Genomic DNA, 67,861 nt, shown 5'->3' with positions numbered 1-67,861 from the left:
TTAGTACAAATTGTAATTGGTCCCACACCCCTGCTGTGCTTCCTCAGAGAGTGGATGCCTGAAAAAAAAAGAGAAATGTTTTAGGACTTGCTCCAAATTTTAGTCGCCATGGAGATGACTCAATTATTCCATCGATATTCAGTAATTTTGTTAACACTTAAAACCAGAAAGCAGCTTTTTTCCCCCTTTAAAAACCACTCACAAATACCAGACAAAAGAAAAGAATAAATATTCATTAACATAAATTCATGTAGAGGAGGATGCAGAACAAAGCCTGCCAGCTGATGTGATTTTAGAGTGCTTTCAGATAGTTAATTACAGCTCCAGACAAAAGAAACAAAAGATCCATTAAGTCCAACTGCAGCAGAGTAGAGCCAAAATGGCTGAATGGAGAACTTAGCCTACACCAAGGTCAGTCTAAAGGACAAATATGCAAAGAAAGACCACAGGGCTGTGTGGGCCTTCTGGCCTTCAAGTCCTGGGGAGGTTTCTGACCACTGTAGTCTCAGAGGAGATGAACCATATGTGGGCTGAGACAAAGGAGGTCTTCTGAAATCAGTAATCTGAACAATGTTTTTCAGAACAGAAGGATTTTACCTAGTTGCTCCCACAAAGTAGACTGTTTGTATTTGAGCTTGGGGAACACACACAGTGTTCACAGCTGGACATGAGAGGTGTAATGTGGCCAAGTACTTCTGTGAAAAGGCATCCAGACGAGCTCTAACAGACACACACTGCTGTGTGTGAGAGAGAGAGGCGGCATGCTACGTAATAGTCCCGGAATTAACATGTAAAACAAACATTTTGAGGAAAAGTGTCCCTGCTGAAAATTAGTCAGCCTCTCTGTGTGTAATTTCCTGCACTGTTTGTTCTGCTGCTGCCTTGAAGATTTGATATCTTGTTTCTGCCATGCAAGTGCATAATTGTAGACTCCCCTTCTCTCTCTCTCACTCTCGTTTTTCAGTTAGTCTCGCTCCCACTGTACGGCGTGAGAGCCTGTCACCTTAGTGTGAAAATAAAGCAAGATGACAGTTGAGCAGCAGCGGATCAACTTGTTATTGTTCCTCACGTCACTCAGGGAAGCGTTGACATGTACAGACACATTCGTGCATTTTCTGTCTTTCAGTGACAGTTGTTAAAACTATCACTTGACCATTAATGTGTCTGCTATTATTGCTCATGCGCATATGTTCGCATGCATGGTCAGAGAATGTGATCACAAGAAAGCAAAATAGCATATGGGACTAATTATTTTATTGTCAAAAATCTCAAAACATGTACTTTACACTCACACTGAACTGATGTCTATGTAACTGACAAACCCCATCACTTCTACATGGCTACACACTCAGCTTGGTTTTCTTAGTATTTAAGAAAGCACACAGATTCACCAGACAAAGATTCCTGGGGTAAGGGGAACAAAAACATAAATTTTTAGGGTAGTACAGTGATTAATAAGTGCTTAATTCATTTATTGTAGCTAGAGATGTTACATTTAAATTAGCTATGTTTGCAAAAATTTCATAAAAATGACACAAATTGTAAAAACAAAATTATCATTCAAATCTGTGAGGGGAATAGGATCTGCCAGAGGTGAGGTGTGTTAATATTAATTGATGTGAAATATTTTTTAAATCCCTTATGAGATGCTGGTTCTCAGTTTGACTTCAGGCGGCATTGACGCTGGTTCACTTCTTCTTGTTCACAATGTTGTTGCAAATCCAGTTCATGCCATCCTGTTGGAGGAATGAAAATAACACTGTCTAGATAAGATGCATAATCAAGTTCAAACTGTTTCAAAGATAGAAAATAATCAAAAGTCAAAGAGGTTGTTCAGACAGTTGATTTTCAGCACAGCAGGGAGGCAGGGAGCACTATTATTTGGTTAATGAGGTTCCATCAGAAGGAGAAATCAATAAATCAAAGTTGGGGTCTGACCTGAACTCCCTCCCCAGACACAGCTGAGCAGGCCTGAATCTGCCACTCACGGTCCCGGTATGTATGCAGGTTGAGTCCCTCGGCGATCTCGCTGGCTGGTGACGCTGTGGCCAGATCCTGCTTGTTGGCAAAGATGAGCACTGGAACGCCCTTTAGATTCTCCTCGTCTATCAGCTCAGACAGCTCCTGCACATAGACCATTTTTATTAAGTTATCGTCTCAGAACAATTACTTTCATTTTAATTAACTCCAGGTAGTTTTTCTATGGAATGCAGTTGTATGCATAAATGAGAACTATATCAAGCTCACCAGTCCCGTCTCTTCAAACCGCTTCTTGTCTGCACTGTCGATAACATAAATCTGAAAGAGCAAATACATAACAGTGAAGTCATACTCATATTTTATTTTTTTTACAGGTAAACAACAACGACAACAAAAGTCATGGCTGAGGTTTTCCCTTTTTGGCCTCAGCATTGTACTGTCTGCACATCTCTCTTTTAGTATAAAACTGTCCTGCACAAAAGCAAATCAGTTTTACTGAAGAATAAAATGTCCTTTCAAAAAGGTCCCATAAAACTATAGTTTTAATCTGAAATCCCTTAATCAGGATACATTTACAGTGTTTAACTTGTGTATATATGTGGTTTCCTCATCTGAATAATTAAACATTATGTATCAGCTCTTATTCTATAAATACTGTAACAGTGTGTGTTTTATTATTCCTCAGTGACATGCCCTTTTATTGCTTCCTACATGTTCTTTTTGTTGTGTATTTTCCGTGACTAGCAACAACTTTGAAGAAGCTAACGGCGACCCAAATAAAGGCTAAACCAGTCTCTCATGGGGACAGTTAAGTTTGAATTGACTTTGAATGAAGTTTACAGCGGTCACTCACCAAGAGGTCTGTGTTTTCCAGGTACTTTTTCCAGAAAGGCCTGATTTTCCTCTGTCCTCCAATGTCCCAGACATTGAGTTTCATGCCATGAGAAGCAACACTCTTTATGTTGAAGCCCTGAAGTGAGAAACACAAAGAGGGAGTCACTGCACTGCACATCACACCGCCCTCATAAAAAACTGAGGGCGGTGTGAATGGTTATGGAGGAATTCATTAAGCAGCAATGGAGCAGGACACAGGTGTGTGTATATTAAGTTAAACACTGGTTAATCTGTGTTGCACTCTCATTATGTATCAGCAGGAGTGCAACACATGCTCTAGGTGTTGACGAGGAAGTGGTCACTGTGTTAATCCGCAGTTGTTTTTCATAACGCAGCTCCTTTCTGTCTCAGACGGCGAGGTTGTATAACAACTTTATCCCGAGGGCCAGCTGAGGAGCAAATCTGAAGATAAGACTGGAAGGATCAAGTGCAGTCTATGTGTTTATGTGTCAAGTCTGATTTAGCTTTGTGGTGACTATTGCCATGTCACAGTGAAGTGCACTGTTCCCTGTCTGATGTCTGAGGAGTTGTCACACTGTCCACGACCCAGCAGTGCATCTGCTCCATGTCTTGTGAGAATAATGCAAGGGTGTTAGATAATCATATTAGAGGTTAGATAATCACATCTGAAGAGGGTGACAAAAAAAGGGACGTTGCTCAGGATCTTCTCCGAGAATGTGTCCGGAAAATGCAGATCAGGAAGGTCACGTCAGGCCACGGTTTATCCCCGATAAAAGGTTATTTAACATATGATATAACAGGATGACCTGACATCCTCACTTTGTTATTTTACTCATTAGTGGTTAAAGCATGTGTACTGTAGGACAAATCGATTCATTTCACAGAGAGTTAGAAAAGCAAAGGTCATCTGAAGCTCATTACGGTGAGCAAGAGCGTGCACTGGTCTAACTGGTCTCACAAGATTAGATACAATCCCCCCCTCTGCCTTTTCTAATGCTGGTTTACAGTACCATGAAAATGCAAAATATCTTTTGAAAGATATTACTGAGGAATATTGAGGGAATATCCAGCAGATATGCCAAATTTATCTAAAACACACTGATGTTATAAAGTGGCTTGGCTGTTCGTGATGAAATGAAAGACACAAAACCATAATTCACAATTGTGTCAGTCAGTTTTGTGGCATTTCTTGCTTGACTTTCCTTAAGGTCACGATGTGTGGGTGTGATTAGGTGAGTTTCATCATATACAGCAGTTTCACTTTCACCTGTGTTGGCGTGATGGTGTTCACATCCTCAGAGGCGAGGCTCTTCAGCAGGGTAGTCTTGCCGGCGTTGTCCAGCCCCAGAAGCACTATCCTGACCTCCTGTTCTGTGGATCCCTTCAGTTTCTCAATGACAGAGAGTAAGCCCTGCACAGAGGTAGAGGAATAGTGCCATACAAATCATAAACTGACTGCAGCACTCACAGCATCTGCCACTACTTGTAGAATATACTTATCTTGTGTGGAAATCAGACTATCATGACAGGTCATTTGTCATCTGATATTCCAGTTTTGTAATGTTATGTCATTATTGCATGGTAAATAAAAAGACACAGTTTTAAGACATACTGAAAATCCCACTGACCTCTTTCTTATTTGAGGTCAAAGCTACCCTTACACACAGCACTGCTGCACACACATATGCGTGTCCATCTTGCTCCGCCCATCCACCAACCAATCTCCAGCCTTAATTTCTGCAGCTACTGTATAGCTGTATAGCTCCCACCCCCATTCTCTAAGAATTAATCTGTTACTTCATTTAGAAAAGTACGGGTATTGATTATAGCTCTGTTCATATAATGGTGCACCGTTTACTGTGATTAGTCTGAAGCAAGACTGCACAACTGCAAACTACTGACAAAAGGCGCACTGTAGCTTTAAATATTTGATTCAAGCTGACAGATACCACAATGTATATGTGATTAACTATACATCAAAGTCATGATTAGTGGTTTCACTTAGATTTATAATCATAGTTTTTTTTATTGTATCAATACAATTTGACAAGGCCAAATATATTCCAACCATCATGCCTGAGAGCTGCATCTACATATAGAAATTCTGTAAAACACTTGATGATTCATCTTTGATGGTTCATATCATCAAAGCAATAGCAACCTAAGAGGAAATCTTTTGTATCACACAAATACCAAAGGTTCACATTTGGTTTTATAAGTCCTGTTGCTCCAGATCAGGTCACTTACCTTTTGAGCTTCTCCCATGGTGGCGTGTTTCCTGTGGCTTGGCTGGAGGGCTGCAGCTACATTCTCCAGTGAGGCTCACACAGGTGTGTTAGCTATCCAGGTCACCCAGGTTAGCTATCCAGAAAAAAGGTACCAGCAGTGTCTTTTTTTTCCCCCTTTTCCCTCTTCCTCCTCTGTAAACTCAGGTGGATTAAATGCTATGTGTGTACGTGATAGTAATGTCTACCTGGGCGTCAATTGCTCCTCACTGCCGCCGTGGAGTTAGCAAGCAGGAAGAGGGGGAGGGTAGATGGGACTGGGATTAGGAGGCCAGAATTAGCCCTAGTCATCCATGCAAAGGCCACCCCATCCACCCTTCCCCCCCTTCCTCTGTCCATCCCTCCATCTCCACTTTGCACTGGCTTTACCTGGATTATCCCTTAGCCACCTGCTATAGGAGGAAACTGAATAAACAGTCCTTCCTTGCACACACTCACACACACAGATATTATGGGGAGGGAAAAAAGTTCAGACATGTTACCATATGGCTGAGGGGGAAAAGTGCTGTTAATGCAGAAAAACAAAGACACTTAGGGCAGCATGATGACTGACAGTGTGCATAGAGCTCATCACATAAAGTTTAAAGGATTATATCGTGTTGCTGAAGCAGGGAACTTAGTATTTCTGTGTTCATAAGTCAAATCTCAAATCCCACATCCTATCCCTCTCTTGGAGAGGAGTGCAAAGCATTATCATCCCATATATCCATTACATGCCAGCCGCCATAAAGCTGCTCTGTGTGGTGTGCGTTCCTGTGAGTAGAGCATTCAGCAGGATTAGTTGGAGCATGCCTGCGTCTGGATTAAAAACATTTCTAGGCTCTTTTCCTCAACTGAACAGGCTTTCTGGTCAGTGGGTGTGGTTAACATGAATGCTGTGTTACACAATGGATCCACCCTGGTCTGGAAATGGCCCCTACATAAGCTTGTAACCGCACCTGATCACACACACTTAGCCTCAAAGACAGGAATTAAAGACTTTATTTATTTCTATATCAAATACTACAACAGCAGATTATGAAACAATATCAGTAGGCTACTTCATTTTTGAATGTGATAGTTTCTTATTTAGGACTCCCTTGGTGTGATTGGAGCTGGACCATCATTCCTCCCATTCTGTGCCCTCTGCGCCATTCTCTGTCTGTGTTTAGCTGTAGAAACACAGGGGGTGGGGGTGTGGTAGTGTCACACTTGATAATGTACATGAAGAGAATTCATATCTGTATGTCTAGGATTAGCAGTGTGCAAAAATGAACTGGATAGTTCAACAATTTGTCTGTATGCAAAATATGTAGCTGGGGTCAGCAGCTGAATAGTTTAGCTTAGCACAGATACTAGTAGCAAGGGAAAACAGCTAGCCTGGCTCTATCCAAATGTGACAAAGTCCATATACCAGCACCTCTAAAGCTCAGCAATAATCACATTTTACAAGGGTTATATGCTGAATTATTTCCTGAATGAGTGGCAGCTAAGCTAACTGGCCTCTGGCTCCAGCTTCATTTAAAATGTCTAGACTTGAGCGTGGTATTGAAATTCTTATCTAGCTCAGCTTTCATCAAGAAAGACGAAATGTGTGTTTTCCAAAATAAATCCAAAATACTCCTTTTTTGCTCTAAATAGTTTTCACTCTCTGTTCCATTAGGCCCCTACACAGACAGCCTGAGCTGAGCTCTTACCGTTGTCTCTTTTCAGCTTGAACTTCATTATTAAACCCATAATCACGACCAAGGCCAAAGCTGAGACACCACAGATCACCAGGAGGATCTCACTGTTGCCTGGATGAGGACACCCAATCAGTTACAGAGGCAGAGGCACAGACAGACAGATGCTATCATAGGTCAGTGAGTCATTTAAGCATTTCAATTCAATTCTTTTCAATTTAGAACTTGTAAAATGCACTATATTCAGGCTTCTGGTTAATGAGTTAAAATGTACAACCATAATGTAGAGGCAGGGAGATGTCTACTTACTTTTTACAGTGACTTTGTGTGGCGGAGACTTGTAACAGCCATATGTGCTATTCACATAGCAGATGTACTGGCCTGCATTGGGCAACAGCACGTTTTTGAGAAACAGCTCACTTTTGTTGTTGTGTTCCTGCAGTTCCTTCCCATCCTTCCTCCACCCAAATGTCAGCGTCACATTGCCAAGGTTATGCTTACATGTCAGAGTGATATCATCACCCTCCACTGCATCTGATTTGGAGGCGGTGATAGTAACCTCAAATTCTCCCACTATCATATCTGCACATGTAGAGACAACAGAAAACATGACGGGAAATGAATACAATCACAGTCAGCATTTAATTTATAAAACAGCTTTCATGACACATCCCACGTTTTCATAAAGTTCATTTTAAGATAAAATGTAGTGATATCAGTGTATTTTTCGAGTCCCCCCTGCTTGCCATGTTTGAGTCAACCTCATTACTGCATCTATGGTATGGTATGTGAAATTAACTGGATTTATCTTTAAGTAAACAAATGAGAAGGAAAATGACACCAACCATTAGTGCACATAGTGGTCGGGTTGAGCTGACTGCAAAAAGCTATGGGATAAACAGAAATGGAAGGAATAGCATGAAGAACTTATTTCCAAAGCAGAATTATTTAATGGCAGGCTATCTTCAGGTACGTTAGCTGCTACATAACATTTCCAGTATATTATACAGTGTATATACATCTCAGACACACACAGGCAGAGCCATCGCCAGCTATGATAACAGAATAAATGTGTAGAGCTAAACAGATATATATATATTCATAGAAAAGAAAAAGACACACACATACACTCTGCATACACACATCATAGGCTCCTTACCTATGAAGAGATGACCAAACAAAAGATGTAAGAATATCTCTCTTGTAACCATTCTCTGTTGGAAAAAGATTGATTTGGGTTTAGAGTAGGATTAAGAATAGAATTAAGAATAGAATACTTTTTACATGAGGTATTATATATCACTATCAAGCAAGGAAATATATATATATATATATATATATATATATATTTAACTGTACCTGTGGTGGTGTTGTCTCCTCACACAGAGTTGAATGATGCCCTGCTCTGCTTTGCCTAACCTAATGGTTTTTGCATCGAGAAAAGGCACAGCAGAACTGATCGTAAACACTGATATTGATGCAAATAAAGCCGTTCCTGGAAGTTCATACAGCAAACAATACTGATGTTTGTGTGTTTGTTTGATGAGAGGGTTGGCAACGATGACAGTCAGGCTGCTGGTGCTGTTTGTTGCACTTTGCTAAGTAACACTAAGGTCAAAATGATGGAATTTTTTTTTTACACTTGTTATAGATAAAAACATAAATAGACAGAAGTGAGGCAGACAGAAGCAGAAAGAGAGAGTGTTGCGAAGTATAGTCTGCTATCTGCAAAACTGTGGTTTACTTATGCAAACTATCCACTACCTTTGCTCTCATCATATAATGTGAGAGATACTAGGGGTAACTTTTGCTAAGAATCTTTTGTATCACAGCCAAACTGACTGAATTTGAAGAATTGAAACTAGGAAATACATTATTATGTCTCACTGATGTCATGCATGGCCTTCATACAAAGTATTTTTTCACATAGTGGCCAGTAGAGAGTGCTGCTGATCAGCCATCTTTTCATCCTTTTTCTGAATCTTTATCAGGTCAGAGCTTTACTGAACCAAACCTTTGTGTGTTTAGACTCTGGGAGGAAAACACCCACACAGACACAAGGCGAACATGCAAAGTCCACACAGAAATAACCTGGATTCAAATTACCACTCTCTCATCAAACAGGTGGTAGGTACTTGTGATAAAAATCAGGCAGGTGTTGTCACCTCATTGATCGGTGTTTCCTGTTATCTTAATTTCAACCAAACCTCACCCTTCGCTCCGACCAGTTATCCCAGCGGTGCTCAACCATAACCTGGGCCTAAACCCTCACCCCCAGCAACAGAGACCAGTGGTACAAGAGATGAAGTCTGAGCAGGCTGTCTGCCTGTAAGCACTTTGTTGTTGTTGACAGGGAAATAATGCATAAGATTATGTCAGCCTCCATCTGATTTCTTGCTTTCAATTAAAGAGAATGAGGCGAGTGTGAACCACTGAGGAAACTGATGTTACTGTCAGTATGGTATTGAAGAACCTTAGTTTTCAGCAACCTTTGACACTGAATAACATGATGATGGGTTAATATTTATTGAACCTAATGATTCATATTGTAGGAACCACCCCTTCACATATTTTACAATGTTGTTTTGTGTGCAGTTCTGTCTGTGCATACAGCCCTAAAGACTGTTAGTCAGGTTGATTTCTTTGCACTGGACACTTTGTCTTGAGATTTTGCATGTTATTTAAATACTGAATTGCGAGGAACAGGAATCTCGAATCATCATGGTCTCAATAAATGAAATAAGTCCACAAGTATTTGTTTGCAGATTAAGCTACTTTGCAAGTCAAGAATGTTTTGTACCTGACCTCTCTTACGTACAACTAGCCTATGCTGAATATGCCCTTTTCTGTTATCAAGAACCACACTCAGCCTCTTTGCATAATAGCTTCAATATCAGGCAAAAGTAGACAGAGAAGCTGTTGACACTTGACGGCTAACTGACAACATTTTAGCTGTGAAACCAGCCATTTCTCCAGGGGAGGAAAAAAAAAAGTCCACCTTTAATTAAAATGTCCTGCTACACCTGGGTCGTTAGCTGGTGCGCATGTCAGGCCTCGCTGAAAGCAGTCAGGTAAGACACAAGCTGTTAATTAACTCTGACCTGAAGGCTTTCAGCTCTCTGCCGGAGTTTTTCAGCTCTCTCGTCTTGACTCGCAGTGCGTTTTGGGGTTTTTGTTTTTTCCTGAGGATGGTCACTTTCAGAAGACTTTATCACAGGTTCTACCGCCTGGCAAAAGTTGCAGCACTAAAGCAAAACAGGAAATATGACAAATGGTGCACTATGGCCAGTGGCATCGTGGTGCACAATAAGGTATGACGATGATTTCACACAAGCTAATGAAGAGTGCATTCCAACTTAACAGTGTTTGGTAATTTGGTAATATATTAGTTTAGTGGAAGGGCTACTTAAAGTTGTGTTGACCCTAATTTTGGAAACATATATTTTAATTTTGAATTTATCTACAGTCATTTAATTGCTATAGCTACAGAATACATGCTCCTCTAATGATGAACTCCCTGTCTCTGCTCACCAGTTGTTTAGTTTTTAAATGATACTGTATGATGTCAAAAGGAGATATTGAATTTCTGTTTTATAAAGGAAAGAAAATAACAGAGTTTGAAAAAAGTTGAAGTTAGTTTAACATCTTGCAGTCCAGTGATGAACACCATGATTTCATTCTATGTGTCAGGACTATAATGTTGAACTACATCAGGAGGAAGCATTGTGTTTTCTACTCTCCTGCCCAAAACTCTATGACTTCTAAGTTAAAGGGAACTTGGTCGTGCCTAAAAAAAGAGAATAAAACTGTGACACGTGCTAAAAACTTCAATGTAGCTGCACATTTGCTGCCGACATTGTACAACGGTTTAAAGCTGTGTCAAGTAACTCTCACAGTGACTATACATCAAAAGCAGAATGAATACATCTGTCTCACTGTGTTCCCACATCACAGTATTTCTCAAGACGTAGGTTGAGAACAGTTTGATCATAGTAACCATACTTCCTCTTTTGTGGCTTGTTGCTATGGCAAGACTTCCCTTCCAGGCAGGAAGTGACAGGAAGACCCAAGTGATGAGTTTTAGAGTGTGTGTGTGTGTGTGTGTGTGTGTATGTATGAAGAGTATGCATCATGTTTGGGTGGAGCACTTTACTGTGTCCCCTGACAGTGTGCACATCGCATAAGACTTCAGCTTGTAGTCTGGTGTCTGGGCCACCATGGCAAACAACTGCAACTCTCTAGGGATTCCTGTCAGCCACATGGTGAGTTGGCAACAGTTTTGTTAGGTTTGGTTTGTTTTTTCGGCTGTCCGTTGGGTCCAATGGTTTGTTTATCTGTGTGTGATGTGTAAAACGGTTTATCAGCCCTCACAAAGAACAATTTCAAGACTGTGAGTGTACTCGTTTAAGAGGATTTGAAGAGTTGAGTGTGCTGAATACTTGTAGCCTTGCAATGAAGAGGATATCTTTTAATGTTCTGAATTTCTTTCTCAGTCTGCTTTTTTTTTTTTTTTAAACTGTGCTGATACTATCAAGCTCATATCCAGGTCAAAGTACCAAGAGCGCGGTGGTGCAGTTTTCTTGTGGTGGCTTGTATTATCTGTCTGCTCTCCCCGTCTCTGCCAGAACCAATCAGTCTTCTGTGGCTGCAGTTGGTTGCTACTGAAAACAGACCGGGCCTGCCTGAGTCAGAAGCGGAAACCAAGCCATGCCTGTTTGCCAATCTGTCATGTGTAGGCTGAGTTGGCTCCGGTCTACCCTGTGCGAGACCATTAGGTTTCCTGAATTGGTTTAACTCTCCTAAAGGTGTAAAAGTGTGTATGTAAAGATGTATTTAGCAGAGGAGAGAGGAGTTGCTATGGTTTTAAAAAGGCTCTCCATGCTTTGCATTTTGTGTGACTGGAAATGTTCCCATAATTGGTGGTGCATCAAACTCTTCCCCTCACATATTGAGCGTGTTTGCATATCTTGTCTATCTTGTCTTGCAGAGAATCCTAATCCTTAGATAGTATTCTCTCTGCTGAGAATGAAAGGTGCACAAGTAAGGCAGCGATGAAGCGCTGGTTTTCATTACACTTTACAGAAAAACTGTGTATGAAATGTGTGTTGGCTTCTCATGAGAGGTGCATTTGGTAGGTTGTGTTTACTGGGCCAGAGTTTGAACAGTAGAGCAAAAAAAAAAAAAAGTGAAGAGGTGGAGTCACAGTGAGGTGAACACCTGCAGAAACACCCAGCCCATATCAACCTTATATGGTCAGAGTTTACAACGAGCAGTTGTCTTTGAGCTGTTGTCAAGGACCCTTTTTTTTTTTTGTGTGTGTGCATGCACTCAAGTCCAATTTTAGAAATTTGTTCTGCATAGAAGTTGGGCCTTGGTTGCAGTCACTGTGTCACTTTAAAAACAAACAAACAAACAAAACAAACAAACAAAAAAAAACAGAGCTAGTTTTAACCCCTTGGGTTTTGCTTGGATTTTTGGGTCACATGAGTAGAAGCTGACCTAAACTTTTTCTCACTCACAATACGCCACATACCTTTCTGTATGACTCAGCGCTCGATGCTTCGGATGTGGGTTATTCCAGAAATAAGTTGGAGTTTCTGAGAAAACCTTGACTTCCGTTAATCTAAAGATTTGACTTGTATTTAAGACACAACTGACACAAAGCAAAAATTCAAACCTGGGACACCATATGTGCATGAATGACAGAGCTGCACGTTTATTCACAGATATTTATTCAATGATAACGAGAGATTTTCTTTTTAGCAAGACAACAACAAATGCAACCAACACAAGTGATTAGAGTGAGCAGTATATATTCAAATAGTAAAACAACTTGTGATATTTTCCATAAAACATTTTCGTTTATAAGCACTCAGATTGTGCCACTTGATAGACCAAATGGCATTAAGAGTGTGAATGACTGTTGCAACAATGTTACTTTCAAGTCTATTTTTACAAACTAGCACCCAGTGTATGGGAAGGTCAAACCTACACAGACACGCACACTAACACTGAAACCTCAGGGCAATTTTAAAGTTGGAACCTACATGCCTGTGCACTGTGGGAAGAAACCAGAGCAGCCAGAAGAAACTTAGACAGGCAAAATAAACATGTAAACTCCACACAGAAAGGCCTCTGGATTAAAACCCAGCAGTCAATATCTAGGTACCGCAATTCGTAAACACGCTGCTTGTGTGTGCAAAGAGTTTGCAGAGTTCAGTGGTTTTCAGAATTCAGTTTATAACGGTTGAGGTGCTTAGATTGAAACAGAGGGAAGTTTTACAAGATATGAATTTTGTGTGCTCTGAAAGCTGAATGAGAGCTATTGTCATCAGTGTCACAACCACTTCCTGTGAAAACAGGCCCCGGCTGATTGCACTACACTGTTACACAGAAAGGAAAAACAGAAAGTAAAAAAAAAAAAAAAAAAAACACAAAAAACATGCAGCTGGTGTTCACATTTCACTTCCTAAATGTATGCCTGTGTGCTCTGAATACATGTATGTATCTTTATCAGTCCAGTACATTGTAAAGCTATTTTTGGAATATCTGATTATGCAAACATGTTCAAGTCTGTGGTTTACATCTGTAGTTTACTGGTTGATTATATCACCTTAGATATTAAGTATGAATTTACATGTACAGTTACTTTGACTCTCAGTCAAGTGACTGATCTGAGAAGTGAATCTCTCTAGTACTAGCTTATAGGAATTTATCCAGTACCACCACAGACAATTCATTCATGACAACCTCAGTGAAGTGTATTGTTTTATTGCTTTTGTAAAGTTCTCTGCTTTATTTCTCTCTCTCACTCTCTCTCTCTCTCTCTTCACAGAGCCAGGCAGTGTCAGATGGAGGTAAGCGAGAACAGTCAACGTGCACCCTGACAGTCCTGTACATGTTACGTTTCTACAAGCTGAACATGTCTGTGCACGACACAAGAAACTCTCTGATTAAGTCTCATTCTTGGTCGTGCTTCCCTGTGCTGATAAATGGGTGTGTTTGTAACTGGATGTGTTGTAGAGTTGAACATGTCTGCGCGTGGCTGTGGAGGCAGCAGCTCCAGCCTTCCAGGGACCCCAGGTGGAGAGACAGGCCCCGCCAACAGCGTGCTGAGCTGGGCTGTTTCGTTTGAGAAGCTGTTGGAGGATCCCTCAGGGGTCCGTTATTTTACGGTGGGTCATGCTCTCAACGCACATACTAGTGTTATGTTGTAATTTTCAACAAGTTCAAGAGTGTTGATGTTTTTTTTTTAACGGCACCTCACTAGGTGTGCCGCATGTGTTTATACAGTGTGTACGTGTGTTTCACCACAGGCTTTCTTAAGGTCTGAGGTGAGTGCGGAGAACATTTTATTCTGGCAGGCTTGCGAAAGGTACAGGAAGATTCCAGCCACCTCTTTGGACAAGGTATGATGGAACTTTCTTACCTCTTTATGTATGAATTAGCTGACCAGTCATTTATGATGGTGTAAGCTCCCTTTATTATTTTTTAAATAAATACTCTTCCCCTGAAATGTGTTTTTTCCATTGTAGAGGAGACATTGGTTGCTATGTTGCTATAATTGTATACGTGTAGTGATCTGCAGTTACGGTGTGTTGATTGTAAGTCAGATATGTGGTATTAATCAACAACTGGTACATTTCCTGTTGACTTCAGTGATGTATGAAGCTGTTTCTGATTCACGCTCCTCTACACTGCTCTGTCATAAGTGGCCTGCTGGGAAGCTTCAAAAGCTAACATCAACTTTTGCTCTGTGGTTTCTCAGCTCTCTTGGAAATGAAATGACTTTTAATGACTTATTGATTGTATGACTTGCAGCATGGATGCTTGAGAAGGGTTGATTTGATTCTTGGCACAGAAAGTGCCTGACACTTAAGGAAAAAAGACACCAAGCCAGTGAAAAGATAAACACACTGAATGGCTTTTTATGGCTGTTGAAAACTAACACACTCAAGATGAACTCCAAAAGGGAATGGGTTCAGTGTGTCATTGGGGTTTGTTTGTCCTGATGTCTCACTGGTTCAGAAACAATGATTAGGAAACAAAGCTTAGGTAATAAGTAATCATCAGGATGATTCAGTCTGAGGAAGCTGTTGCTTTTCCAGCTAAAAGCGGAGGCTCGCACCATCTACAAAACCTACCTGTCTGACAGCGCACCCGAATCAGTTAACATAGATGACACTGCAAAGACAGAGGAGAAGGACCTGGAGCAGCCCACACCTGACATGTTTAACAAGGCTCAAGCACAGGTCTTTTTAGAGTCCATACTCTCATATTAGCTCAATATTACAATGTTGATGCCTTGGCTGATCATGCATGTCACTTTCCCTGCTTTGCACCAGATATTTAAGCTGATGAAGATGGACAGCTACAGGCGCTTCGTGCGCTCTCCTCTTTACCAGAACTGCACGTTGGCAAGCGTAGAAGGAAAACTTCTACCTCAGCTCTCTAATGAGCCGGTCTTCGTGGGATCTTGGGAGGACGTGTCCACCAGAAGCCCCTCACTCAGTGACAAGAAGGTAGATGGATGACAAGAAGTGGACTGAGGTGCAGGAAGGGGACAAACACGTAAATGATTCTTGTTTTAATTTAAGGGACTTATTCCACCACTATCTCCAACAGAACAAGAAGTCAGACTCTAACAGCTTTCCAGGTGGCAAGAGTGCCTCAGAGAAACTGCGGCAGAAAAGAGGATCCTGGGGAGGTAGCTCCTGTCAAATGGCAGAGCTTGTGCTTCTGAGTTATACCTTCACATACATCCTGTGAGTTTATTTCATACTTTCTCCCTGAATCTCTTCTTGTTCTTTTTTTCCCATCTATAACAATAGATGCATCCAACGTCCAAGGTGCAGGCGCGAAGAAAGAGTCCCACATGAGTGTCAAGTCAACCAGCAGTGTGGAGCTCGGCTCCCTCTACAGGCAGATGGAGGTCAGTGCATTTGTGACAAATGCTGAAGCTGGCTTATAAGAAATCAATGAGTTTTATGACAACAAGGCACACACAAATGAATAAATGTCTACAAGGTTATAAATCTCACAGTGTAGATATAAGGATATAATATATAAAAATCCTCTCCATCTGATGTAGAATGGCAAATCGAGTCCACGGTCTCCAGATCAGGGTGGAGGAGGTGGGAGTCGGATAGGGGTGGAGGGGGGCTACTGCTGTGTCTACCTACCCGATGGCAGCGCCTCCCTGGCCCCCACACGCAATGGCCAACCCATCAAAGACATGCTGGCCAGCCTGTGTGAAAAGAGAGGCTTCCCGTTGAAAGATGTCATCATCTACCTTCACGGGAAGGACAAGGTGAACACTTAGCTAAAACCGGCGGCAACTTTAAATCAAGAGGCTGTTGAAAAACCTCTACTGTCCAACGCTGCACAGTTGTTTTGCAACAGGCGGTATGAGAAAGATGACTACCCTCTTCCTGTTCCAACATCCTCTCAGCCTCTCACTCCCTCGTTTTATTCGTGAAACTTTGCGAAACGTATTATAAAGTTGAAGCTGACATCTCCGAAAGTCACTTTAATTTCTCTCCGTCTGATGCACTGTCTCTCCTTCCACAGCAGCCCTTATCGCTGGACCAGGACTGCTCCGTACTGAGAGATCAGCAGGTCTCTCTAGAGCTCAGGGTGAAGTTTGTGTGAGTCAACTGTGTCACTTCCTTTGCTTCCTTTTTTTTCTGTCTCTGACACCCTAGCAGGCTTTCACACCCCACACATCCCCACTACAGCATGTCACTTCTCACCATATTAGAGGGAAGTCCTTGTGTTAACACAAGACGTAGACACTGGCTCTCTGGGCAGAAGTCATTTTATTCATCATTTGCACTGAATATGTTAAATCATTTGGATTTCCTGCTAAGATATCATTGGGAGGGAGATTCCTCTGTGACTACAGGCTGTGCATGACTAGATTTTAATGATGCTACACTGCTGTTCCGCTTGATTCAGCTCCCAGTTACAGTGTGAGGGAGGTTATTGAAATTCATGTGTGTGTCAGGCTGGAGATTGCCTTCACTGGTAGGTCAATGGGGATCGTGGTGAAGTCCAGTAAGACACTGCAGGATGCCCTCTCTACTGTGATGCAAAAGCACCAGCTCAAGCCACAAGAGACCGTGGTCACCGTGGTGAGTGTGTGAATGAGATCCTAATATGTAGCCTGTGCATGAGTAGTTATTGGTTTATTTACTCTACCAACTGATTGTGAGTTAATTTCTGAAAGTTGTGTGTGCCTGAAAGTATTGGTGAAGTTAGTGAAGACATAACCAACACCTCACTGCAATATTCTCATGAGTCTGTGAAGTAAATTCACATTAACGATTCGCTGTCCTCGCCTGACATTTACAAATGTATCACTTTTTAAAAATTCTGTCCATCTGTCCCGTCAGCTCTCATCTGCCTCTCCTGCCCACAGCAGCCGTTGCTCGGCAACGGTTGATGCGTCAGTGTATCGAATCTGTAATTTTAATGTGATTACTGGAAACTGAATGTGTTACACTATTTTGTTAGTGGAATAAGTAATGACATTACATCATTTTAGTAATGCATGTGTTTGTGGGGGTCTTGATTCTTCATGCCCTCAAAACTGTGCAACTCTGCACAACCGGAATCCCTCATGTTTTATTTTCTTTTTCGTTTAAGGTTGAAAGCGACGAAGTTGTGAACATGAGCAGCACAGTGTTCAGACTGGCCAATAAGACGCTGCGACTTGACAAAGCCAAAGGTTAATATACTTGATCTTTTAAAACCCAAGTGTTTTACTTGTGTTTATATCACATTTACATTTAATCATAACTGCACTGCTCTCCCCAAGCAGCCACAAGATAAAAAAAAGAAACACATTTAGTCGAATGAGTAAATGAAATGAATTTATTAAATCCCATGAAGGCACATACAACTTTTCCCTCCACTGTTAGTTGTCAATGATGTGGGGGTGACATGTCAGTAATGCTTTGTGTGATCTCCTCTGAATGCTGCCTGTGCCTCCCTTTTCATTTAATTGATTCTTTAATGGGTTTTACAAAGTGTTTCTGCATTTCTTGGCTCTCGCTCACTCTTAGCTGGCAGGGAAGACAGAGTCCTTTCACCGTCCACTTTACTGCCCCGGTTTTTCTGCATCACTGTCTGCATGTTCCTCTTTTTTTTTTCCTACTGTAATTTCTTTGTGTCTCTCTTGGTCTATTCATTCTTTTCTGTTGGTTGAAATGTCTGACTCCATTTGGTTTGTTGAGTGCTGTGTCACTCCGAGTTCGCTCACCTCGTTGCCTAACTGCTGAGAGACCAGAACCAACTTCGCTTTGGATCAGCGCTCCCCACCTCAGCTCCACTCACTGCATTTACGAGAAGGGAAATTGATTCGATTAGAGTGGCTGTATCCCAGGAGGACCAGTTTAATTCTTGTCAAGAATATTTTACATGGCTGATGCCAGTGTTTAACACAATGGGGAAGTTAATTTCTGAAGCATCATCAGCAGACCACTGACTACTTCTTTTGTGCTGGAAGTGGAGGCACTGTTAAACTATTAAACTAATTTGCTGCTTTGTGTGGTTTGAACAGGAAAAGACCAGACTGTTTTTTCAAGAGGCAGTGGTTCTTCTGCAGCCACACAGGTGAGGCCATGCTTATAGACTGACTTGAGATAAAAGGCAAGCTGCTCAGATGCTCTTTTACTCTCTTTATTATAATCACATAAGAACATAGTGGTTATTATTTGAAGGTCAATGCTACGCGTGAGGAAGGAATGATAACCTTCATTATATTATTATTTCGATAATTACAAAGAGGAGGTTTTTTGTTTCATCTGTATGTATTACAGCTTTTTTGGGGCTATTGTGTTGGATTTGGTAAAGATAATATAGATATCTATGGAACACAGCACATTGCATTGTGGGAGTGCTAGAAATAAAGTGACGTATATACTATGGATGTTCATTTTTTGTTCCATTGTGAGAATTTTTTAGTGCACTCACAAAATTCACACTTAGCAATTTTATTTAAGTCTTTGAATTCTAATAGCAACATTTTTCTGGTGAAAGTTTCAGGCCCATATACCTCCACATGTGGCTGACAGCCACAAAGATTTTCTGTATACGCACCAGAATTGGTACAGATGTAGCAGTCATGACGTGGTCCGTACTTGGGCTGAGATACTGGGCATTTATCGAGCTGGCAGAAGCACAAATTTGATGCCTAGAATAATTTTGCTATATGAGAGTAAATATAGCGCACTGTAGGGTAAAATGGGAGAAAAGCATCAACACTATTTCTCAGAAGTTTAATCCTTGTGCGATTTGTAAAGTTTTTAGTTTATAATGTTACTAGGATTTAAACCTTGTGATACTGATAATGTTTGAATCTGTTTTTGTCCCAGGGAGGAGCAGCGAGTGGAGGTGGCGTGGATGGTCGATCGTCACTGCAGGCAGACAGAATTAAGACTCAGCCCAAGCCGAGTAAGAACCGCGACATGGATGGTAGGACACCTCAGCAGTATCTAGGAGGGTTGGGCAATATGGCAATATATACTACAAGATGATAAAAATCTGACAACCATCAGCAAGGAATCCATGACAATACTGAATTTACAGAACCTTTTAATCATTGTGGTGAAATGTCTTGATTTTTATCTATAAACAGTTTCTCAGTTTGAACTCAGAGGTTTGTTTTGGACCCTGTAGTAATTTTCAAGACAAGGTGCAACACAAAGGAAGTGGATGTTGTGTTGAAATCTTTTGTCACGTTTCTCAATACTTCACAAAGCAATCTCACCACTAAGTACATTAAGAAGCTGCCCTGGAGGTTACAATCATACCATACAATCTTTCTCAGCAGATGGAATTACAAAAAACTTAAAACCGCAATAACATGATGAAGCTCGAAAACTCCAGAGGAGCTACTAAATGGACCAAGTGGTGAAACTGTTCTAGCTTTTATCAGCTTTTTAAATATTGCAATGTAAATTTGCATGATAAAATATTTTACCCATATCACCCAACCCTAGCATTTAGCCAGGACAGTGACTCAATGAGGACTAAAGTTTTTAGTTTTTATTTTTTTTTATGGCATATTTTATCTCTCATTCTGTATTTTTAAAGCTTTATTCCTCTAGAATAAGTTGAGAATGTGTAAATGTTGCCTACATACTCTCAACTACAAAATGTGAATACCTTAGACAGATTAAAATAGCACAGTATTATTTATTTATTTTAGTTGGGATATAAATGCCAGAATTAACATGATATTTTGTCCACCTCAGGGCTTCTGGACATGCTGACGAGAGCTCAGTGCTGCAGGGTTGATGACCAGCGAGGCCTTCTGACCAAAGAGCAGCTGGAGGTCCCTCTGTTCCTGCAGCTGCCCTCAGACCAGGGGCAGGACACGGAGGAAGAAGAGTCTAATACAACCAGCTCTGCCACTGCGGAGTCCAAAGAGGAATCGAAGGACAAGACGTCACAGACTTCAAGTCCGGCTGGGTCGACAGAGGCAACCCCTGACTCTGCTAAATCAGAATCCAAAGACTTGAGGGAAACAACGGTTTGAGAAGACTTTCACGTGCGGGATTGGACAAAGACATCGAAAACCATAACGACCGTCTCGCCAACACGATGTTGCCAATCATGTCAAAAGACAAAAACTCATTTTAGTCCAAAAATGGTTAAGCACTTTTTATTACTGTTTACAAATAAGCTCTGAGACAGCAGTGTGCTACCATCTCTGCTACTAAGAATTAGCCTTTTGAGGCAATATGGGAAGGAGAAGAGAGACCATAGCAAGCATTTATAGTGTCATTTCAAAACACTACACCTCCTTGTGGGAAAAATGTTTGCTATGAAATATGAAAAGAAGTTCTAGCTTCATTTCACCCTGAAAACAATGTGTTTAAACAGCTTCTCCCTGATGTTTAATGCTGTACAGCTTTTGAGTTGCAGTTCACATTGCTTCTGTTTCTCTCAGTCTAACATTGCTTTTCTTTAAACTCTAAACCAAAACATGTTTCTGCACAGGAACCGGTGACTGTCCAGAAGGGGTTTTTGAAGTGTATTGCACGATTTGTGTTTTCTTTAAGATTATTGAATGTTTTTACACAGATTAGTTTTTAATATTTTAAATGAATATTTTCATTCTGTGTGCTTACTTGCTATTTTGAAATGTGTGTTTGCGGTACTTAAAATGCATTTGGTTTGCTGTGATGGCACTTTGTGAAGCCCTGGTCATGTCATGTTTTCCTGACTTCACATCAGGGTCCAGGTCATTTATTAGTAATGTGGTGTTACAGGGAGTGAATCAGATGCTGTGATCATCAAAAAAATATCCCACAGGGTGTATCCAAAGAATTAAAGTGTTTTATGATGAAATGTGATCCTCTCTGTCTGCATGTTGTTGCTGAGGGGTTTCAGCCTTCAGCTGCAAGAGAGGAAATTTTTTGGATGAATCACTGAGGTCAGTTTCTGGGCTTGACAAATGCTACGTGATTTGGTTTTATATGTGGTTCAGCCAGACCCCACTGCCCCAGTGGACTGGGTGTATGAGTCATGCAGTGTAAAACAAGTCTGATCTGTATCTGTCTGTGTAGGTGTCAATTGGAACTAGCTTTGATTACATTATGCATTCATTTGTCTGGTGGAGAAACCTCCTTCCTAAAATACCGTCATGCAGTGATGTCATTTTTGCACAGTGACGGGGATCACTGCAGCGCTGCCATTGGCTCTTTGTGATGAGTTTGTAGCCAATGCCCGGCTTCATCTGTCTACAGACTTGTTGCTGGAATGTGTTTTCCACTTGAGGAGCCTGGGAGGACTATTATGGGGTGTATCTGGCTATTGTATGGGTTACAAAACAAATTAGATGAGTCATAGACGGATTCATCCACATGGATGATGTCAGCAGCATGCATATTTCAGATTACGTGACAGCATGAGGCTTGGGAAGCGTCTCTTTCTCCCACCTTTCCTATGTCATCACCTTGTAGATGTAATTGCCACTGAAGTAATGAACCTGAGACAGTGAGCAGAGCTGTATGTGCAAGCATTAATGTGCAGTACACAATACCTGTTTATCACACCCACAGCTTCCGACTGCCAGGCTGGAGACATTAGCATACAGAGCTATGATTGGCACACCTGGTGCTATGTGTGTGTGTGTGTGTGTGTGTATGTCCATCCGTGTATGAGTGGTGCGTCGGTGGCGCTATGAATGGGCAGAGAGGGGTGTGCTCTCACAGACACCATAGCAGCAGTGAGATGAGGAGTGCCATCTACTCCACTGCACGTCTGCTGAACTGAGAGAAGAAAGAGGTGAGAAAAAGGAGGTGAGTGTCTGAATTTCCCCCCAGGCATTTCTTTAATCTCATTTTTTTTTTTTAGAGGGGTTGGGGGGTGATCGCTTCTTCTGCTTGTAGATGTCTCTGCTTGCCCTTTCTCCCTCTGTCACTCCCATCATTCACCCTCTCCTCCTGTCTGTCACTCACTGCGTTTCTGTGCTTGATTAAATGTCTTATGCTTCCCTGAGATAAACCTCTTCATCTCACTCACAGAAAAGCTCACATTTTCATTCAGATTGAGTACTAGTTCTTTCCCCTATCTCTGTTTTGTTATTTACCACTCTCAGTTTGAGCTTAGCTTCACGATTTAGTCTATTCTACACTGTGGAAGATAATAAACAGGTTTAGAATATCTTGGAAGTGTTTATTTTCTGAATTCAATCCTCTGCTAATGGGATCTCTGAATGGGTACTCACTGTGCCTTTTGAGAGTCCTGCAGAGGAATACATAAGTGGTGTAAAACAAAACCTATCCATCAGATCAATGCTTGCACATTACTGTGCATTGGGAGATTCTGCTCAGCCGGTGAAGGGCAGAGTCTGTGCTCAGTGTGCTGAAAGTGGAAAATGATAGTGGATTCATTAGCATTGACTCAGTTACCAGGTGAGATACATATGGCTGAGCTGTGAATCAGGCAGGGAGCAGCTGCGTCTGACGACTCCTGACTAAATTCATCCAGCTGGGGGGAGTTAGGGTGCAAGTGTCTGTCTGTGTGTGTGTGTGTGTGTGTGTGTGTGTGTGTGTGTGTCACACCTGAATGTGGCAGAACAGACAGTCCATCATCATCATCAATTACAGGACATTATGTCCTTGCCACTTCAAGCTATCTCAGTGTGCTCTCTAACCGGCTGCCGGTGCAGTCACTGCCCACATGCTCACCTTGGTTCTCTGACCACCTCTGTGTGCATGTGTGGGCTATAACAGGCTCTGTAATTACACATATCCTGACAATGTGAGCTCCTATGATTAGCATGTTCACTGGCACAGATGTGGTATGGTGACAATGTCATATCAAGAGTTCAGTTTCACCTTTTGGATAGTATAGTGATTAGTTGACGGGAAGACCATTCAAGATGACGTGCGAGAGGACAGCAGGAGCGATGATGTACGTGTAACTTGACTCTTTGATATCTTTCCTGCTCTTGTGAAACTCTTTCACAAGCACTAAAATCATGCTTAAGAAATTCCTGTCGTGTTCTGCTCCTCACTGGGGGAGTTAATTAGTACTGACCCAACACACAAACCGAAGCCAATCTTGGTCTCTGCCGGTGGATTCAAATCACAAGAGCAGATTTTCTGCTTATGTAATGCAGATGTTCACATCAGCATTTTATTCAGGATTGTAAAGGTGAAATACTCTGTTTAATGATTAAACTTTTTTTGCCTCAGATTTAGCATCTTCCTCTTGCAGTGTCTCAGTCTGAGCGATGATGGGAGGAAGAAAAGGGTTGAAAAGACTGGGAGGCAAAATTTTCAATTTGACCATCCTTGCAGAAAGAGTTCTTGAGTGGCTTTTAAGGCGGAAGTTGTTTTTGTGTGGTGTGCTCACGTAATAATGTATGAGCATTTTGTGCATTTGTGCGTGCAGGCGTTTTTGTATGCTCACCACAAAGAGGTGTAGTGTTGTTGGACGTGTCACTTTGGCTGCTGTTGGCTTGCTCATGTGGATTAATCGATGGAGAAGTGTTTCTCAAAGCAGGTACTACCCGGCCTATACGGTCCTCCCTAGTCCCTTTGCCTTGCCTGTAAAAGAAGGGATTCCTCATCCACCCAAAGACAGGCAGACAGTGACAGAAAAGAAAAGCAGGAGGGGAGACAGGTTGAAGCAAGCAGGCAAATCATTCTCATTTAGGTCATTTCCCTTAGCGAGCTGGTCAGAGAGAGCACTCAGGACTCGCTGAATGCCTGTCCTGCCATCAAGGCTGAGATTATTCTCCACTGTCCCTCAAAGGGCTGTAAAGCACATTTTAAAGTAAGTGCAGGGAACACAACAGCCTTGCATACCCCTGGGTGTGCCAACTGAACCATCACGTATGTGGTAATAGGCCTTGTATGAAAGAAGCAAAGAACACTTTGCCGGGTTAGTCCCTCTGGTGCAGATCATTCAGTTGTGCTAGCGAATGCTGGCTAGCAGGTATAGAGCCTTGTTGAATATCACACACACTCCAGCCCAACTGGGACTTTCTAATGGAGCTCCCTGCAGCACCAAATGTGGCGCTACCATGACTGCTGACGCCAGCTGTCACAGTAGGTGAGTGAGTTCCTGTCGATCAGCTCCCATTTATTCTTCATGAGCCTTAGGCTGAATGCTTCCTGCAGAGCACCAGGCTAAACTGGAGATCAGAGTGGTGGATGATTCACTGTCATTTCTGTCAGATCTGCAAGTGACTTTCTGCCTTTTATTTTATCTTTGCTCTGTGTTTGCTCTTTTCTAACTAGGCCAGATGAGTGTGTGCAAACACATCATTTTATCATCAACAATTTAATGCACAGAACTGCTAAATCATAACCTGCTTTAAAAATACATTTTCTCAGTGGGCTTCTTATTGCACAAATACACACATTTCCGTTCAAGTCAGAACAGTTCTGGTTATTTCAACTGAGAGATTTCTACATTTCTGTTTTTCCCTCTGCTCCTCTCACTGATCTGAAGTGGGTGGGGCTCAGTAAGACAAAGGTTGTGGCACAAATCTCTGCGCACCCGTCAGGATTTAATTATAATTTAATCAGAATCCGATGACTGGGTTGTTTGGTTAATGTGAATTAAAGGACCCCTAGGTACACTGCTTACTAATTGCTCTGTATAACTTTTACATACAATATTATTTGAATCTTTTTAAATATGTGTGTTCAGTGTCCTATTTTTTTTCATGAATATAAACACATTAAGTCGTTTTCATTTACACCTTTAACGACAAAAGTATCTTCTTCTATATAATCCATTATTCATAGTTATTTAGCATCAAAATGTAAAATTGAAAAATTGGAAAATCTGACCACACCCACACAGTCCTCATGATGCAAATTAGGTGAGGTACACTTACAGTACCTGGTGTTTCTGAAGCTTTCAACTACATTCTGTGGCCTCCTTCAGCAGATGGATGGAGCTCTGAGCAACTAGAGCTCAGTCATCATGCAGCTCAAGAAGGCCATGAGATGTAGCTGAAAGCTTCAGAAACATCAAATAACTGCACGTTATGTTGCCAACATTTCTGCTACAGCCCAACATTTCTTTTGTTTAGAGTACCTAACAGATATTATTGCTTTATGATGAGCAACATGTCTGAACCACATCTTCCAAATTCCCTGATGTCTTTCAGCTATTAGAATCCCATCTGTGTTTCCTCCATTTAAAAGCCTTTCAGAATAGGAAATCAGTAAAGCAACTATTCACACTGAGATGTTGGTGGTGGTCAGACATCAGACAATGACAGACATCGACAGGCAGTGCTGAGATTGTTGAACTATAAAAATCAGTCTTCTGCAAACTGACCCAGACCCAGAGGTGTTTTGTCCCTGGCCGCTGGGGCTCCAGACACCAGCTGTGGATGTGACTGTGACTGCTGGCTGATGTTCATTGTGGCCTTTCAGTTCTGCAGGAAGTGTTTTTGTTTTGTGAGCGTGTGTGAGGGCTGATATCTTTCCAGCTCTATCCCATTTTGTCTCCTTTTGAGAGAATCTTGTTTTCCATTCTCTCCTCTTTTTTTAAAATTTTCTTACAAGCATTGGGAATTTTCATTTCTGCTTGATGGTGTTTATTTTGTCAATCTTGACTGACAGTCTTTACTGTTAAATGATGTCAGTACAGTCTGAATATTTATCCTGTTTTTGGTGCAGCTAAAATCTAATGGCTGGCAGACTGTGGAGATTCTCTACTATTACTGCTCACTTGTCCTTTATTTTATAACAGTCAGCTGAACACTGACTCACACTGACTGATTGATGTTTAGGGATATAAACCATCATCTTCAAGCAAAGCCATTCTACTAGTAGTGCCTTTTTCCATGATAATTACATAAAACTTTGCCGCAAGTCAAGTTAATTAGCAGTCAGGTGAATCAGATATGTTTTTCTCTCTGTATTTTCAAATCTAAATGAGAAACAATGATGGGCGCAGCAGTGTGTGTGTCCTAGTGAGGCAATTAGAACTAAATTCCAGAGTAAATCACACAACAAAACATTCAGGAGTGTAATCCTGGGTCACAGTCGCCATCTAGTGAAAAGAGACCAGAACTGCAGATTTCTCAGCTTGCCTCTGATGCAGGCACTAACCAGTGCTTATCAGGCCTCTCAGGATAGCAAGATTAATCAGGGATCAGTTAAGCAGTGGTTAAATACAAAGTGAACCTGGTCAGTGTCTTTATACCTGTAATACCAGCTACAGACTTACTGTACAATGTGTGGCATTCAAGCATTTTTGTTGCATGAAAACCAAAATGGCTGAAAAGTTCTTAATTTTTCTCTCCCCTGTCTTTACAGTTATATAGTCACAGTTTTCCAAAGGACATCATCCATCTTAAACCTCCATCAGTGCTGAACTTTGGAAAAAAAAAAGTCAGCCATGGAGCAGAAGACAAATGAGGTGTGTAAAAGCCTGATATGCAAAACATCTGAGTCACTCTGGCTGTGTCTAATGCGAGCCTCCTTCTCTCTCTAGAGCCCCACCACCACCTCTCCTCAGAAGCACATGAAGAACAGGTCCAAATCCACAGAGGAGATGCAACAGTCAAAGAAGGTAAGCAGTGGCCTGACACTCATACCTCCTGATATTTCCTCTCTTGCTGTCACTAATCAGATCTGTTCTGGGCTGCTCTGTGTTATCTCACAGGCCTTTTCCTCACAAAAGTCACTCCCAGGCAGACCAGAGCTGGACAGAGTGAAGGTGAACTGTGCATGTGTGCTTGTATTTCAGTACTGTGGAGATGCTGTAATGTATATTGTGGAGATCATTTTTTATTAAATACTATTGTATTGGAGTTAATACATTAAAATAGAGAAAATGGAGGCTGAGTCAGAACTTTATTTTTTGTCTCTCTGTGTTGCAGGAGTGTCCCGATGGCTCTGACGTGCCCTCATCCTCCACTGAAGAACTAAATAAATAGGATAATAAATCTGTCATCAAGCTACAAGATCATCATAAACACAACCTAATACATTAATAAAAATGTACATATGTACACAGGGAAACATACAAGATATTGAGGATAATAGTGAACTAGATTAGGAAATATGCAAGCAGTGAAGTGATGATTGGTTGAAGGAAACCGTATTTAACAAATGGTAAATTTACATACACACACAAACTCACATACACTGAGAGAATAAACAAAATGACACCCATAATGATGCTGTTTCATTGTACTGTGAGTGTCATATACATACCAAACTGAATGTGTATTGACAATAAAGTGATGCTGTTGAGTGAATCTGTCTTTCATCTTTTCTCACACACACCAGAGCTGAAATATCTGCAAAAATCATCTGTGACGAACTCACATACTGATAACTCACGTCCTCCATGGTGTTTGTGGGCGTGGGCGTGCACTTTGATCAGAAAAGACACCATATGAGGAGAGGAGCAGATTCTTTAGTTAATAGAGACTCTGGCTATAACCAAAAATCACTATTAGATCACTTTATGCTGTAGGGGTACAAGTTAATAATAGCTGCCATCTGGGAGGCTCATCTGAGTAGCCATACACTGGGGCTTGTGGTGGTAGGGTGGTGGAGAGTGGGAGGGCAATGACAGCAGAGGAACGAGTCAGATGAAATAGCTTAAATGCCCTTAAACTGAAATGCTCATTGGTTGACAGCAAAGTTCACAAATAATTGCCAGTGAAATCATTAGACAATACATACTGTGGAACAAAATGTGAGACTCTACTCTGTAGCACCTCCCAGGCGTCACAGTCTCAAACTGAGGAAATACAGGATAAGTAATGTCTGTCCGGATTCTCCAGGATTATCTCTTGTCCTGACAGTTTACAACTCACTGAGCTTTATCTGCTTTATCTACTTGTTCTGTCAACCATGGAAACTACTGTATACTGGCTTACTCCTAGCTGCAGTTCAGGAGACACAACCATGGTGCTGAGTGGACTGTGAAAACATTCAATCAATGGCAGACTCAGTTGAAAGTTGTTGAGTCTCCTAGAGGATGAAGCGGTTGTTTTCATTTCTCATACTGTTAATATTATCAGAGACGCTCAACTGGTGGTCCGGAATGATAGCAAATATTTAGAACTTTCATAAATACAGTACTTGGCCCTTTTAGTGAAAATCTACTTAGCACAAATTATAATTTTACATTTTGCACTGAGTCCAAAGAGCTTGAGTTGAGGGGGAAAATGGAAGCATCTTATAATGATGACAATGATGAAAACACAAAATGCAAAAGGTATCTTCAAAATCAGGCACCTACAGCACATGGATATACATGAATCACTAACCATATGTCCAGATTTAATTGACTGACATGTTTCTGTGATCCCCTTCACGTAAATAACAGACTGGGAGCTTAATGAAAGCATCATCTGGCATTCCTCAGTGTAAGATTAACACAGGATAACACAGCCTACCAAGTGGGCAGAACAGGACTAACGCTGTGCACCTACAGCACATTGACTGGCAGGTGTTTTCAGCAGCAGGACGGTGTAGCCTAAGTTGCCCTGTGGCTTCTGTTTGGTTTATCCCCAGGCTGCAGGGTGGCAAAAACCTCCCTATGACTTACACATCTGGAGAGGGGATTAACAGCAGCATGGAGGGGTTTTTAACCAAAGAGCTCTGGAAGCACGCCAGAGATTTTTAGGCACTCCCATGTGTGTGTATAAGTGATTACATGTGTGCGTCCATATGTGCGTGTACATGTCTGTTTCTCTTTTCGACTGCTTAATGCCACCCCAAATCTCAAGGATTTCTCCCTACGCCACCACTGACGGCAGCAGCAGCCTCGGCTCAGGTCCAGCTGCCTGCACAACAACAGAGCTGTTATCTCTCTCCTCTCTGGCTCCCAGCTCTCATAACAGTTTGGAAAGTAACAACTCAGTCTAGGGGGTTATTAAGTTCTGCTCCTCTGAGTTCATGGATGCAAGTCTGAGGTCAGCAGGTTTGGCAGATTTGGTTGAGAGCACTGCTGATATGACAGAACTGTAGCTAGTCTAATTATTAACAATTGCCCTGTTACTCAGGCCATCACGGCATTCTCCCATGGCGAGGAGGACATTGCCTGTGGGTAGTGGGGTGTGCAAGTAAAATGTGTGTACGTGTGTGTTAAGAGGATCTCAGAAAATCTCCCTTTCCAATCACAACATGCTTGATCTCGAGTCCTGGCAAAGCACCTAAGTACCTGAACATCCTGCACAAGTCAAGCAGATTACACTGTACGTGTTTGAAATGCTTCCATTGACTTATCTCATGGAAGAAACGATCATTTAATACCTTGGCTTTAATCTTTGCCAGGCAACAGTAGGGTACGTGATGAGAGCATTTTGCTTGAGAATATGAGCGGACTGGGGAAGCGGTGCAGAAATCACATGCATCCTTCCTACATTCGCCACTAGATGTCAGATTTCTCCTGCTCTCAACAGGTGAAACCGTGAGCGCCAAACAACAAGGGTCATTAATCACATCCAACAGTCCTCTTCATCTTGGAATCTTTATCTGGCCCCCAAAATCAGGTGAAAAATAGCAGGTTGAATAAACATCATTCATCACCTAATACACAACATGCTCTCCCAATATATGCACCATGAAGTTAAGACTTTGTGTTATTGATTAACAATGAGGTCACTGATGATGGAACAAGTTAATCAACAAGGGATGAGGTGTTCCTCCTGACACCTCCAGACCTGGAAGCTTATTTATAGATGATTTACACCTGAGTTTGATGCTTTCCTTTGAGGGGGTCACACACAACACACACCAGAACTGTTTCAGACAAGGTAAGATAAAAACACTTCATATGTCAATCAAATATTCATGATAAATAACATCTGTGTGCGATTATCATATATTGAAAGCTGCTATCATTAGTACTGAAGCTGTCTGTCATTATTTATGAATGAATAACTTAAAGCTGGCCTTTAATCTAATGCAGTGGGACCCACAGCTCATACATCCTTAAGAAAATCAGCTGCCACTCACTGTCAACAGATTCTAAATGTTTTATTTAATCCTTTTATTTCACCACTTCAAGTAAAACTCAATTATCAACTATTTGGTGAAGCGTTAACACAGCAGGATTGAAATATACATGTGAGTCAGACATAAAGGCAAACTTACAGAAACAGAGACAGAAACAGATCGAGTGGCAGACGGCAAACAGATGAGTGTGGGGCAGGTGGATTAGAAGATAACACTCACACGCACACACACAAATATGCCCAAGTACATTCAGAGTTTATTCAGCTGCAGTCTATGGAGATTGTCTCACATCCTCCCACATACAGATAGATGTACATATGCTATCGGGGCCACCGTGCACATCAGAACCTGCAGGGAGGATGCCACACAGAATGAGAGCGATGCAGCGACTGTAATTACTGTAATTTCGCCCGTCGTAATTACTGAACTCACTTCCACCCTCTTTGCTTTTTAAGAGACACATTAGTACTCCCTCTTCCACTGGAGTCCCCAAAATATGGCAAAGTGGCTGACATGAAAAGAAGGGGAAAAACGGTCTCTTTAAAGCAAGAGCGTGAAAACCTTTGAAGGGAGTTGCTGCTCTATAGAGAGAGTGGAGAGTCCCTTTAAGAGCTGACTTGCAGCTGCAGGAAACGGCAGAACAAGACAAGTTACATGGATACTGATGTTCCCTTATTGATTCTGACAAGGCATTCATTTGTTGAGAGGCGAGATGATGCCTCGCGGTGTACGTGGCTTAAGTGTGCGATTTGACCTCAAATCAAGGACAGCTGCCAATTACAAACAGTGTGGGCCGCCTTTGTTCTTTTCTAATTGCTTGTCTGTTGATCTCATAGCGTGGAGAGAGATGGGCTCATATACAGACATGCCGGTCTCATTTGGTTTCTTTATGCTGCTGCAGGTGGCTGATAAACACATCTCACTTTAACATTTGCTCCCTCTACAATGGTGTCATCCTGTGATTTTAATTACTTCCATGTCTCCACATAGCATTCAAAGCACCATGTCCTCACGACCTATAACTATAGTGTCCTCTGGGAGGAGCACGAAGCTCGACTACAATGGTAACTTATTAGTTTAAATTCCCATCCCACTGTTTTTATGTCTTTGAAATGCCTACCAAGTTGATCTTCCACACCTGAGTGCATGCTCTTCCTATTTGTTTGGCAGGGATGAGAATGTACAGCACTCAGCTCTCCTCGCAGCCCAAACTCGCGCTGGAGGAGGACAGCGAGTCCGGCATCGGCTCCACCCTTGACCTCAGTGGCAGCTTTGACGGCTACAGCCAACATACCAATCACCACTTTAACACACCTTCACTCAGGGAGGCAGACAGACTCCCCATAGAGAAAGGTACAAGAGTGGCATAAAGAGGAGAATCAAACCCTCATATCCTGGGATGGAAAGTGGTCTGATCCCTTTTAAAAGGCAAATACCAAGAGCAGAAGCTGAAACCACATGCTCATTAGATAAGGGCATGCTCAAAAGACACACAGAGCCAGTGGGATCATGCAGTCTGGGCAATAAAGGCTAAGTCCTGCTGTCACTCAGCAGCATTTGGCCGCATATGGGTAATGTATTATGTCAGATGGCTTTGCTCTCTACATGTGAGATTCCTTACTGAGGCTATCTCTCTCACCAAGAAAACAAAAACTATAAGAATGAGAAAAAAAGAATGTGATATTGTGCCCAGAGACAAACCACATTTTTGTGTAACTTTGATGCATTTGTTGAAAATAGGTCAGCTTTGCTCTCCAGCTTTAGGGCTCATTGTGAGGCTAACCATCTCCCCGCTTGTTGTTGTTGTTCTGAACAGGTAGCTCTCCTCAGACCACAGCAGTGACTCTGAACAAGATCAGACAGCTCCTGATCAGTCTGTCCAAGATCCCTCTCCTCTTCATCCTCCTCTTTCTCTTTGTTTGCTCCTTGGACACTCTGAGCTCAGCCTTCCAGTTAGCAGGGGGTAAGTACTCTAACCCTCAGCAACTCTGCCCCCGTCAGCAGGGTAATAGTGACTCAGCCGGTTGATGTTTGATAAATAAGTGAGTCACTACAGAATGGTTCACACTGTCCCACTGGGGCCCTGCTGTATAATTTACTGCAAAGCTTCATCTGGTGACCTTTTTGGATTTGGGGAAACAAGCAGTTTGAATCTTGTTTAACATTGCTCCTGGCATCCCTGTCAAGTCTGAGACCAACCTACTTTTTTTTTTTTTTTTTTTTGTGTGTGTGTGTGTGTGTGTGTGTGTGTGTGTGTGTGTTTGTGTGTGTGTGTTTCTGTATGTGGGTGGCATATTTAACCAGGTAAAGTGGCAGGGGACATTTTCCAGGACAATGCGGTGCTGTCTAACCCTGTGGCGGGGCTGGTGGTGGGGATCTTGGTTACTGTGCTGGTCCAGAGCTCATCAACCTCCACCTCTATTGTTGTCAGTCTGGTGGCCTCTGGACGTGAGTAGGCGCATAAGCGTGTTTTAAACAAGACTCTGAAAGGGAAAGGCCTCATTTAGTCTGAGTTATATGTGTTATATAGCATCTGCAGGCTATTATTTTGCATGCAAAGATATTTCAGTAAACAATAACATAGCCATAAAAACAGAAAAGACAGAAAACCCCTCGGTGCATCTGTGGTATTAATAAATAGATTTAATTAATTTGTGGTTTATGGTTATAATCTCAGTTTTCTGGCTCCCAGCACAATCACATGTTCTGTTCCTATGGAGGATGCAGTCAATTATCCTACTTGATTTGCTGCTTAGCATTAAGGAAAAAATGAGTGAATATTGCTTATATTAAATATATAAATGTAAGTAAATAAATATGTATCAGAACTGTTGAAAATTTAGCTCTGTATACTTAACACATACTCGGTGTACTCCAGCAGTCAAGTGTAAACTGGCGGATTAAGAGCCAAGAACGGCATTCTTATATCTTGTAACATAAATTCTCACAGTACTCTGACTTCCCAGCCCTATCTGTGGCTCTCACCCCACAAGCTGCTCATCCTTACTAAAGACAAAATCAAGTACATATTTTAATTTTTTTTTTAAAAGCTACATAATTTCCTGAAACAGATGTGCTGTAGTTTTTAGCAAACATTACTCAGACAGGAGCAAATAGTACATTTGCCTGGGACTATTTTTGGCTGCGGATTGATACACTTTGGGTGCTCTTGTGAGCAGGACAGTGTAAGTGGGATTGACTCATAGTAAACTACAGCTATTTGTGGTTCAGTGATGTGTTTTGGATGACAATGGGGGTCTATGGCTTTGGCTACACAAAATACTAATTAATGCATCATTGGTTTTTGTCTTTCTCTGATTTTTTTTTGACAATAAGAAAATCACATAATTAGCATTATCCATTAAATTTAATTAAATGATTAAACCTTTAATCTTGCTTTTCTGTGATCATGACCACACACTGACTCAATTGTGAAATTACAGACTGTAGTGCTGTGGTGGCCATTTATAAAAAAATCAAAAACAAAAAACCCCACCTGAGAACTATTGTTATCTAGCAGGCTAGACTGGGTGCAGAGGGATAATCAAATAAAATCATTTCATACTTTGTAATCTCCCACCATCTCAGTCAGTCTACAATTTATCATGCCTCATAAGACCAATACATAGTAAGGTTACGGCCTGTCTGTGCAGGTTCTGAGGTCTCCCCGCTTTTTTCTATGTGGTTAAAATGAATTAGTATGCTGGAGCTGCCTCTCTGCTTCCAAAGCATTTCTGTATGAGAGCTAGGGAAAAGGAAAATTATAGATAATTATCAAAGAGAGAAAGAGATGCAGAGTCATGAATGTGTGTCTTTATAAGTGTGTGCAGCATATCTTTATGTGTCCTCTAGGTCACCATCATTAAAGACATCCTCAACAATAACCCCCCTACAGAGTGTGATGGCTAAGCTGCCTCCACTCACCTGCAAATTACAATCACCTTTAACTCCAGTAAAACTAATTTGCCTTGTGAAATGTGGGAGGTCATGTGCTGCAATTATCTCCATGATGTATCACTCTTTACAATGAAGACATTCATTTATGCATTTACAATGTTTTTTTCTTTAACTCTATTTGCATATAGTTATAGGAACTGACTTTGACTTTCAAGTAAAACATCTCTGCGTGTGGTCTCATCCCACAGTGTTAGAAGTGAGGTTGGCTGTTCCAATCATTATGGGCTCCAATATTGGGACTTCAGTCACGAACACCATAGTGGCCATGATGCAAGCAGCAGAGAGGACCGAGTTTCAACGGTGAGTGAAGAAAGGTGGCGAGGCAGAGGATAAGTGGAGGGGAGGCAGAATAGCAGGTATGAAGAAATTGAAAGGAAAAGTGAGGAAGATAAGTGGGGAGATGGAGGAAAGAAGGATGAGAGTGTTCAAAGTGGGGGAGAAAGCAGAGGAGGGTGAAGAGAGAGCATTAACAGCTGTTCGCTGCCTCTGCTTCAGCCTCCATTTGAGTGTAATTTCTATAACAGTGACAATAATGGCACCAATCCACAGTTATCCCACACCAGTCACCCTTTGGCTTGAAAAGATACGGCACTGAACAGATGGTATGTTACTTAATCTGCGTCTGGTAAAATAAACATTATTTATTAATTTTTCATAATAGTCTCACACAGATCGAGTCAAGGACCATTACATCACACACATCCCAAAAAGTTGAGCCGTGAAAAGCTGATTAACAAGCAGTGATTCAGAGAAGTTAATCATGCTGATGGCTGACCTTATCACAGAAAATTATTGTGACCTGCTGCAGTGCCTTCGCTGGGGCAACAATCCACGACTGCTTCAACTGGCTGTCGGTGTTGGTCCTGCTGCCACTGGAGGTGGTGAGCGGCCTCATGACCCACCTGTCCCACCTGCTGGTCACCAGCTTCAGGCTCCAACCTGGGGAGGATGCACCTGAGCTGCTCAAGGTCATCACTGAGCCAGTCACCAAGCTTATCATACAGGTAAAACTACCAGTCAATCACCATGTCCGATGGTTTAAATGCTGCATCTGCTCTAACACGAGGCCCAACTGTTAGCATGTCCAACTAACTAGCTAGTGTTACTTCATAGGCCAGTAAGTGTATCATTAAGATTACACCGGTTTGTGGGGTTACAGATTATGTAGAAAATGACATCCTCCTCACATCCTCCTGAACTGACACTGGATGGTAAAGACTTGGCTAGCATTAGCAGCTTTGTCCCCCTTTTTATTGAATTCCCAACTACCAGAGATAATGGTGCAATTTGTCACCCTTTTTAGTCCTCTTCCTAAAGCCTCTTGTTGTGTTAATTCTATAAGTTAATAATACATGTAAGCGGCCAATCAGGTTTCTTTATGTTAAAGAAAACAGTCAAATCTTATATTTTCCCCTACTGTATAATACCAGGACCAACTATCTCCTCACTGAAAGACAAGAACAATACTGTGTCTTTACTTCAACATGAATACTTCTACACGAATCACTAACTGGGACTCTTACCTGGGACATGCAGTTTCATCCTCTGTGTCAGTCTGTCATAGTAAAACATAAGCCAGAGGCTAATTCAACAATAGCTAAAGCAATGTTAGCTACAACATTAGCTACAGCTGGTAAAGTCTCCCAGCGACAGTTGTCATTTCAGTTGTAAAATGTGAAGGTTACCTCTGTCTCAATCAAGGGCCCATTGTTTCCACAAATGATAAGAATTTCAAGTGTCCAATCTATGAGAACAGAAACCTTGACAGATACAGTAGCCAGAAATGTGTAGTGGAGCTTAGCGAACAGTCAGTTAGCTTCCCTGAGCGTCTTGCACAGAGACACTTCAAGGTCATTTTTAACCTTTAACCTTGCTCTCCTGTAACTTGAAAGCTGAAAAATATTTTTCCTTTCACCCTCAGCTAGACAAGTGTGTGATCACAGGGATCGCCATGGGAAATGAGGACATGAGGAACAGGAGCCTGGTGAAAGAATGGTGCCAGACTGACCTTGTTATGGTAATGGCTCGTCTCCACCGCTGTCTCCTGCACATGCAGACACATTGTGTCACACACTGGCGCCAAATAGAGCCTGTCACTGCTGCCAGTGAAAGCTGTGTTTCTGTTTTTTGTTTTCATTGCAGCTGCTTCTTTCTTTCTTTCTTTCTTTCTTTCTTTCTTTCCTCTTTTCTTCCTTCTCTTTACAGTCCACAGACAATGTGAGCACTGAAAACTGTGGCCCCAGTCATAACTTGTCCCAGCCATCAGTGAAGTGTGAGCTCAAACTCCATTATAATTATGTATTTCTAGTATGCATTTTCTTTTCAGCATTGTTCCTGTTAAAAATGTGATGTGGGGTAATATCCTGATGATTGTTGGTCCTGTCACTCTGCAGGTAGGCATTTATTTGTTTCTGCCCCGCTGTCAGACCTCACCGTGGGGCTGATTCTCCTGGCAGCCTCCCTGGCTGTCCTCTGCACCTGTCTGCTGCTTCTGGTCAAGCTGCTCAACTCTCTTCTTAAAGGCCAAGTAGCAAAGGTCATCCATAAAGTCATCAACACAGGTGGGCATGCCTTGAGCTGCTGCAGCTTTTACTCAGTGTATCTGCATGTAGCAAATGAACCTACAGAATACAGTCTGTGAGCGAGAAAACAAACCAAGAAAACCTTTAAAAGCTGCTTTGGATGCAGATTGTGTGTAGAAGAGAGATGCATTGCTGTGTCTATTGTATATAACTGTGGGAAATTTCCATCTCTCCTCTCTTTATCTCAACAGACCTGCCATATCCGTTTGCGTGGCTGGCAGGATACATGGCCATGTTTGTGGGTGCAGGCGTGACATTTGTGGTCCAGAGTAGCTCTGTCTTTACTTCAGCCATGACTCCCCTAGTGGGTGAGTGATATATGATTTTGCATCTGAAAAACTACAAGTACCTCACAACACTAGAAATTGTCAAAATGAACATTCTGTAAAAGTTAAATTTAAAAAATGTACATGATAAAAAAAGTTCAATTAATAAATGAGAATGACCAAAGTAGGACAGAGAAAAGACAATAGATTGTAAGTAAAAGGGAAAACCTTTAGTACACACAACACATTGCTGTATAGTATAAAATGTAAGTACTATGTGACCTCAGGGAGTCTGAGGAAAAGCAGTAAAATGACTGAATATACCAAAGTATGCTAATAATCCCACTAAGAGGTCCAGATAGAGCATTACATGTACAGAAATTTTCTCTTTCATATTAGATTTTTTAAAACTTTATTTCATTAAGACCTCATGCATTTGTAATTTCCCTGTATTAGACTTATATAAAATATGACGTCCAAAGACACAATACTCTTTCACTAAAATGTTACATAATACCAACATCTGTTGCAAGTAAAATGACAGATGTTGCTTTGAAGGCAAATAAATAAATAGATATGTTCAGCATTATGAATCCTAATCCATTTAAGTTGGCTTAAGTACATTATCAACACTTCCTATACTTTTATCTCTACATAGAAAACCATGTTGTTGTATTATTCTGAGCACTACAACTGAGAACAACAACAACATACTTTAAGATTAAATGGAAACATGCAAAAATGACTTATGAAAAGTTGACTTGTGGTTGACAATGGTTTGTTTCTTGCAGCCTTTTTGACATGACATATAGAGCAAAGTCACATGTGAAGCCACAGTAAGACATGGGGAAGCACTTAACTAATATACAACTGAGTGGCAAATTTCAAAATAGCTGCTGGAAAGATACAAAATAAATGTTCTCTGTTCTTAGTTTGTTAGACTTCCATCACTACCAGTGAGACAAGTAATCATCAGTGACTTCTCTGACACAGTGGACTGCTGTTGCTGCAGATTCGTACTGAGTTAGGGTTGGACTCAAAATTGCATCATTTCATGGTGACATAAGTAACAAAGTTTGTGACCCTCTTCTTTTAATAGCAGACAGTGTGAACAAAATAAGCAGAGACCTTGCTACTTTGCTTTGTTTTCTCATTGCTACATACTGTCCACCACCTGCCTCAGTGACCTCAGGAGGCTGAACCACACAGCAGTTTGAAACATTCGTAGCCATTAAAATAAGGAATATGCTCAGTTTAATCTCTGTGTGAGTGTCTTAAACATTTATTTGTTTGTCTGGTGGTCTACTATTTTGATGCAAGCATCAACTGTATGTCAGATTCCTCTATTCATCATACATTATAATCTTTCATTGTAATTTTTCTTTGTGATTCAGAAGTACAGTGAAATAATACCATGTAGGACAAATGGCAGCATGACTCATTATACATATCTGTTTTTTTTTTTGTGTGTGTGGGATAAAATGACATATTACTGCAGATGATTGGATCACACAACACATCAACTAAGTAAAAAAGCAAATTCTGATATTATTTTCAGTATGACAAAGTAGAGATGTTAGATTTTGTGCTCACCGCCCACCCTGAGGCAACCACTTGTTTTAGCAACTTGTCTTTAGATTCGCAGTGATAATGGTTCCTCTTTTTTTCCAGGAACAATGTGACTTTTCCTTGTTTATTACTTGTGGTTAGCGGGATGGCTCTAGGGATGGCGATGTCTTTCAGTTTTTCTGCTGGTTGTTCAGTCCACCACGTCCAGACTGAGATATCTCAACAATTGCTGGATGGCTTCAGCCAAAATTTTGTCATTCATGGTCCCAAGAGTATGTATCCTGATGACTTTGGTGATCCTCTGACTTTTCCTGTAGCACCAAAGAATAAAGCCAATTAATTTGGAAAATAGAAGAGAATATTCGGCTAATAAAACTATATGAACTTTATGAACTAGATGCAACAGAAGTCAGTTCACTTTTCATTAGTGAGAGTACTTTGATTTTTGATGACAGATTCAATCCTTTAGATACCAGTCTTGCACAAATCTCTGGTGAGATGTTTTGCCATTCTTCACAGATGATTATTATTTTTTTTCTTATTCCTTTTTTGTTTTGGCTCTTCTGGCTGCTTTAAAATACTCTAAAGGTGCCCTATTTGATTCAAGTCAGGGGCCAGGTTACAGTTTTTTCCTTGTTAAAAACTCTTGTGTGATGTTTACAGTGTGTTTGGGATCTTTGTTGTGTTGGAAAATTTCTCTCCTGCTAAACTTCTTTAGATAGGGAGTCATCATTTTTTAGTATGCAAACTTGCATTCATAGTTCCATCTATAAATGTCATCACCCCTACACCTTTTGCACTAACGCAGCCCCATATCAACACACTCCCACCACCATGTGTTATAGTCATCACTGTACAGTCACTGTGGTAGTCTTGGCCAGGTCCACGTCGAACATGCTGGACCCCATCTGATCCACACAAATTTATTTTGGTTTCATCTGACCAAGGAATGTGCTGAATGACTCGTAATGTACTTCGCACTGATCAGTCAGTGGAACACCAGTGTCCACAGATAATCCTTGTGCAAAGTCAGACGCACTGTGGCTTCTGTTGTTGTTAATATGGCTCTTTCTATACCTCCTGACTACTGCTACAACTGTGTTTCAGGTTATGTTCAGCAGCAGTCAATCTAGTTTCTCACTTGTTTGGGCAGTTCCTGATCATCTTAGTTTAGACACAACCCAGGCCAAATTGAGGAAGCTGTGGTGTTCACAGGTTATTTTATAACCTTGTTCATGCACATATTCTTAACTGGAAATCACGGATGTAGACTTTACTTTGGGGCCCATACTGTCCATGTTGTCTGCCTGTTGGTTTTTAATTATGCATAATCCCTGAAACACTGAATCTCTTCTTCACTTTTGCAAACACCACTCCCACTGTCTCTCACTGTCCAACTTGACTTTGCTGCACAGTTTGGTCATTTTTCTCCAGTCTGTGTCAGGTTATCTCAGAAAAAGTGTTGTTCATAGTCTGGAGGCTGATCCCAGCATCTGTCCAGTTTGAAGGTTGGACTGATGTGAAGTCTCTTCTCATCTTGACCCTGTGGTTATGACTATGTTTCATTTGGTGCAGCCCTTCAGGGAGATTGTCTCCTGTAATGTCTTATTAAACCAGACCCTAACTGTGCTCAGTATCAGATCTTATTCTTGAGTGGACCAGCACCATAGCAGGGGAGGCCAGTCAGTCATGTTACTTTGGACTCTGCTTCTTTGAAGATTGGAATCACAGCCACTACTCATACTGCATACTTAGATTGTCTCATCCCATGTTTTTTAGTCCATGTGATTACTCTGTTTTTACATTGTTAAAATGTGGCAAAGATAGAGTGGCTGGAAACGACAGCACAGCTTTTTCCTGTCAATCAAACCTTGAATTACAGCTGTAATCTAGCAGCTCGAACGCTGGGCTGTTTCCAAGGCCACTGGTTATAAATTCTAACACCACAAGCTCTTAACAGACATTTACTGCTACTGTAATAAATTAACAGTACACCGACCAAAGGTTTACTCCACTGCTAGTCTAGTCTTGTATTTAACGACTATTTAATACCCCTGTGTTCTGGAGAAAATTCCTCAAATTTCCTTGTTGACTGTTCATTTGCCAGCTGGATGAGGCCAAATAAGGACATATGCCTGCTTATTTCTACTGATCGAGTCTTGTGACGTTTGTAAGAACAGGTTGCATAACTGACACTGTATGCCACTGGCTAAATGAAGCATGTAAAATCAGTGACGACTGAGTCATCAGCCTGCTACACAGTGATAACTGGAAGATGGGAATAAGTTCTCATTTCAAACAGGAATAATTAATTGGCTTGAAATAAAGCTAAAAGGGAAGAGACTATACACAAGGAGGACAATGTCCAGTCCACAGAAGTACTTAATTTATGTTATTAAGTATTTGTCTATTTTACTTTAGATTTTAACTTTACCTCCTCTTCGCTCTTACCATGCTCTTACCAAGTATTGAAAACAAACAAGCAAATCACAGACAGAGAGCAGTGATTTTTGCATGGTTTCAGTACTTTTAACTACACAGATGCCATAACAGAACTGCCCTTCTTTGGTTGTCAGTTGCTGTCAAGCAGCCACTCATTTGGTAGTCATTAGTCATCTTCTCTGGCAAAGTAAGATTTCAGCCTCAACCATTGCACTGATGCTTTTTTAAATATTGGCTTTTGTTCATCTTAAAAACCAAGTATGAATGATATTATGTTTTCTCTATTTATCTGAGATGTAATTAAGGTCAAATAGTTTGAATTGTTGAAACAGCTCTCATTAAAACCTATTGAAGAATAGCCTTCATGATTTTCAACAAGTTCTCTTTATTGTTGTGGTTTTATACCTCTTCTCATCCTGATTTCTGACTGAGAGATGGTTTATCATTGTTGACACAGCTCTTATCTTGAGAGCTGATGATTGTAGTGCACTTAATAAAACTGGTATCAAGTGCATCAGAAAGTTGTGAGTGCTCTGCAAATATTTCAAAAGGAAGATGACAGGAGCTGTCACATTTCCTGGTTAAACATAATTATTTGATTTCCCTGTTTTATGTAACATGGCGCATTTCTGTCATCTTTGTCAGGCATCGGCGTAATCAGTCTGGAGCGGGCTTATCCTCTCACCCTCGGGTCCAACATTGGCACCACTGCCACGGCCCTGCTGGCAGCTCTGGCCAGTCCCGGGAATAAGCTAGCAGCTGCCATACAGGTAGGCTGATGTTTTATCAAAAACAACAGCTATTTTTAAAGCAGCAGGGGAATGGGAAAAGAAAAATTCATGAATATATTTTCCACTGATGTGCCTCACAGAGAGAAGGATGAACACAGACAGTGAAACAACAGTAAGACCACAAATATCTGTTTTACCTACATAAGCAAAAAACAAAAACATAGGGGTTATGGAGAATTATTCTCCGATGGTGGATTCTAATAATGTTTATATGTATATTTATGAACATGGGTTTATGAGTAGGAACTTTGGAAGCAACTAAATAGATGCTCTAGGAAAACTGTTGCATATTAGTCTTCTGTGGGACATGAAACTGCAAAAATTAGAACCATATTGTTCACTGGATTATGTTTATAGTCAGATGCTACATGTCAACACAATTAGTATGATGAATTATGTCCTTTAGCATTTATATTCTGTATGTCTTTATCTTATGTTTGTATGTAGATTTCTCTGTGTCACCTATTCTTCAACGTCTTTGGCATTCTGCTGTGGTATCCTCTTCCTTTTATGCGTCTGCCGATAAGGATGGCCCGTGTACTGGGTGAGCGCACCGCCAAGTACCGCTGGTTTGCAGTCTTGTACCTTCTCCTTTGCTTCTTGCTCCTTCCCTCCCTGGTGCTGGGCCTCTCACTGGCTGGCTGGCGGGTGATGGCCAGCGTTGGGGCTCCTTTCCTTGGTGTGACCGTCTTCATCGCCATGGTAAATGTGTTGCAGTCCCGCAGTCCCCGTCACCTGCCCGCCAAGCTCCAGAACTGGGACTTCTTGCCCCAGTGGATGCACTCTCTCAAACCGCTTGACCGCCTGATCACCAAGGCGACAGTCTGCTGCAGACCGGCGTGTCAGGAGGGGAAGGGAGAGGAGGTAGAGGAGCGCATCACGACACAGGCAACCTCTGTCAACCAAAAGAAGAAGCCCGACCAGCAGAAGACACAGCTGGCATATGACAACCCAGTCCTGGACTACCTGGATGAGAACAGACCAGGTGTGCGGGTTCTGAAGTTAAAAGGACTGGAGAGGTGCAACAGCACTCCACTGTAGTTGGACTGACAACAGAGCCTATTTCATACTCCATTTTGTAAATATCAAGGAATGAGTAGGATTGAGAAAAGCCATTTTGTAATGCTTTGGAAGTAAAACCATTTCTAATTATTAATCGGCTGATCATTAGAGATAACTTCCCACAGCCAGGATAAGTATCATGAGATCAGTATGAGACTTTAGTTCAGAACAACATCAGCTGAGAATCAACTGAGCTCTGCAACAGAGCCAGAGCCAAAGCTGTGGTTCACAAGTTTCCATCTTTTAAAACTCATGGTGAAAACGACAAAACAGTTGCACCTTAAGGTCTGTTAAGTAATTGTTCTGGAGCTTTCCACCATATCACATGATCTTCATCAGCAGTAGAATGTGATTAGTTCTCACAGAGAGAGTGACATTCCCATTTTCCCTGAACACTTTAAGGACTTCTTATCAGTGTTCAGCTTTCATCTATATGGGCAAACTCTATCTGCTGATGAAGCTCCAGAACAGTTACTGAATGGACCTAAATGTTTGATGTGATGAACATATAACACACAAACTGCATAAAATAAAGCACAACTTTGTGACTGCACTAAAGGAACCCAGTGGAGCTTTTGACCACTAGTAGCTCTCTGGAGCAGTGTTTTAATGAATGGGTCCCCATGTTATTTGGATACTTGCATGTGCATTAGAATGAACATACACATGATTCACTTCCTAGCCTCAGTTTAATACAGGATTAAATGCCTCACACATTTGGGCTGTTAAGACACAGACAGAACATTTTGATGAGAAACATTAAATGTTAACAGAACTTTTTCTTGTTTGCATATAAAGAAACTCCTTGGGGGCAGCTTTAACTAGCCAATAATATTTCTTGCTGCAAATGTATTCACTTATCAGTTTCAGTGGATAATTTAGAAGGAATCTGACAACATGGCCAGAACAGCCACAGTGTTCTAGGCCAATGCTCAGACAGTAACCACGCTCAGTGAATGTCCAGTCATGTGTAGGAAGGGATTATGTTAAGACTGAGTATAAAACTAGTCATTGTTTATTCTTAATTTTCAGAAAGAATCTGAGAAACTTAATCAATTTAGTTACTGTCAAGAGCAGACAGAAAGGAAAGGAAACCAGCACTGTTGTTAGCCTATAGTCTTCTGACAAGACAACCTTATTACTATGTGGATAGACATCTGATTATTATGTTAAAAGACAATGTACCCACTTGTTATATAAGTGTTAGTGGGCGACTGAATTATACACTACAAAGCATTCAAAAAATCATCACATTAACTTCTTGATGTTATCTACAAAGGAGTGTATGAATGTGCTGTAGCTTGTGTGTGTGAGTTTGTGTGTATTACGCTTGTGTCTAAGTGGGTGAGTATGTACACTCGGGAGGTGTTGTTGAATGTGTGAATATGTGCTGTTTTCTCGTCTGCATTGTAACAGTTGATCGAGCGTTTAAGAAATGTTGACTCTTAACAGTCTGTGGATGTAATTAGAGAATAAAGTCAAGACTCTTTCACTTACACTTTGAGCAGCACTTTGCAAACTGGATGAAAGTGCACATGGAATGAATAACAAGACTGTTTTTGTCTGCTGGTAAAATTACCGCTTGATGCTTAGAACTGTCAAAAAGAGAGAGAGACTTCATTCTTGTGTGTCTTACATGAAAGCACTTTTCAGAAGGAAGATATGTACATCCTCTTTGTAAGAGTTTTTCAAAGACCTCGCTAATCTGCGAACTTGCTCTCCAGACATTTTTTGTTTCAACAAAAGCAGCTTCGTCTCATCATACTCCTCTGATCGCACCATGCCCTTTAATGTTTTGGTGTTTTAAATGAGATGCAGCCATCTCCAACACCCAGACATGGCAGTCTGGACAGAGTTTGCATCATCCTGCTGAATCTAATGTGAACCTTGGAGGCATTCGAGAGCAGTCTGAGAAGAAAAGAATCTACCATGACACTCGCTCCTGCATGCACTCACAAAAACACACCCATCGTACGATGTGCTATTCTCTGAGCGAGAGCTGATCTGAATGCTGATTATCACTTGTGTGGTTACATTTTGGATCATTGCTGGAGTCCAACAGGGACAGGGTCACGGTCCTGCCAAGCCCTCATGTCTGTGGGAATTGCAGTGAAGACCTGGAGCTGCCAAGGCTCTCTGCTGCCATCATTATTGTTAAGTCACCACACTATTAGATTAAAAAGTAGCACATTTTATTCACACTGATTTACACTTATGCACTCCTTAACACCCCATTTTTCTTCACTTCTCTGTAAAGCCTTTCATTCCTGTGACTACTGTTTCCATTTCTCCACAATGTGATTATTGTTATCCCATTAAGTGGAATCTGTCACTTCCCAACGTACACTCATTCACACACATGCACCATACCTCTCTCTCCTTGTGGTATGGAGTAGTGTTTTTTGTGTGTACTCCCTTCAGAAACAAAAAAAAACTCCCCATTTCTTTCTGCCATTTAAGCACAACGTGTGTCATCTAGTGCTAAAGTCACACCACATTGTTCAATAGCTAATTTCACGAAGCCCTTTCAACCCTCAGGCCCTCAGATTTTGCTTCTGAAGCATTTTGCTTCAGTACCCAGCTGCTGATGCAGCAATGATCTATCATCAGCCAGTTCTTGCTGTGTTAGATGTCGTCTAATGTTGAGTATTTCTCAAAGGGATTACAACGCAACATACTGAATCAAAATTATCATCCAGAGACATCATTACTGCTGAAACAACAGAAAAGTTTGGTGGTAAAATGTTGACGCACATTCACTAGTACTAAAATGGAAATCTGTAGTTTTTCCTGTTGAGTAGCCATTTTTGCATTAAAAATGGTTTAGCCTCTTCCAGCAATAATGACAAATAGCTTTAATTTGAAAGCTTTTATTAACTTTTCTCATTATATTACTGTATGTCTAATAACACTTAATGATTAAGATTAATGCCAAGCTCACAATTGCTTGTAAGCAGAATTAAAGAAAATAATTTAAACAATTTTCTTCCCTACATTGTCTTACTCACAAAAAGAAGTTGGTCAAATGCAGTAATAATTTACTAGTCACAGCCTAGGTAAAAATATAGTAAAATAATTGCAATTTATATACCCAGAAACATCACAACTGAATAAACAGAAAGATTCTGTGGTAGCAAATAGCTGCAGCTATGTTTCTTTATGGCCACAAAACTTAACCAGATGTGAAATGACTTTGGATTCACACATTAGCATTTGCAACCTGATCCACTCATTGCAAGGAACAGATTTGTGTAGGTTACATAAGTACAAGCTGTGATTCAAAAACAAAATCACTCAAAGCTTAAGGCCAGTTACCTATCAAATGTTCCTAAAGTATTAACCGCAGTAACAGAATAGAAAATCATCCATCGTTATTCAGCCTCTCATGTGAAAACAAACTGTTCTTTTGTGGCCAGTGGCTGTTGTTAAGTCAGCACTGTGTGGGCCTGTTGGGACAACATGTTTACCCAAACCTGCAGAATCTGCTCCGCTCATACTTCAGTTTACACATCTTATCCACAGGGCTAAATTTACCCTGACTTTACTTTTACTTGTGTGGAGTGAGTCCAGTTTGCCATTAATGCAGTATAATATCCATGTAATGCACGATGTGTTTTATGTGTTTGCATTTGTTCTTCTAATAAGTAAGGTATGGCCACACTTAATGGAACCGTGACAATGCATTCGAATGAATGCCTTTGTTTTCGGTGCAGTAGCCTCATATGATGATGGATCTGCATGCCTGCACATACTAACACAAGATCAGACCTTGACGGCCATGGCAGAATGACTCAAAATGTATTAAGGCATGGTGAAATGCAATATCTAAAATCCTTTTGTGCTTTAAGAGGGAGCATTAGGAAATGTGTTTGAGCCACAGCTGGTGAGGTAGCTTGTTGAACAGTAATGGAGGAGTAAAAGGTGAAGACAGGGTGCAGCCCAGGTCACCTCTCACTGCTACCACAACTGGGAATAATATGAAATGCTACACAATGTTCGGAATTAAGATTAAACTGACACACACTTAATTATAAATGAAAAGTTCTTTTGCATTTTGATTAAGTGTTAATCAACTGCTGCATCATAAGAACAGCTCTATTTTTTAGCTGTTTGCATGGAGACAGAGAAGTGAGGAAAGTTAGCTTAACGACAATATAGAGGGATTTCAGTATTGAACAAACAAACACACACACACACACACACACACACACACACCCAAAAGAATGATATAAAAACTAGTCATGAAGTTTGAAAAGTTTGCATCCCTTAATTTATTTCAAAAAGACTTGAGATGTTTTGAAAAATTCATAAATCATAAATTAAAAAAAAAAGATTGGTGTCAGAATGCAAACGCATTTCAGAAAATTGATGTATATCAACCAGAGGGATTTTTTTGGAGTTTTTAGCAATTCTTTTCACTTAATTACCTCCATTTGTACTGAATGCAAATGAAATAGAGGAGAAAGACAGGGAGAGAGAGAGAGAGAGAGAATAACAGAACAGATTGAGTTTTTGGGGGTAAAACACACACTCTTCCCGCAGGCCAAGGTGGGTGGTTGATTTGAAATGTGTTTGTATATGCGCGTTAATGCTTTCTGTTTTGCCGCTGTTATTGTGTGCAGGCTGGTCATTTTTACACCATGTTGGGTATGGTACTGAATGCTGGCTAATGCAGTCATACTTCACTTTAGTTACTCAGCTACTCCACAGAATGTGTCATTTATTCTTGTTTAAACAGGAAGTCGAGCAGCGTTATTATCCTTATTTCAAGCCATTTGTGACCATTATTTTAAACTATGCAACATCATGTTAATGCCTAAAATTTCTCAAATGTTTTGATAAATAGGTTTGTTGCTATGATGAAACACAGAATTACATATGCACCAAGGGAAGAATACAGTAATAACTGTGTGTGTGTCTTTGTGTGTGTGTGTATTTGTGGTGGGAATTGTGCTAACCTCTGCACTGTATGTAAATTTGTGCTGCATTGGGAAATAACTCCAGCAGTAGGTTCACCATAAATCTTGCATAATGTGTTGATACATTCCATTAATTCAAATACTGGTTTAATCAGGGTCTCCATAACCAGTGTTTACATATGCCAACATCATGCAAACATGATGTTACAATGAAGTGAACAATCTCAATCAAACAGAGAACAGATTTTTCACTAGACAGTAAAACCAGTATACAAAGTAAAGTGTACAACAAGTGTGTGAGAAAAGAATCTTTACTGTACCGAGAATCTGAAGTCTACACTACAAATTGTTTTCTAATTTTAAAGCCACTTGTTGCTTGTTCATCATGACATAACAGAATGTAAACAAGCCAGAGCATAGACAGCAGGGCTAGAAGGAAAAGTGGAAAACAACATTAGACCAGCAGCAGCGTGATTTCCAGACAATGAGATGAATCAGCAAAAAAAGCACACAAGCAACAGTTCAATCTGACCTCTACCTGTAAGTCTGGATACATTCAGTTCATCTGGCTTCCTGAATATTTATTTTTTATAAATCAAAATGTTTCTATATATTTTTGGGCGTATTCTATCTCCTTTGTGTTTTATTCTGTACATACAGTACATACTAAATATACTTTTGATTTACTTGGTCAACCACAAACCTAATATACCAATGTAGATAATGTCAATATGTCATTTTGTACATTACTTTTATTTGCCCAAATTCCAGTGGGAATCATTAGAATCTAATCTAATCTAACCTAACTGAATCTAATTTTAATCTATTATTATATAATATAATATAGCACATATTGTGTTATTATTATGTTATGATTTTTATCATGTTTACTGAACATAAGAGAAGACATACATGAGATAAAACAACTTAAATACATCACATTATGAGATCTGAGATAAGGTGTGGGGTTCTGTCTCAAAGTTTAAGATGTGCCATGAACTCATTGACCCAGAGCTCATGAGATGGTTGAGTGGTGGCTCACCAGATGAAAATTATTAACCCTCTTATCAAAAGTGAAGAGAACTCAGGCTTGTGCCAGATAATATAAAACCCTGTCCCTCTGCCCCAGATAATTTAGTGATGAAGATGACTGATCAAGAATTGGTGGAGCGCGACAGGCCACATTTAAACCTCATAAAATCTTTGAGTAAACTGAACAAAACCAAAACATGACTGATACTCATTGCTCTCTACTGTGGAGAGGCAATATTCTGAACTGGATTACATGAGTGTGTTAGACAAACTATTTGACACACCACATGAAAACTGATTTAAATAGAGGTGTCTAAATGAAAATAAAAAAGACAAGTACTCACATGGGTCATTTTAGATGGAAGTATTTCCAGTCTTAAATATTGTTCCTTTAGCTATGAGTCAAAACACAGTCATAGCTAACAGGCTTAATTTCTCCATTAAATACAGATTAATTATTTATTAAATGTAATACCTTCAGACAATAAGAGTTAGTGTAATTGCTTGCAAGGATTTATGCATGGGTTGATTCATGAGGGGACTTAATTATTAAAAATATTTAATGACATTTGGACATGGTTTACAGGGTCTTCAGTGCATTATCAACATGGAAAGACCCAGGAAATTGAAATCCATTAAATGAGCCCCAACAATTACCTTAACTCGTACTCAAATTCATTCAACAGTGGCCATCAATGGAAAAATACAATAACAACTCTGTGTGTGAGTGTGTGTGTCAGAATTGTGCTAACTTCTGTATGCAATTTGTGCTGTGCTGGGATATAACTCAATCTTCGGGTTCACAATAAATCCTGCATAATGTGCTGATACATTCCATTATTTCCAATATTTGTTTGCTCAGGGTCTCCATAACCAGTGTTTACACATGACAACATCATATGTTATACCAACATTTGGGATAATCAAGTAAAATCCATTAATGTTTTAGCTCCATAACACTGAGCTGTCCTCTGTGTGTCTGAGAAATGTATCAGAAATTTTACAGGGTGTCAGTGTCAGTAGGTCAGTGTCTGGTAATCTGTGTTGTTTTATCTTAGTCAGACTTATGGTAGGGGATATATACATATAGATATATGTATATAAGCCAGAACAGTTTAACAATCCAGTAGTGAGCTAGCCACAGCGAGTCAAGAGGACACAAACTCAGCCAAATGGTGGAATGGTCTGTGTGCTTACCTGAATGGTGAGACCCCAGTTTGACTCCTGATCCAGCCAGACCCTTGCTGCATATCTTTCCTCTGCTCTCTCTCTATTTCTTGTCTTTCTTCACCGTCATGCCTAATAAAGGCCAAAAAAAAAAAAAAAAAAAAAAAAGCCCACCACACACACACACACCCAAACAAAATAATAATAATAGTTTTTTAAAGATAAACTCTGTTTTTTTTGTTTTGTCTTTGGACCAGTGGCAGCGCCTCACTTAGCCAATATGATAAAGACTTAGCTAACAGGAGCCAGGGCATACTAACCAAACAGAACTGAGCAAAGAGACGTGTGATACAGTGAATGCTGTTTATATTTGTCAATTCTTATTTACCACAGGAAGCAGGAAACTGTCTTTAAAGATAAACAACCATCGCTGAAACAGTGCGTCAATGTCAACATCTTAAAAGCCTTACTATAACAATGTGTGATATGTGTTTTCAATGAAACATGAAGTATCAGTGTGTTCACTTAGTGTTTATCAGCCATGAAATGTAAATGTCTCCTTGGACCACTGTCATGCTGAAATATCTAAATTTTTTATAAAGCATCTTTGACTTGGCTGTTATCAGGACATAAAGATAGAGCAGGGTTACTGGTTTGTTGGAGCATTGCTCCATAACAGACTTTGTTACAGCCATGACCTTTTCAACAACACTCAGTTCAACAGTGTGCGAATGCTTATAGCACTGGTGATAGTCAGGCAGCTCTTGCCCTCCCTTCTGTCTCCCTTTCCAAATTTGCCTTTCTGTGGGGAGTATGTGTATACATTTGTTCACTTCTCTTTACAGAAAAGATACATTTAAAAAAAAAAAAAAGCCTGTGATAACGGGCGTCATCTGCAGCAGGAACATGGATTTTGGCAAAACTGTAATTTTCACAGCAGATCTTGCCAGTGTGTGATAACAAAAGCATCAATGACTGCCAGGTCTTTTCACGCTTTTTAAGGGACCACTGTAAAATTACAATCATAACTCTTTGTTATCATGAAGTTAATGTAGTGTAGTTTGTTATTCTTCAGCAGTGAGTCAGAGCAAAGTTCTCATTTTTGCAAACGAGTCGCTGTAATCCTGTGCAGTCCTCAGCTGTGTGAACCGGACTTCTCTTCTCTCCTACCTTCACTTGGTGTCGTGACAAGGAGTCATGGATGAGTTTTCCTGAGCTCATTCATTTTTGTGGACAGCCCTCTAATCACCTGCACATGCACACAATCGACCATACCCAAACATGGAAACACACCCACACCCACACACACATACACACAAAGACACACGCATGCATACACAACACAGACCAAATGATCCATCAAATTACTAAAAGAGAAGCAGGACAAAATGTTTGTTTATCCTCAGGATGTGAAACAGGAATAAATGGCCACTTTATCACAGCCGTCTCTAAGATACACTTCCATTTAATCTTTTTGGCTGAACAACATGCAAACACATATGGATACAAACTTTTGCTCCATAGTAATAGTCAAATTTTAGGAAGACTGATAAATCATTAGGGCTGAATGTTTAATTCAACCATGAGAGTCTTGAGTGCAAAACAATATTTCTCCTTGATGGGCAAAGTCAGTGGTTGATTGTATGATACGATGCATGTATCAGTGCTTTCTGGTAATTGCAAAGTAGTAACTACAAGCTAAGGTTGAGAGTTTTTGGGTGATGAAAAATTGCAGCCTGGGGTATAATTTTACCAAAGATGCATGTTTCATTTTTATCAAGAGAGATCTGTGGACGCTAATTCAGGAGAGTGCTCTGTACTGAAACCCTAAGAGGCCTTTGACACCACTGATCATGTGATTCTACTTGCCAGTGGCTTTTTTTTTCTGAAACTGCCTTGGACTGGTTCGTCCCTAACATATAGAAAAGAGCCTGTCTTAACGATAATTTCATTTTTCCAACTTCAGGGGAGAGTTCCCTTAGGACATGGCATTTATCATCATAACATCTCATCTCACTGTTAAGCTGCTGATGTGCTGATATACAGTGCAGGGACTTCGTGCCGCAGTACACAGATTATCATAAAGACAGAATTAACTACAAGGTTTTCTTGTACCTTGCACATGCAAAACCTTTTTTGGAAACAAATTGTGAACACAATATTGACATATCATCCATTTTAAGTTGATATGGCAAACCCGTTAGCAAAAAGTAATTTATTTACATGAACACAAAGAAGGACATCATGACAGCTCCCCAAAAGTGAAGTGAAAATATCTTAATCTTTCCCTGGTGGCTGGCTGCAGTATGGGTCATAAACCACGCCCCCTTATTTTTAGTGGCTGGGGCATGAGCCAAACTAAAACATCAAAGAACACGCCAAATAATTTTTTCTCAAATACTGTTTCCATTATTGTAGGTAGTTCTTATCATGCTGATGTATGTTCAAGTGTTCATTTTACCAGTAAGTTTGGTTTTAATTAGCTCTTTGCTGCTGTAAAAACAGGACATCATGATTGACGGCTGTCATTGACTCGCGATTGGTCGGGCGGATGTATGGGCGGGACTTCGATACCGTGGCTCCACCAACCAATCACAACTGCGCAGGCTCTGGCTCCAAATGACATCATCACCAGCACAAAGATGGCAGCGGCCGTGTCCGTCCGTATCCGACGGAGTTTGGCGTCATTTGTGTAAGGTGAGGGGAAGTAGAGAAATGTCGTTCATATTTGTATACAATTACACACAATTACAGTGAAAAAGTAAAATTTACTTACTGTTACTTAAGTCGTGTTTCACGTGAATGTTAACGCTCTTTTAGCTCTGTTTTTGGTCTCAGTTAAATACTTAACTGTATTCACCAGCTTGCTAACACACAGTGGGTTTTTCATCCTCTTTTTTAACTTGGCAATAAGCTAGTGAGCATATTTCCCATAAGGTCAAAGATTTCTGATTGATTTAAGTAATAGGGTAGTTACATTGTTTTGTTGGTCATGTTTTTTTTTTTTTTTTAACAATTTTAAATACAAAAGTGTTGAGGTTTTGTCCTTTAGTTAAAAGAGAATCATATTTGTTTTCATGAGTTGTAACATTGTTCTAAAATACTATAATGTCAAGTTTACAAGCCTTAGTTCAGCTTTCATCACATACAGTTCTTCTGCCAGGCATCTGACCAAGACCAAGTATTATTTCCCACATTACTTCAGTGTTTTGCAGAGCTTTGTATGGTCTGGCCAGATTATATTAGTGAACCGTTAACTCCCTGCTGTCCTCATTGGCCTCTTAGGTCTTTGGTATTTAAATTAAAAAACAAAACTGCTTTGTAAAACTGTGCTGGTGCCTTGTTTTTCTTTAGTGTGACATCAGTCTGCTGGCACTGCGTCAATTTTTAAATTTTACTGATAATTGTTTTGTTTTTTTCTGTTATTTTTATGTTCTGCAGTGTGTCATTGTTATAATTTCCTACTGAAAAGCACCATGTGCCTCTCATTTGAAAACTGATATACTCTATTAGTAAGAGGTGATAAAAGGCCTGTAAAACGTCTGAGCAACTGCTCTGATCCTCTGTATATGTCTGTCTGGCTCTAAAGCTGAATAGGAATTTGGGATGACAACAGTTTAAGTTCAAATCTGTTTTCATGGTTTAACAAGGTGTATATATAGTGTATTCTGTGTATTATGCATTTAAGATTGACAATAATGAGTTAGAGTTTTTGCATGTTTTCTTTTACCTGTTGAGTTGATATGTGAAACTTTGCAAAAATAGTTATATCAAAAAATGCTGCATTAGAGATTTGTGTGCCCCATTTTTTCCCACCACATTCAGAAAAATATAGTCATCCTCCATTTGAATGACCAAGTGCTGAAAAGTAATGGAATTATTATTGACAATTTAAGTGCTCTTTAGCCCAAACTCTCATAGCTTTCTACTGGCTTAAGTGTTTTTTTTTTTTTTTTCCCCAGCAGCGTGTGAAGTGCTGTTATATCATCCAGTGTCTGTCAGCAGCTCCACAAGGAGAGTGCTCTTTATTCAGCTGGATCAGAGGTTAGACAACATGTTTTTGATCTTTAAAAGTCAAGTGGCTCTGTCTGCTTATCTCACTCACTTCATCTAGATTGAAAGAAAACTTTAAACAGGTTTTCAAACAGTGCAAAAGCAGAAAGTAAGTGTTAGTTCAGTCACAGGCAGCCATGAGGCAAGGGTAAAATGAAATAATTAAATACAGAATGCATTATAATGACTCAGACAGACTAATCAGTTTTTTGGGCATAATTTACTCTGTGTATCTTTAAACAATGACACATATCACTGAGAAAATCCTTGTCAATCATGTCCAGGTTGAGATTCCGCCTCCACTTCATTACAAACGAAGACAGACTGCAGACAGGTCGCCACTGCCTTTGTGTCTGCAATTTCCATGCAGATATGCAAACACACAGATGGAGAGAGAGATGAGAGTTCTTTGCAGTCCAAGCATGTTGCTTTTTTTGGGTCTCTCTCTCTCTCTCCCTGTTGCTGACAGTTTGTTGGTGGCTCTGGTTAGACATGGAATTTAATTAATTTTGTTGTATGATATGCATAAATTGAATCTGAGATATGCTTTTTATACTCTTACTTCCTTATATTATTTTTAACATTTAGATTGTGAACATTAGTCTGGAGAATGGTAATGAGTAATAAAACTGCAGTGTCTGTGCATGACCGTGAGTAAATAATTAATGAACCCAGACTTAACTATAACTTAAGTTGGAAAAACAATCCAGTAATAAAGAAAAAGAAATTAACTTTATGCTTTAAAACTTAAAAAAAAAAACAAAAAAAAAATCATCCAAATGTTGGGATTATATGTCTCAGTAAATGTAATTTAAGAACATGACTTTTCATAGCCTATAGATATCCTTATATACTGGACCAGCACAGACTACTAGTACCATCAATCTACTCAAGCTGTTTGCTGATTTGTGGGGAGCAGATCAGTGCTGCACTCAGGCCAAATGCGTTTTTTTCTACCTCAAGAACATCATGTCCTCTAGTGCAGCTCGTTGCTTTTTTCACCTCTGCCCCATGCTGAGAAAAGAGAGAAGAAATGGCATAATTTGTATCCTGCTGTTTTAAGGCATGTGAAATTCGTGTGTTTTCATGTCAGTGGGGATTTGCTTGATCAGCTCACCACTTCCGACAGCAAAGTGTGCCTTTGAGTGTTTCAACCTTCATCTCACCAGTGTGTTGAGACCCAGAGTGGTGTCCTGTTCCCATATAACCGTGTACAGCCTGTCATTCTGTCACAACAATATTAACTCACCAGGGGCAAAAATGAGTTGTGACCTTTTATGATCCCCTTTGCTCCCAGTTTGTGGTAATCTAATTACACACAAATATATTTAAAATATACACAATGTAGGTGTATTCTTCCTAATCATTAAGAGGGAGTTAATTTCCCATTTCCTACCAACATGACCAAGATTGTTCCATAACCACAAGTACCATGAGGGTTCCCTAAACTTGACAGAATAATTTTAACCCATACCATGATCTCTCCTTAAACCTAACCAAGTTGGTTTTTTTTTGCCTACACCTAACCAAACATTAAACATGGCATTGTCACATCATACAACAGATGTGTTTTTCAACAGTGATTTGTGGGGCAGCAGTCGTGGTCTAAAGCTAATTACAGCTGGAGCCCAGTCATCAGCAGGCAGCCACACTGCTGATGACTGCATGTGGCATCACTCATGTAGGATCCTCACTGTGCAAAAAGAATCTGGGCTTGTTCTCACTGGCTGAGCAAGTCTGTTAGAGGGCTCTCTCTGTGATCACAGATCTCTGGTTACTTGATATGTGTCCTCCATTCAGACATATTGGGATTCTCAAGAGGCACGGTACTATTGATGAGAGTGAGGCCATGTCCTTAGTAACAGATAGGTTCCTTTATTGTCATTACAGCGAAATTGGGTAGCAATCTAGATGTTGTATTCCACAAAACAAACACTATTTTAAAAATTAGAAAATTGTTCAAAACTACATGTTTTATATTATATAATCTGCAGGTTTTAGCAACCAGGAGTTGTTTGAAAAGCATAATTTTAAAAGGTAACAGAATAAGTAAAGATAGAAATTTATGTCTTGTCAAAATTTTCTTAAGGGCCTACAGGGTATGTTTGGAGAACTTGGACTCATGACCTGAATACTTTTAAAATCCTGCTAATCCTGTAAATGCAGACCATGACTAGAATAGATGTAAGAGACTGAGCAAACACTGGGCAAAGGACATCAAAAGTGTTAAGAAAAGACAGAACATCACAGACAAATGTCACTAAGAGCACACAGAGCAGGGTTTTCATTCATTGTGAGTACAAGGGTGATTACAGGGGGTAGATAAAGGCACAATCATTAAAATCCTCCTGCCTCAATCACATCACACACGACTTACTTATACTTCCTGTTCCACTCCCACTCGTTTCCCAGGAAGTTGATCATGCTTGGTGTGTGTGTGTAGCAAGTCCCCAGGAGAAGATCTGGGCCATTAACAACTCATTCTTTGATTTTTTACAATTTCCACCATTATGTTCAATTGTATTTAAAAGCCTCCCATGAGTCTTATCAAGACATTATTTTCTTTCATCTATGTGTGCAGGCGGCGAGCCGCAGAAAGACCCTGATGCTAATGTCGTGACGACCAACAAAAGAGAAGGCTGAAAATGTTGGTGGGTGTGCCAGGTGAGAAACTTTCATTGAAATAAATGTGGTGCCCTCTTGGCCCTCATCACACATTATGGAGAAAAGGGCGGGTGGGCGGGTGGGGGTCTGGGGGTCATAGGTTGCCATGACAATCCCAGTGGGAGTAATTTTCCAGTTTGCTGTCAGCACTGTGAACAGTCACTGTGAATATGTGTGAAACAGTCCACAGCGGACACACTGACTAAGAGCAGCCTAGTCAGGACGCGCACACACTCTCTATGTCTTGGTGAATAACTGTAATCGTTTTCACACGTACTCATGATGGCATCTTATGAAAAGACTCTCCACTCTTCTCCACTCCTCTTATGCCGTTGTTACCCTAGCGTTCTTCTCCTCACCCTCCTTTCCCCTCTTTTCTGGGTTGAAGTAGGTGCACAATGAGCAGAATGAATCCATTTTAATTGACAGGTTCCTGTTGCACTGTGGCCTGGCTGTGTGCAATGAGTAATGCATGAGGGACCTACCTGGTTTGGTGTTCAATGAGGAATGACACTGTCAGGCGCTAATAGAGTGTGAGTGTGTGTGTGTGTGTGTGTGCGTGTGCGCGCGTGCGTGCGTACATGCATATACTCACCTAACCCAGCTTCAATGAGCACTGGCAGAGCCAAATATCCATCAGATGACAGCTTGCATGTCAGTGTCTGTTTATGGACTCATTTGGCTTTGATTGTGCGCTTCAGTGGGCAGGAGTCATGAACAACATGGCATACGGAAACACCGCAGCTTTGTTTCCCGAAATGCTCAGTTTCCAAATCATGGTTAATCAGTGGAAAACAAAGTGCAGATAACAGATAAGTACACGTTTAAGTAAGGCATTCATCTGATGTCAAATAGCAAGTGATGCCTTTGTTGCCAGTTTAAATGAAATGGAGAGTGAAAAGAAAGGATATTGAGATAAGACGGAGGAGTGGAGTGAACACAATGACTCAATTTAAAGGATTAAAACTGATGTAGGTAACAGAAATTGGGTAAGTACCATTTCCTTTTAAAACAACGTGTATTGCTGCTTCAGATTGTTGTAAAAATTATGTCTCTGTCGAAGGATTAGATCTCTACAACACATTGCACCACAGGGTTGTGGCTTAGAGTAAAGGCAGAGATAAAGAGGAGGATTTGCTTAAACCAAAAGCATAAAAGATTCATGCGATAAAGAAGGCTGATAGGCAGAGAGGAATCAGGCAGCATTGTGGAGGCAGCCTGACAAACAGAGCTCGTCTCATGCACCATTTTGTGTTTTTCTTTCTATTGTGATTGATTTTGTTTGTTTTTTCGTAGATTTGGAGATAAGCAGACTTAAGCTTTCATAAGTCACTGTTGAAACAAGCTGGTGTAACAGCGCTCTACTTCACAGCTCTTTACCTGCTCGCATGCTCAATGAGGCCACTCAGCACCTCAGAGGTGATCGTGCTGGCGTCTGTAAGCTGCCACTTGCTCCGGTGAGCTGACATTATGACAACAGCGACTGTGGGCCTCACGCATCATAAGCAGCGTCTTTGTTGAAAAATAAGCTGAGGTTTATTGGGTTGTGCGCTTTGAGATCACAGTAGGCTGCTGATGGAGACATGAGATATGTGAAATTGTACAAAATAGATGCTAGAAGTGCACTGCTGGGAGAGAGCAAAGCTTTAAAGAAGAGAGACTGAGAGGTCAATGGTTGGGGGATTTTAATGATACACACAATGCACTCATGTTTTCACCCAAAATGAGTTTTCTTTCAGAGATGGGACTATTTGTTGCAATGGGGATTTTTTTATTGCGTGTTTTTTCACTCCACACATTGAAGGATTTGTATGAAAACTCATTTCTTTTATTTGTCACACGAGACACATTCAAAAATAAACAAAAATTCTCTAATAGGAAATGAAATGATCTCTTTGTATTTGTGTAGAGTTTAGAGGTGGATTTATTTAGCCGCTATTGTTATTCACACATGGTGAATTTAGATGTATTTAATCATGGTATGAAATGGTGTGAGCTTTACATCGAGTTTGGTTTCATCTGTTAAGTTGATTACACATCTGTCTGTCTCAAGCCACAATTGTATGTGCACATATCTCGACTGAGAGTTTCATAGTCAGAGTGCATACTCAGAATTTTACACAGTCATGTTTATGTAAAGCTTTCATGCGTCGGAGACAGGGAAGGCCACAAAACTGACACAGACGTGAGATATGAGACACGTGAGAAATTTGCATTTTTTTGTGTGTTTTGGCACTTTGTGTCTCTCGGCTGATGTAAGTAAACCTGCCTGTTTTCTTGGAAGATAAGTTGAAGATTTGGGATGAAGCAAAACTTCACTCCTTCATTTGAAGTTCTGTAAAAGCTGACTTCCTCAGAAGCACAAGGAGCACAGAGAAATCTCAAACCATTTTGGCCTGATCTGCTGCAAATGAGAGCAAGTGTTTGTGTGGGGCAGGGTTTAGGGGAGTTTGTTAGTTTTACTCCTGGAACTGTGAGGGTGAGAGAGACATAGGTACAGATAACAAAAGATTCCCAGAGAGTGATTTCTTATTAGGCATTCAAACCAAAAGCAGCAATGTGTTAAAAAATCAAAAAGGTCTGCATTGGTGAGCTCATGTTGCCTACCAATGAGACCGTAAAGTTAGGGCTTATCAGAACCCCAAAACACTGCAGAGTGGTTTATATAATACTTCAAGACAGAGTTTCACAACTTTCAAGTTATCACAACTGAAACATTTTCTCCTCTGTCTCACCAATGATGAAGTAAAAGTAAAATAATAGTGTGCATGTCACAAAGTAATCTCCCAGCAATAGCTCTTGCACATGTTTGACCGGCCAAAGCAAACGCTGAGCCTGGATCAGCTTTTTTTTATTTGCCAACCCTGTATATGTTTGTCGAAGCCCTCTGTGTGGGCAACCCTGCTCTGCCAGCACCCACACCTCGTTAAAAAGAATGAAAGGGCTTTGTTTTTCTCACACATTGTGGCACGTCATGACACTTCCTCATACTTAAAAAATGATCCTCATGACATACTCCCTACTCAACCTGCCTCTCGCCAAATGTCAGCTGGGATTGCCTCCAGGCCTCCCACAACCCTCAAAGGATAAGCGTTAGAGTTAATAGATGGATGGACATCACTGACCACACCCCGCAGGGATGTGAGGGTCTTAACTGACCACAACCTGAATACATTTCTACATTCAACCACTGAAGGTCAGCAAAAACAAGATTTCCAGCTGACGCAGGTCACTTTTTAAAGTTTAGTTTACCAGGAAGCAGAACACTGACAACTCATATGAGTCACTGTGCAGTTACAGAAAGCCTCTGTCCAAATGAGCGTGGAGGTCAGACTGATGTTCTATATAGCAAAACCCAATCTGGAAGATGAAAAATGTCAGTGAGGCTATATGAGTTTTGTTACCATGACTTCATTGCAAACTGACACATCCCTGAAATAGGATGAGCTGAGGCCATGTTTGGGTGTATTTTAGTTACTTTTTATTTCTTGTGACATTTGTCAAAAAAGATGTAAGATTTCAAGGCAAAGAGGGCCCTGTTTTTCTGTCTGACAGAGAAAATGAACATCATCTCATCAGCTTCAGTAATTTTACTAATGAATACACTACTGGCAGCAGCTGCCTCATGTATGTTCCTGTCATAAGAATTAACGCAGGGGAGTGGTGTGTTTATTGTACAGCGAAATGGCAAGGTGTTATCCCCAGAAAACACACAATAATTTTCACAGTGACTAAGCACTGTCAACCTTACTGTTTGACAATTTTACCTTTATACACGAACAGATTTCTTTGATGAGTTATTTATGCAGAGCTTCTGTACTGACTCAACCTTCATGGCATATCAGCCGCATATGAAATTACACTTGTGACTTAAAATGACGCCAAAAATCAAAACACAGTGTCTGGCTTTATGCTGCCAACTGAGAAAATGAAATTATTCTCCTTTAGTTGTCAGTGTCATATGGGATTTAAAGAAATGATATCCCATTAGGAAAAAGAACAGCACAGGCTTAACACCTGACTCCCGCTCAGTCTCTGAATATGACACAGGTACTGTATTTATGTATACACACACATACCCTGCTTGTTTTGTTCCCCTCTTTCCTTCCTCCTCCTCCCTGTCAACCAGCCCTCCTAGGAGCAACAGTCATCAGTATTTCAGCACGTACGCTCGTGTTGGACGTGCTCCGCGGCCTCCGCTTGAGCATGTTGTGATCATTTTGACCTTTTCTGCTTTGCGGGACAGGGACCAAGCTTTGGTAACCAGGCCTCCTCCCTTGGGGAGCTAAAGATGATAAGGATGTGACTATATCACACCTCTATTTCTATTTCTCTATTTCAGATGACACACAGTGGACACCCAAGGGGAAGACACTGGTTTCAATGTCGTATCTATTTCCATTTTATGTGCACTGACAGATATAGTGGAGGATGTGCTTTTCAAATAACTAGCTCCAAGTTGAATGTAATAGTCAGTTTTTTGTCTTGCAGATGGGCAAAAAAGTGTTCAAGAATGTTAACACCAGACAAATAAGTACAAAGTATTAAATCCTCAACAGTGGAGGAAGTGTGCTGTACATGCACGTCTCTATTAACAGAATTTCAATGAAATTAGTACAAACCAATTAATGAACAGCTACCCTAGAGCCCTGTTACCTCTAGGTAGTTATCCACTTTACCCTATTGGTGAACCAGCCCTGCCTTGAACCTCAGAGGAAATCAAGAGGCTATAATTTATATTTTGTCCCATAACACACACACACACACACACACAAGGCACACATCCTTATTTGTTCCTCCTATCTGAACTGTATGAACCACACACAGCAGACACTGGACAGTCGCCTGGAGGCTGCAGCAGCATTAGCATGTCCATGTGGGAGTGCTGTCAGGATGAGGAGGAGGCCTGTGCCCTGATCTAAGCTCCCTCTCTGCTCCCTCCTGCTCAGCTCCACCAGCTGCTTTGTGTCTCCGCTCACTTCCACCTCTGTCGCCAACGAGAAGAGTGAGAAGTGATGTACACATGTCGCTGTGAGACTCAGATGTAACGACACTGAGTTATGATTTAATGTTGCATAGTATGATGTGCATTTCAGCAGTATTATACAGACTGATCTCTTCATATTACCTTTTGATTCTGGGCAGCCTGTTTAGTATCTGTCCCATCCAGCAGTGTGATTTCTCTACAGTTACGACTGGAGCCAAGCAGCCTCTGGAACATTTCATTATAAGTTGCCTCTGAAGGAATATTTTCTCCAGTAATGGGGTTAAATCCAGAGTCCAGAGTCATGACAAATAGGTATAAAGATTCCATATTTGATGTCTTGATCTTGGCTTAAAGGGAACAGACAACATTATTTTGTTTTACCATGACAGTAATCTTTTCCTTAACCAAATGGCTTATATACCCAACTCTGACCAAACCTTAATCACAGTCTTGGTATTTTGGAAAATGCTGAGAAAACACTCGTGTCAGTTTTAAGGCGATACCCTGTTTTGTCATTCAGTTTGTCACAAGTTATCATGTGAAATCAACAAAGCTAACACTCCTGCGGACAAAATTGGTAAGAAAGTAACCCAGACGGTCCCAAAAGTAAAGAAAGTGAGATCAAACAGTGGCTGAAGTCTGAATCAGGGCGCAGGTGCACACTCAGTTCGAGTGCTGAGGAAAAACAGGCAGCCTGGCCAACATCACCAATAACTAAGTGCCAAAAGGCTCGAAATTTGTGACACTTAGGACCATATATAGCACTGGACAGGATAATTCACGTACAGGAACATCTGGAGCTGCTTTGGGTCTGATGAGGATTCCTGTTTGAGAGCCAGATAAGCATCCCATCAATGAGCATAGGAGAGGCCAAAGGCGAGACTTCCCATATCCAGAGAGCCAAATGATGTTCTCGCTGAAGACGTCCACTCGGGGCAACATATCGTATTACGTTAAATTCAGTTTAACACTCCCCTTAAGTGTGACACAACTGCACGTAGACTTCATTAACCGTGGCAGAGACGGAGCCGGTTGTGTCTTTTAGATTAAAGCTCTCTCACAGCAGAGATACGCTTGAAGACAGATGTGCTGCAGACATTCAGCTGTTGTTGAACTTAAGAGTCTCTGATACATGCAGTTGCCACTGAAAGCTTCCTGCTAATTGAATACAGATGTCTCAGCACAGCAGTGTTGTGTATATGGGAGAGGTGAATGTGAAGGAAGACAGAGAGCAACTTTAGTCGCCCAGAGATTCAGTGTGTGTCAGTTTGTGCGACCTTTGTGTGTGTTTACCCAAGGCCTAATTTTTAGAGGCAGAAATAATAACATGAAACATGTTATTATTGTAACATGTTTAACATGTAACATGTTAATAACGTAACTACAAATAATCCAGCTTTTTGTGTCCTAACTCATATCCAGTCTAAATGCAAATCATGACCCTGCACAGTGTTGGTTTATTATCCTTTACATGGGCTGTGCAGAAATCTGACCAGAGCTGTATTGTTAACTATAGATTATTTGCACAATTTACAGTAAAGATAAATGTATGATAAATCTCAGTCACTACTAATCTTACTAAGGAACTGTTATCCAATTATCTGTACCGCGTATCCTGAAGGTGTGGGGGTAATTTCACTAAGTCTGTCTTCAGTTATTTTTGAGCAGCATGAGGACTGTGGATTCTGTCTCCCGTCTCCTACACTGGATGTGCATTAGGATGTGATCAGTATGAACAGGAGGAATCTTTACTGCAAGACAAAACTATTTCATTGTACATATGACTCTTGTTTTGAAGCAGACTTGAAAAGACGTGAACCTATCCTTTTGCTCTTCACTTCTTTTTTCAGCACTCTCCTGAATCACAGTCAATTACAGTCCTGCAGCTGGTTTTTGAGCCGCTTTGTGGGCTGAGATCTTTACTCTATCACAGTATTTTTTTTTTCTTTTTTAGCCAAACAGAATTCATGGTCTCCTTCCAACCAAATGCTACAGCAGCTGAGTCCATTAATTAAGCTCCATCCGCTCACTGGTTAATGTTGTGCTAATCAGTGGAATCAGTTGTGAAGAGTGAAAGCTACAGGCAGCCTTGACTTGTTGACGGAGGAGAGGACGTCACTTATTTGCTCATTGAGTCACTTTGGTTTATTTTTTATAGTGGAGTGGCAGTTGCATTTTTGGACAAGTATATACATACGTGTGTGTGTGTGTGTGTGTGTGTGTGTGTGTGTGTATATGTGTATGCATCACAACACTGTATTTGAAGCCCACAACAGAGCCATGACTCTTTTTAGACTGTCAATTGAGAAATGCTTTTTGATGGGTTTATGTCAAACAATGAGATGTCCCATGTATCAGCTTCCCCCACCTCATTTATTCACCAGTTTTCATAATCGACATCCTCAGGAAAACCACATTCACTCCAGGTGAGGTCCTCAAGCTGTAACAGAACCACAGCCGGGGGATTTTGAATTGAATCCTGGAATGCAATGAATTTCCACACTGCTGTCATTGTCTGGCATTGTAGCCTAAGCCACGTGAGTGCTGCATAATTCAGAGGTAGACCACAGGGACCCATCACTGTAATAAGCCAGTGTGACAAATCCTCACCTCAACAGCAGCGAAAAAAACAAGATGACATATGAACGAAAATCAACTCACAAAGGAGTTCAGTGCTGTAGATGGTCATGATGAGTGTAAATATGGAAGCACAACCTTAAAAACATATTTTACACGTAGTTTGTTTCACCCAGAGAAAATGTTACGAAGTTTTTTAAACATGTACACCTATTGTTTTTAGAATGGCAATGCCAGTCTGTCAATCTGTCTACTTTTTTAGTGACGGAAATCTTGGATGGAAATAATGTATTGCCATGACAAGTTGCACACATTCATGGTCCCAAAAGGATGAAGCTGACTCTGGTGATAACAGATTTTCCTCTTGCTCTACCATGAGATCGACATTTTTGATTTTCACTGAAATGTCCCTGAAGTGACTGTTGGATGAGTTGTTATCGACAAATCTTAGTGACAAACAACGTGGGAAAAATAAAGTTTGCAAAGAAGAAAAAAACGTCTCAGTGGAGGCATTATAATTAAAGGTCAGAATTGCTAACTGATGTTTGACAAACACCATACCACCACCACAAACCATGATCCAGACACAGAGCTTCCTTTAAATATATCAGTCTAATGAGGGCACATTAGATAAAGGTCACATTTTAAAAACTCAACATGATACCCAGGACTCCACCGGTGAGCTTTTGACAAAACAGGATGGGATGACAGACTTTGGCACTGATGTGATGTTAAAAAAAACCCCTCTTGGATATGTGAAAATTAGAGGTCAGATGTTTTGTAGGGGAAACTATCTAACAATTAAGGCACACGGTGATGAGATGGATTCTTCTCAATAGATCCACAATATCTAACCCATTTTAAAACTTTCTATGTGTGTGGAGCCTGCATTTCACTGCGCAATCCTGTATCATATAATATCAATAAAGCTGAACCTAAATGCTAATGTCTGCATGCAAACATTTTTAGCAGGCATTACGTTTCCCATGTTCACTATCTTAGTATAGTGTGTTTTAGTGCTAACATTTGAGCACTCAACATGAAGTACAGCTAAAGCTGATGGAATTGTTTTGCATGTATTAGGGCATAAACCAAAGTATGGAACAAATTGAAATTTTGACCTGTTGGTGGCGCTAGAGGAGAAGTCAGGGAATCACCAAAGTTGTTATGCTGCATTCTCTGGGCGCCATGCCATCTTCTCTTCTCTTTTTTCTCATCCATCCATCACCTGACTGTTGAGTATCCATTCTTCTATCATGACACATCTTCTCTCCTCCTCTGTTTCTCCCACATTTTCTCCTGTCTGGGCGTCTGAGAGTGTTGGCAGCTCTGCCTCATTCTCTTCTCTATATTTCAGTTCCTCCTCTCCCTTTCCACCACCCTCTCTCTCTCTCTCTCTCTCTCTCCCCCTCCCTCTCCCTGCTCTGGGATGAACTCTTTTCCACCATCTGCCTGCTAATCGGAGCGCAGGCTGTCCCCTCCCCGCACCTGTTCCCCCTTCACGGAGCTTGGTTCCCAGCAGCAGCAGAGATACAGGCCCACTGCCTACTCACTTAGCTAGCAGTGAGCATAGCACCTACATTCACTTTGCAACAACATAACAAGGTTATCGTCACCCACGTCTGTACCCCATGCAGGAAGGCTTCTCAAAGATAATAATCTCTGCCTCATGTGATTGGATATACCACACTCTCAAAAGTCAGAGCAGATCTCCTGAAGTTTTACGCACTGAAAATTGTACACAGAAGGAGAGGGATCCCTCATATGATCTGGCCTAACCATACCGTCTTAATGCAGCTATGTGTCATAGGTACACAATAATGATGTACGGCTTTGTCAGAGTCCTGAGGCTATGTTTGCAGGTAGTTTGTCTTAATTAATGGAAAGGTACTGATACGTTCCCTCCGGAGGCAATATGAACACCAGCCTACACCGTGATAACCAAAGTTGGATATGCCAGGCTTGTAACATCTTCTGTGCATCCACGTGCATCTAAGCATGATTGCACATGTATGGATGCAAAAATCATATGCAGGGTTCATGACTCCCACACATGTATTAGTCATGGGACTGAGGTTAAAGTTTGTCCTGTCAAACTTTTACATGAAAAAATGATGTGTTACTCTCCACCTTTACTTCCCGTCTCCACACACATGAATAAAGGGGGACAGAACCTCACCCAGGGCCCAAATAAGGGACACTGGGGAGTTGAATTGACTCGCTGTCTTATAAGCACATGTGACACATGTAACATGCATAACTGCATTTGTTCAGGGAAGCACATGGTGAAATATTCTTGGATATAGTTTCCCCCCATTTCAAATGGTAATGTAGGCAATAAAGTGGAGTAAGCCTGCATGTGTGTGGGTGGTATGCGTGATCTGTATCTGTATGGGGCTTTAGCAGCATGTGGGGTTAATATACTCCCACTCCCTCTGTTACCAATAATTTTTCACACCCTGTAAGCCCAATTGACCCATGGGTGTTCATCACTGTTGCCCTCTGACAAAAGCCTCAACCGTAATTGCTCATTAGCAATGTACCGGTATGTCCAATATGGTTGAGCTAGAATAACACTCCTCAGCCTATTAGCAGCCCAATGTTCAGCAACTTAAGCCCCTGTGGGCTTTTGTTGTGTGCCGGATATCCTTCACTACACACAGACGTTACCTAAAAGGTAAGATTGATTTCAGATTGAAAAAGAGAAGGAGAAAGGGCACTGTGACCCCAGAGTTTAAATGTTCTGTGCATAGTGCAGTCTTGAGGTGTTATAGAGAGCACTGAAGTTCCATCATCTCAGCAGATAGAAAGATTGTGTGGTGAAATAAAATCTTTGGAGTTCAACCAATAATGCAACCCCGGCTGAAAGTTGTATTTGTTACAGGTCAGACCAGGACCCAGAAGCAGACTCTTCAGACGTGACATGGATGGTTAAAAGGCAGTTTATTTACAGGTTAGACAGGCTTATAGGCTGTAACATACAGGCTGCCAGCAATGTTAATACTGACACCACTGATGAACATCAATCAATATGTGACATAGGAAAACTAGTGCTTGCAGGCCTTTTTCACAGTGGACATTTTGATATATCACAATAGAGAATCACAGGTATAAATGATAAAATTATTGATGGCTGGCTCACTGTCACACTGTCCTGGTTTACTGGGATAATAGAGAAACAGAACAGAACTATAAAACATGAACCTGTTCAGGAGCCCTGATGGCTGAATGGTTAAGGTGTGTACCACATAGGCCTCAATTTTTCTGAGCAGCTGGATCCTGGTTCCACTCCTGATCTGGTTGGACTCTTGCTGCATGTCATTCCCCTACTCTCTCTCCCTGTTTCCTGTCACTCTCCACTATTCTATCTAATAAAGGCTAAAAAAAGTTTTTCTTTTAGGTTTGCTGAGCACAAGTACTTGTTTCCAAGTCTAATATACAGCTTTATGTCCTTTGTGCATAGTATCATGTGACAGCAAAGTCCACCAACACCACACCCAAAAATCAAGCAGTTTCAGTATTCTCTCTGACACATTTTTGACTGTAC

General features: G+C 40.8%; 4 protein-coding genes and 1 long non-coding RNA gene across 9 annotated transcripts; 2 read left to right on the top strand and 3 right to left on the bottom strand.

Moving 5' to 3' along the window:
• Positions 1–1,249: 1,249 nt before the first annotated feature.
• arl3l1 (ADP ribosylation factor like GTPase 3, like 1) lies at positions 1,250–5,192 on the bottom strand. The gene is made up of 6 exons (XM_018699511.2): positions 5,083–5,192; positions 4,103–4,246; positions 2,834–2,950; positions 2,248–2,298; positions 1,939–2,124; positions 1,250–1,736 (listed from the first exon to the last, which is right to left on the bottom strand). Exons 1-6 carry the CDS (start codon positions 5,098–5,100, stop codon positions 1,689–1,691), a joined length of 564 nt encoding a protein of 187 aa, XP_018555027.1. The 5' UTR covers positions 5,101–5,192; the 3' UTR covers positions 1,250–1,688.
• Positions 5,193–6,083: 891 nt separating this feature from the next.
• LOC108899206 (carcinoembryonic antigen-related cell adhesion molecule 6) lies at positions 6,084–8,243 on the bottom strand. The gene is made up of 6 exons (XM_018699512.2): positions 8,141–8,243; positions 7,941–7,995; positions 7,627–7,668; positions 7,091–7,363; positions 6,797–6,895; positions 6,084–6,271 (listed from the first exon to the last, which is right to left on the bottom strand). The coding sequence occupies exons 2-6, from the start codon at positions 7,990–7,992 to the stop codon at positions 6,189–6,191; spliced, it is 549 nt and encodes a 182-aa protein (XP_018555028.1). The 5' UTR covers positions 7,993–7,995; positions 8,141–8,243; the 3' UTR covers positions 6,084–6,188.
• A 1,615-nt stretch (positions 8,244–9,858) lies between these two features.
• Positions 9,859–27,530, top strand: rgs14b (regulator of G protein signaling 14b). Of its 4 annotated transcripts, none has more exons than XM_051072242.1 (19): positions 9,859–10,092; positions 13,617–13,638; positions 13,805–13,956; positions 14,098–14,190; positions 14,890–15,033; positions 15,127–15,303; positions 15,407–15,488; positions 15,613–15,713; positions 15,873–16,091; positions 16,355–16,428; positions 16,788–16,914; positions 17,429–17,510; positions 18,345–18,397; positions 19,159–19,258; positions 20,041–23,209; positions 26,584–26,686; positions 26,762–26,839; positions 26,933–26,986; positions 27,150–27,530. In XM_051072242.1, the coding sequence occupies exons 1-15, from the start codon at positions 9,970–9,972 to the stop codon at positions 20,322–20,324; spliced, it is 1,833 nt and encodes a 610-aa protein (XP_050928199.1). In that variant the 5' UTR covers positions 9,859–9,969; the 3' UTR covers positions 20,325–23,209; positions 26,584–26,686; positions 26,762–26,839; positions 26,933–26,986; positions 27,150–27,530. The 4 variants fall into 4 exon arrangements, with proteins under 4 accessions (XP_050928199.1, XP_050928200.1, XP_050928198.1 ...); XM_051072243.1 differs by having other exon boundaries at positions 16,352–16,428; positions 19,159–19,237; XM_051072241.1 differs by having other exon boundaries at positions 9,861–10,092; positions 16,352–16,428.
• A 2,355-nt stretch (positions 27,531–29,885) lies between these two features.
• On the top strand, positions 29,886–44,411 carry slc34a1b (solute carrier family 34 member 1b). 2 transcript variants are annotated; one of them, XM_018699514.2, is made up of 13 exons: positions 29,886–30,044; positions 31,237–31,310; positions 31,417–31,599; positions 32,063–32,209; positions 32,551–32,694; positions 34,392–34,503; positions 35,012–35,207; positions 36,125–36,220; positions 36,409–36,475; positions 36,597–36,764; positions 36,977–37,093; positions 41,708–41,832; positions 42,301–44,411. In XM_018699514.2, the coding sequence occupies exons 2-13, from the start codon at positions 31,250–31,252 to the stop codon at positions 42,892–42,894; spliced, it is 2,010 nt and encodes a 669-aa protein (XP_018555030.1). In that variant the 5' UTR covers positions 29,886–30,044; positions 31,237–31,249; the 3' UTR covers positions 42,895–44,411. The 2 variants fall into 2 exon arrangements, with proteins under 2 accessions (XP_018555030.1, XP_050928197.1); XM_051072240.1 differs by lacking the exon at positions 29,886–30,044 and having other exon boundaries at positions 30,348–31,310.
• On the bottom strand, positions 37,260–50,179 carry LOC127142703 (uncharacterized). The gene is made up of 2 exons (XR_007813667.1): positions 50,064–50,179; positions 37,260–38,931 (listed from the first exon to the last, which is right to left on the bottom strand). It is a non-coding gene; the product is annotated as an uncharacterized LOC127142703 (long non-coding RNA).
• Positions 50,180–67,861: the final 17,682 nt, after the last annotated feature.

Source organism: Lates calcarifer, linkage group LG8 (genome assembly GCF_001640805.2).
Source record: "Lates calcarifer isolate ASB-BC8 linkage group LG8, TLL_Latcal_v3, whole genome shotgun sequence".
NCBI lineage: Eukaryota > Metazoa > Chordata > Actinopteri > Centropomidae > Lates > Lates calcarifer.
Note: the sequence above shows the minus strand (reverse complement) of the source record. Positions and strands in the feature narration are given on the sequence as shown.

Bases quoted from the DNA above. Each gene is read 5' to 3' on its own strand.
- rgs14b (XM_051072241.1), top strand. From the start codon at position 9,970: ATGGTCACTTTCAGAAGACTTTATCACAGGTTCTACCGCCTGGCAAAA. The intron at 15,489-15,612 runs GTAGCTCCTGTC...CTATAACAATAG, and splicing joins GAAAAGAGGATCCTGGGGAG to ATGCATCCAACGTCCAAGGT. The intron at 19,259-20,040 runs GTAGGACACCTC...TGTCCACCTCAG, and splicing joins TAAGAACCGCGACATGGATG to GGCTTCTGGACATGCTGACG.
- arl3l1 (XM_018699511.2), bottom strand. The intron at 2,125-2,247 runs GTGAGCTTGATA...GTCTATGTGCAG, and splicing joins GGTTTGAAGAGACGGGACTG to GAGCTGTCTGAGCTGATAGA. The intron at 1,737-1,938 runs GTCAGACCCCAA...TTCCTCCAACAG, and splicing joins TGTCTGGGGAGGGAGTTCAG to GATGGCATGAACTGGATTTG.
- LOC108899206 (XM_018699512.2), bottom strand. From the start codon at position 7,992: ATGGTTACAAGAGAGATATTCTTACATCTTTTGTTTGGTCATCTCTTC. The intron at 7,364-7,626 runs GTTGGTGTCATT...CTACATGTGCAG, and splicing joins GACCACTATGTGCACTAATG to ATATGATAGTGGGAGAATTT. The intron at 6,896-7,090 runs GTAAGTAGACAT...GTCCTCATCCAG, and splicing joins ACACAAAGTCACTGTAAAAA to GCAACAGTGAGATCCTCCTG.
- slc34a1b (XM_051072240.1), top strand. From the start codon at position 31,223: ATGTCTCCACATAGCATTCAAAGCACCATGTCCTCACGACCTATAACT. The intron at 35,208-36,124 runs GTAAAACTACCA...TTTCACCCTCAG, and splicing joins TCACCAAGCTTATCATACAG to CTAGACAAGTGTGTGATCAC. The intron at 36,765-36,976 runs GTGGGCATGCCT...TTATCTCAACAG, and splicing joins CCATAAAGTCATCAACACAG to ACCTGCCATATCCGTTTGCG.